Source organism: Mytilus trossulus, chromosome 4, assembly GCF_036588685.1.
Source record: "Mytilus trossulus isolate FHL-02 chromosome 4, PNRI_Mtr1.1.1.hap1, whole genome shotgun sequence".
Classification (NCBI taxonomy): domain Eukaryota; kingdom Metazoa; phylum Mollusca; class Bivalvia; order Mytilida; family Mytilidae; genus Mytilus; species Mytilus trossulus.
In genome coordinates this window covers 48522087-48594175 of record NC_086376.1, presented here as the reverse complement: position 1 = coordinate 48594175, position 72089 = coordinate 48522087, and the positions used below count along the sequence as shown (strand labels likewise).

Here is a 72089-nt window from a genome sequence, read left to right as displayed (position 1 = left end):
TTTGCACGAATAAATAATCCATAAGGTACAAAATGGTATATAATTTTATCATATATTTAGTACAAAATACAGCTATTTTGTATATCTAATAAAGGTTCTTTTTTCCAGTCTGTATCACCTACCCTGTATCGCATACCCCGTATCGCATGGCTAAACCCGTATCGCATACCCCGTATCGCATGGTAAAACCCGTATCGCATGCCTTTTTTTTTTTTTTTTTTTTTTTTTTTTTAACTAACATGACTTAGTCTAATGGACTAAAGTCAGTTTTTTTTTTTTTTTGCTTAAGATTTTTTTTTCTAAAAATAGGTCAATTTTTTGAATGACGTCATTGTTTGGTATGTAACGTCACGAACATCAATTTTTCATATTGTATGTGACGTCATGAACATCAAGTTTTTACAACAAATTTTTTGGCACACTAAATGCAACTATAAAAAAAAAAAAACACTCCAAATTATACAATAATAAATCAAAATATATTCAAAACAACAGATTGTAAGGTAACCTAGGTGCTTCGTATAAATAATTGAGCAGTTATTTTAAAGCTTTGAAACAAGACAAAAGCAGAACTGAAGGTAACCCAGTGCTATGGATCAGAAAACAGTTCATATAATATAAAACTCTTCTGTTGAAATATATGATAAAGCGTATAATACATGGCAAAATCCGTATCACATGCCGTATCACCCTCGACCAATAGTATCCCTCGGGCCTAAAGGCCCTCGGGCTGATATTGATGTCTCGGGATGATACGACATATGATACGGATTTTGCCATGTATTATTCTCTATATATAAATCTTCCACGAGGTAAGAAACGGTATACATATAAATCTTCCATGAGGTACGAAAAACTATACACACAAACCTTCTATTAGATAGTAAATAATCTTCCATGAGGTACGAAATGGTATGTATATACATGTTATTATTCCACTGTTTATACTTATGGAAGATTCTCTTTCTATAAATATACACATGCATTACACAAATAGTAAGCCTTATTTGTTAGAAAGGAAGGGAAAGATGGTGTCAGTTTTAAGTTTCTTTCCTAACTGTGTGTCAATTCTGAGGGATAAACATCTTTTAGTATGTCAACATATGTTAGTTTTGTTGCGTTCTAATTAAAATATTGATCTCTGATTACGTTATACTCATATGCAGTAAAACGTAATCAGAGATAAATATTTTAATTAGATTGGTTTTGTTGTTTATTGTCCAATATAGACACTTTGACACAAAGACTTGATTCGGTCATAAATTGATACTTTATAGGCTACCCCTTGGAAAAGAAAGAATACACGTTATTTAGAAACCTCAGAAGGGAACGCTTTAATTTTTTTCATGCGAATAAATCAAATTTATTATTTTAGCAAGTATAAAGTCACAATTAAGCATGAATTATTAAGTCTAAATTTGTTCCCGCTGTTATAAACTAATTCAGTATTTGATAAATTTTAACCAAGGTTTTTGGTATGCTAATACACAACAATTCTAGAGCTTTTACTTGTAAAATTTGTCTACTGTAGAGAGTAATTAAAGTTTAAATTAATTCAAGAAAGACAGGCACAGAAGATATAGTTTTAGAATTTGACGGTAACAGGAGAATTTACACTTTGACATGGCATGTTCCACCAAATCACTTTTATGTTGCATTTCAGTGTCAACTGTTTACCTTCATAAACTTTTTTATTTCTAAACCAGTTTTCAAAACTAGCAGGACAATTTGCTCGTTTTAGCTAGCAGAACACAGAAATCGATTTAAAGTAGAATTGAAAAAAAAGTTTATCCTTAACCCTTGAGCCCCGAGACGGTTTTTTTTCCACATTGTTACCTTGCCAGACGAATTTCAATGACGTTACTAAAATGATACGTAAACGTAACGCCAACACATTACCTACAAGCACATGCACGCTATCCTTGTTAATCGATTTTAAAATTGGACATATCATACATTCAGGGAAATTTCCCATATCTTATCTTTTTTTCTGAAAATGTATAAACTGAAATAAGTTTGCTTTAACATAACAATTGTGTGACTTATCCTTCATTTTAATTTGCCGATTTGGTTTTGAGGAAATGTCACTTTTCTGACTAGACCAGTAATTGTAGTAGTGAACATTTAGCATCCATTTTGCTTCTTTTTTATGTAGCCTAAACTGATTTTTTTTTGTATTCAAGTCAATTAATATTACTTTATGAATTCCAACGTTAATGTGTTTGCTGTAATCATTTTATCCAATGTTAGAACATGCTAGGACCATAGAAATAATAACCATGCTAATGCATGTGTCTATGCTAGGACTAATTTCTAAATGTTACTTGTATCAAATCAATGGTAGTGACAGATGCACAACAATTATATAATAGTTAAACTATGTGGACGTTTTTACTTTCACTCTGGACAATTATTACAGGTAATTGCCAATCTGTACCATGGGTCAATCACTTCCGCCAGACATGGTTATGTTGACCAGTGGTCACGTGATGTCTAGAATATTTGTAAAGGAAGATGACGCATTGGATTAAAAAAGGTAAATTACAATTGTTTTGTTTGATATCTTAAAAGTAAAGTAAAATATAAGCTATAATATTATTGAAATCACTATACATAAAATATTATATTATCAATGTCTTTACAGACAATAACTTACTACACAGGGTCGTATGGCCATGCTTGTATTGTGCGAATTAAAAAGACAATTTACATATTAAGGAGAAGATTAGTGCGTGTACAATACTGGTATTATGCTGAATATTAAAATAAGTAGATAATGTTGCCATAAAAAAAATATCTACTTGAGTCCAGATGATATGTACGAAGTAAGCAATGCAGTTGATGATATCGTATGATATGTTCGAAGTAAGCAATGCAGTTGATGATATCGTATGATATGTACGAAGTAAGCAATGCAGTTGATGATATCGTATGATATGTACGAAGTAAGCAATGCAGTTGATGATATCGTATGATATGTACGAAGTAAGCAATGCAGTCGATGATATCGTATGATATGTACGAAGTAAGCAATGCAGTCGAAAATATCGTATGATATGTACGAAGTAAGCAATGCAGTCGATGATATCGTATGATATGTACGAAGTAAGCAATGCAGTCGATGATATCGTATGATAAGTACGAAGTAAGCAATGCAGTCGATGATATCGTATGATATGTACGAAGTAAGCAATGCAGTCGATGATATCGTATGATATGTACGAAGTAAGCATGCAGTCGATGATATCGTATAGCATTCAACTGTGGAAGATCCCCAAAAGACAAAATGTGAATTCAACAAGCAAATAGACGGACAATTTAGAAACGAAACAGTTTGCGAAAAAAAAGTTTAATAGAAACGAATCTATGACAGCATCTGAATTACAGGCTAAAGACTGGCGCATATAAAAAAATGGCGCGGTAAAAAATGCTTTCGAGAGCACATTCCTCCATATTCTAAGACCGTCCATGTGTTTAACTACACAACATCAGAACAAGTTGTTTTAAAATATCAGTTGTACATGTCGTAATTAAATAGACCGGTATGAAGCACAAACAACTATCATTAAACCAGATCAAAATCCCAGATCTCATAGTACTACAGGGCTTTGCTCGTTGTCCTTGTTAAATGTCTACGGTGACCTACATGTAGCCAAAGCTCCGTGTTGAAGGCTCGGTTGAAGGCCGTACCTTGACTTATTATGGTTTACTTTTATAAATTTCTACTTGGATGGAGAGTTGTCCCATTGGCACTCATACTAGATCTTCCTTTAACTATGTAGTTGTTAATTTCTATTCTATTTGGTCACTTGTTGAGAGTTGTCTTAATTGCCATATTCCTTGTCCGGATTTGACTTCACACTTCATGCCCTTTTTTGTTTGGTCCGCTTTATAAACATTTTTATTAGATAATCAAATATGTTATCTTCGATCATACATTGATTGTCGAAAAGTAACATGTATATATTGCTGAAACACAAAAACGACAAGAGAGTGCTACGAAAAGACGTAATGTTGACAATAATCTGTTTTTCAGAAGGTTTTGCTTAAACACTCATGGTTTGGGTACCATATTGCAAAATTATATTTTTGTACGATACAACGGTTCATAGATAGTTAAAATAAATCTTGTGATTATTACATTCTGGAAGACTTATATTAATTTCACAGAAACAAATCGGAATGTAAAACCAGAAATCCCTTAAAAATCTGGAATGAGAATTTGAATAGCGTACCGGTAGATAAAACAACAATGAGCAATGCAAATTTGAAAATTGGATTCTACATCCTTATATGTTCTTATGATCTTTCTTTAGAAGTGGAGGTCCATGCTGCATGTGGTTCAGAATATCCCCATCTTTGCTGAATATAATTTAACTGGTCTTACGCCATTTAACATGCAGTGATTTACTTAATCAGTGATTCGTTTGATTTTGACACTTCATTGAAAAAAATGTTTCTTCCAAATAGTGAATCAAACTCCAATTCTAAAAAATCAGGTTCTTCAGGCAGATGTTTTTGTCACAAACTCTGTTAAAAGAACATGAAAGACCAAATGTAGGATGAAAAGTATTCATGAGTTCTATCCTTGATTATTACATGATTTTAATTTGTAAATTGAAATGAATAACATATATTAATATAATAGAGAGATGTGGTATGATTGCAAATGAGAAAACTCTACACAAGAGACCAAAATGACACAGTAATTAACAACTTTATGTCACCGTACGGCCTTAGTTTAAACAATATTTTATTTCAAGAAGTGCACAAAATATAATTATACAATATGAAATACAGGGATTCGGAAACAAGAAAAACTTATATAAATCCGTCTCCCCCGTACGGCCTTCAACAATGAGTAAATCCCATTCCGCATAGTCAGCTATAAAAGACCCCGAAATGACAATGTAAAACAAATCAAACTAGAAAACTAACGGCCTTATATATATTTAAGGAATGACTGTAATATTTTTTCTGTCTATGAAGAAATAACATTAAAAATGGACGCACACTAAATAACCCGCAGTGTGCACCACATTTTTTATGTTTTTTTCGAATAGACAGAAAAAAAATTACAGTCATTTCTTATAATTTAATTCTAAATTCCATTTTATACCGTAGAAAACCATGAAAAAACGTTGATGACGTCTCGGTCACATGACTAAATTATGTCTATGGGCTCATAACAAAATAACGTCAGCCAATCAGAAGACGCGTTACAACCAAAATTATATTATAAAACAATAAACGAAAAACAAAATGTTTTTCTATGTTGTGATGTTATGCTATTGTTTCATGATGGATAATATTTAATCACAAACTAAGCGCGTTCGAAGTTCTTTACTGGTCACATACATTACATTCGAGAACAATTGCAGTCAAAAGTTTAAAATTTAAAGAAATACGAAAAATAAGAATAGAAATGTGAAAATATAATAGATGGCACGTGGTTATGTTTAATCGAAGGAATTCTTGTCATTATAAAACTTATATGTATGTTTTTTTCTCTATTTTTCAGTACTTAATCTTTTATTGTGGAGTGGGCTTGTGAACGAAGCATTGGATTATCAAATATCACCTAGATTGGTGATCAATTTATTCTACTTGGTCATCGTTTTGACATTTGTTGCAGTGAAATTAACTCAAATTCCATTTCAAGAACTATCATCCTACACAATCATTGGTGTTTATTCTTATTTTTCAAATATTGCTATTTTTTTGCCAAATATCGATGACATTGGAGTTGTGCACTCTCCCGAAATTTTCATGGACGGGGATATCAATTCTCTACAAATGTTTGGCGTAACTTTATTATTTTCCTGTGATGGTTATAAAAGCTTCTTCATTTGGATAAGTTGTGTTATGGTTTTATCTTACGCTATTCATAAAATGAATCAAAAAGAGGAAAATGGAGAAAGTTCGGAGAGAAACGAGAGTTATCGCCCTTTCCATATACTATTCGTCACCTGGTTTTTGCTAACATTATTTTATACTTTCTCAATTCTTAATTCATTATTTAGTGCCATCTTAATTTTGTTGAGTAGTGACACGTTTTGGAGGAATTTATCGCTGAGTACTCAACATTCTACATTATTTTTAAACATAGCCTGGCAAATGTATGTCTTTCGAGTTGTAATATTTTCAATAACTGTCTTCAATATATATTTAAACGTATATCCGAATGTCTATTCCAGTTTTAAATTGACAGCTATTGCAGTCATAGTTTTATTCAAATTTTATCATGACTCTACTGTGAAAATACTAGAGATATTTGACAGAAAAGTACGTATATCAGCTTATACTCATCCAGTTCCTATTAGCCAATTACAACGAAACTCCGATCCATGTCCAGTTTGTTTATCTCCAATGACATCTGCAAATATCACACGGTGTAAACATGTGTTTCATGAAAGTTGTTTAGAATTGTGCTTGCAAAGACAACCTTCATGTCCAGTATGTCGACAAATATTAAATAAATGAGTAAAATTCTGTGTCAAGTCATTTTCTTGTATTCTTCTGCGTTATAATTGTTTGTTTTCTCTCATCTGCATTCTTAACTAAATAATGTATTTGCAAGTTAAACACAATATAAACAAACGAGTCACAAATTAAACGTTTAAACATAAAACAAACACATAGTTAAGTTAATGTTTCGCTAGTTAAGACCCATAACTGTTTTTATTGGGTTGGAATTTAAACTTCAAGTAAGAAGCATAAGTTAATATCAAGAGGAATAATCAGTAACATAATTATTCTGATTCTGATTAAAAAAAATCAACAAGGCTGGCTTTGACTGTTTTGATTGATCTTATATATCAAAATTCTACAATGTTTTCTTCTTATCTTACGAGTTTTTAAAAGAGGCCTCTCCAAATAATACTCCTTTTGACATTGCAATGACCGTGAGGGCATTCCGATGTATTGTTGCGACAGAGATTTCTACTAGTTATATACATTACCTTGACTTTAGGACCAGGGGACTGATTAGGTGAGTATGAATGTGTTCGAGTTCTTGGAATGGGTGTAAAGAACTGCAGACTCCTTCTGTTGCCGTTATGAGTTGATTCTAACTTGGTGGTGAGATTCTTAAAGTTATTAAAAACTTTTTTTTTTAGAGTGTCAGTCACCTGTTTGCATTTTTTCTGGCTGTTGCATATTGTTTAAAAACATGCATCACATACATAAGTATCTTCATTTTCTTCAACAAACTTTCTCAACAGATAATTTTCCACCAACTGGTAACAATTTGCAATAGTTTCAATCAACATCAATGATCACTATGTTTATAGCTTATAAAAGTTTATTATTCTGAAGCGAACTCCCTTAAGAAAACACATGATACATTATTGTGTATATGACATTTGTTTTCCCTGTTTCAAATTCATATTCCGCAAAGATATTTTTTTTTTGTTTCTTTCTTAAATACTAATAATCAAGGTTAAGAAATTAAAAGGAAAAAATCAAGGAAAAAATCAAGAAAACAGATTGAAAATGTAACTGGTAAAATTTAACTTTGGTTTTCTGTTTCGAGCAGCTGAAGCTGGCCCAACAGCGTACCAGTAATAAGGTTCTCTTTAGAAAACGAAAAAAAAACAACACTAAAAGATTTTAAAGATCTTTTCAGTTATTTATATTAATTTTAAGAATTTAATTTCTTTTCATATTAATCATCAAAAATATTTCACTGTATAAGGTTCAAAAATTAAGGTAAAGATTGAACTTTAATATTAGTTTAAACTTTTAGAGTTCAGGGCGTGTAAATGTTGAAAATATGATGCACAGCCCTGTATTTTGACCATTGAATACAATTATAGTAGTAGATACATATAAACTGGTGTTATTTTTTCAAGAAACTTCCTAGTAAAAGTGTCACAGTTTAGCTGCGAAGTTCCGAGTCATATGGGAAATTGCATTGCCTATATATATTTACAGAATTGCAACCTATAGTTTCTTAGAAACATACTTTACCAATACAACTGAAAATTGACTAATCATTATGAACAACGAAAATGAGGTCTAGGTCAGATGAACCATGTCAGGCAAACATTTACAGATTACATTCTTTCAATGCAACAAATATATATAACAGACCAAAGCACAAAAACTATACACTGAGCAATGAGCTATACAAATGAGGTCGAGGTCAAATTAAACCTGTGATACGGACATGTACATCATAAATTATTGCCATACACCAAATATAGTTGAGCTATTGCATATACAGTAGTAGCATAAAAAAAAAAGTCCAAAACTCAAAAACTTAAATTTGACCACAGAACCATAAAAAAATAGGTCAAGGTCAAATGACATCTTTCAGTCAGCTAGACATGTACACTTTACAAACATTCTATACACCAAATATAACATACTGTAGTCAATATAATTATTGCATACAAAATAAGAAAAACAACCAAAACACAAAAATTTAACTATAACCACTGAACCAAGGAAATGAGGTCAAGGTCAGATGACACATGCCAGTTGAACATTTACATCTTACAACCCTTTCATATGCTTATAGTGTCTGAGATATGGACTTGACCACCAAAACTTAACCTGGTTCACTGAAGCCTGAACTGAGGTCAGGGTCAAGTGAAAAAAGACAGGCATGATGACCTTGCAAGGAACGCACATACATTGTTATCCTATTTCTCATAATAACAGACAAACTTACATTACAAAAAACTTAATTTATTTTTCAAGTAGTCACTGAACCATGAAATAGAGGTCATTGGACATATGAAAGCATAAGACATCTATATACAAAGTATGAAGCATTAAGGTCTTCCAGTTTCTAAAAATATAAAGCTTTTTCAAGTTAAATAATGCTGCCGCCAGCTAACTATAGTTAAGCCTTTACTCGTCAGTTTTAAAGCCTTCACTATAGATAATTGAGCTGATCTGTAATAATAACATCACCATGCCTTATATATCATGTACTGTAGTACGCCGCTAGATTAAAACTGACGAGGAAAGGTAATACACGGCCACCGAAAGCTTTACTTTTGTGAAGCCCAGGTTGTCGTGTGGTCTAGCGGGACGGCTGCAGTGCATGCGATTTAGTGTCACGATATCGCAGTAGCATGGGTTCAAATCCCGGCGACGGAAGAACAAAAAATTTGCGAAAGCAAACTTACAGATCTAACATTGTTAGGTTGATGTTTAGACGAGTTGTTACATTGTTAGGTTGGTGTTTAGACGAGTTGTTACATTGTTAGGTTGATATTTAGACGAGTTGTTACATTGTTAGGTTGATGTTTAGACGAGTTGTATATATATACATACACACTCACATTCGATGCTTCACCCTCCAAGACCACATAAACATACATACTCACAGTCAATGCTTCGCCCTCACAGACAACACAATCGCACACACACACACTCACAGTCGATGCATCTCACCCTCCCGGAACTTACAAACATACACAATCACAGTCGATGCTTCAACCTCCAAGAATAACAAATATACACACACACACAGTAACATTCACACTCATAGTGGATGAATATCATCCTCCCAGACGACACAATCATACACACTCACAGTCGATGCATCTCCCCCTCCAGACCACACACACATATACCCTCACATTCGATGCATCTCACCCTCGCAGACTACTCAAACATACACCCTCACAGTCGATACATCTCCCCCTCGTAGACCACACAAACATACACACTCACAGTCGATGCATGTTATCCTCCCAAACAACCCAAACACACACACTCACAGTCGATGCATCTCACCCTCCTAGACAACACAAACATACACACTCACAGTCGATGCTTCACCCTCCCAGATCACACAAACAAACACACTCTTAGTCGATGCTACACCCTCCCAGCCGATGCATCTCACTCTCCAAGACCACACAAACATACATTATCACAGTCGATGCATCTCACTCTCCATGACCACACAAACATACATTCTCACAGTCGATGCATCTCACTCTCCAAGACCACACAAACATACATTATCACAGTCGATGCATCTCACTCTCCATGACCACACAAACATACATTCTCACAGTCGATGCATCTCACCCTCCAAGACCACACAAACATACATTCTCACAGTCGATGCATCTCACTCTCCAAGACCACACAAACATACATTCTCACAGTCGATGCATCTCACTCTCCAAGACCACACAAACATACATTCTCACAGTCGATGCATCTCACTCTCCAAGACCACACAAACATACATTCTCACAGTCGATGCATCTCACTCTCCAAGACCACACAAACATACATTCTCACAGTCGATGCATCTCACTCTCCAAGACCACACAAACATACATTCTCACAGTCGATGCATCTCACTCTCCAAGACCACACAAACATACATTCTCACAGTCGATGCATCTCACTCTCCAAGACCACACAAACATACATTCTCACAGTCGATGCATCTCACTCTCCAAGACCACACAAACATACATTATCACAGTCGATGCATCTCACTCTCCAAGACCACACAAACATACATTATCACAGTCGATGCATCTCACTCTCCAAGACCACACAAACGTACACACTTGCAGTCGATGCATCTCAACCTCCCATACCACACATACACACATAATATAATACACACTCATACCATATCGCATTGTCTTTCTACCTAAACCGATGGAGAAATTAGACCGAAGGCTCGATTAGAGTGTTCTATATTCTATTCACGGACACTACAATATACAACACAATTTTCAATAATGTATTTTAAAAGGTGACAATATGAACTTTTTAGCCAACTAATTCTGTCATTTCAATGACCCCGTAGTTTTAATTGTCAAACCAAAATTTAATGATCGACTGGCTAGCTATCATTACAGCAAAAGTAAAAAAATGTACATTAAAACATGTGTATAGGAGCTACCATTTTATTTTTATGGGGGGGGGGGGGGGGGCTAGGAATGAAATTTGAAGAAAAGGCAGGACAGGAGTTTTGAGTAAAAAAAAAGGCAGGATGAGCAACTTGGCAAAAAAATGCAGGATGACAATTAATGTAAAAAAATTGGGATAAACCAGGGGAAAAAAGGCATGAACGAAAAGAGAGAAAAATAAAAAGGCAGTACAGAGATTTAATACGACTAAAAAAAATGCTGGACAACTTTTTTCATCCTAGTCCCCCTCTCCCCTTATAAAAACAAATAATAGCTCTTAAAGATAAGGTGACCTTCACGTCAAATTATTGAGCAATAAACTGGTGTATGGTGAAAGTAATGATTACAGAAACCACAAAATTTAACGTGACTCCAACAATGGCCAACAATTATGGGTTGCAACCTCAAAGAAGACACACATGAGTAAGTTTTGAATGATACTTAATCACATATTGGTCAAACTTCCGCTATTTTAAAAGGTATCTCAGAGGTCATCTTGAAGCCCACACCTTCGTCCATTGTGTTAAAATTTTGTAACAGATTCTTTAAAATTGTTTGAATGTAAAAGCTCAAGCATGAATGACAATTTTAGTAATTGTTATAACAAGTGATGCGACCTTTACAGGGTGAGATCTTTATTCTTTTTAGACGTAACAGAGGTCATCTGTCGTCCACTACGTAATAGAGGTCATTCTTCGACCATCAGGACAAACCTAAAAGTACGCTCTGTGTATTAGACAACATTTTAGTTTTATTCGTGTAGAGTACAGCAGATGGTCGACCTATTGTTCAGATCAAACTAGGCAGGGTCTTACTTAAGGACAAATCCTAACTTATTTGAACTAACTGAACTAACCAAACTATGGTTTAATTAAAACATAAGGATTTTGAAGACTATACGAACATTTCCTATCTATATATAAAAATATATATATACAACTCGTCTAAACATCAACCCAACAATGTTAGATAAGGTTTGTCTGGTTCTTCCCTCGCCGGGATTCGAACTCATACTACTGTGATATCGTGACACCAAATCGCCTGCACTGCAGTCGTCCCGCTAGACCACACGACCACCTGGGCTCTCAAAAAAAGAGCTTCGGTGGGCATGTGTTACCTTTCCACGTCAGTTTTAATCTAGCGGCGTACTACAGTACATGATATATAATGCATGAAGATGTTATTGTTACAGATCAGCTAAATTATCTATAGTAAAGGATCCTACAAATTAATGTAAGATACAGTCACAGAAAATAATTATATTCATAAGTACGTCTGAGTCAGTGACAACCCTACAACAGATGTATCCATCGGATCGCCATCAATGATGGTGATACATGGCTGTGTACATAATGTATATACAACATGTACAACTCGTCTAAACATCAACCCAACAATGTTAGATCTGTAAATTTGCTTGTATATATATATATTCTGAAAAATGAATTTGACTCTTTTCCTTTCTAATTGTTAAATTATTAGTAATGAACAACAAAACTACCGTGAGCTGCGATATAGCCTTTTTGTACTGATGCAGCTTAGAGCAATTACCAATCAATTAACCAAAACTTTACTAAAAACCACAACAATTACTTAAATATCGTTAGTATGCACTAGAGGAAGTACATTTGAATATTGTAAGGTTAGAACTTGTACAAATATAATTCACTATAGTATGCTTTGGTGGAAACATGAAGCCATTGCATTGTGTTTGTATACTTTGGAGGGAAGAGTGTTTGCGTTCGGACGCGCTTCAGAGACAGAAGTGTATTTATCAATATGTCGGCGGACGCGCTTCCAAACTTTATATGTACCTTACAGAATCTCAGAGACAGAAGTTAATGTGTTCAATATGTCGGCGGACGCGCTTTTAAACTTTATATGTATACCGTACAGGATCTCAGAGACAGAAGTTAATGTGTTCAATATGTCGGCGGACGCGCTTTTAAACTTTATATGTATACCGTACATGATCTCAGAGACAGAAGTTAATGTGCTCAATATGTCGGCGGACGCGCTTTTAAACTTTATATGTATACCGTACAGGATCTCAGAGACAGAAGTGTATGTGTTCAATATGTCGGCGGACGCGCTTTTAAACTTTATATGTATACCGTACAGGATCTCAGAGACAGAAGTTAATGTGTTCAATATGTAGGCGGACGCGCTTCCAAACCTTATATGTACCTTACAGGATCTCAGAAACAGAAGTTTGTGTGTTCAATATGTCGGCGGACTCGCTTCCAAACTTTATATATACCTTACAGGATCTCAGAAACAGAAGTTTATGTGTTCAATATGTCGGCGGACGCGCTTTCAAACTTTATATGTACCTTACAGGATCTCAGAAACAGAAGTTTATGTGTTCAATATGTCGGCGGACGCGCTTTCAAACTTTACATGTACCTTACAGGATCTCAGAGACAGAAGTTTATGTGTTCAATATGTCGATATTTCTATCATGAATGGCGTTTTCTTCCTACATTTACTTTATTAGGTTTTTCACCATGCGTCGATTTTAGAGCCAACCCTGATTATGTGTTAGGAACATGTTTATAACTATCTATAAAAAGGATCAAGAGTAATTTGCTGATCCATTTTCAACGATGATTTAACCTGAATTATCCCTTCCAACAAAGATATGTCTTGATGGAACAACTGTTGGGTTGTGCATTGTTTGGATTTGTCGACATTGAAACAAGGAAAGCGACCTGTGCACATAGAGATGATATGGATGGAGGACAACGTCTAGTGGCAAATTTTAAGATATGTAATTCTACACGAATATGAAACCTGATTGTACTAGGCACAATCTAATTAAAACCGATCTCTCATCGCTACATATCAGAAAACGGGAGCGATGAGAGATCGGTTTTGAATTAGATTGTACTAGGCCGAAAGGCGGGTTTTAATGTGCTATTTCACAAGGTATAAAAGTCCACAGGAAGACATGTCATAATACCAGGAATCATCATTCTGATTCCATGTCGACCAATCTTTGACCCGGCCAGGAATAGATCATACGATATGTAGGTATAACAAAAAAATAAAATAAATTTGTCATATTTTGCCATATTGTAGTTGAATCGATATCGTACTATTTTACAAATATTCATGAAATAACGTATATAGGTGACTAAGATTTTTTCAAGCTAAAGGTTGTGAGAAAAATACACTTTTTGAATGATTATACACGGAAAAAAGAAAACTAAATGACCACAATTTTCAAGAAAGATACAGTTATATTAGTAGATACGTTTGGAAGACGTGTTTTGTCTTCATGCCTATAGGTACCAACTGTGCTCTTGTTATTGATGTTTGTTTCTTTATCATATGTGACATACTTCAGACATACTTCAAACATGAGCAATTCGGAAAGAATAAAAAAGCTAGCATAATCCTTTAATGTAGATGATTTCCTCTCACTAAATAATTAAAAAGTTTTTTGACTATGTTGAACGCACTTAAATTGTCATACTCTTACTTGAAATAATGGATACCATGGATACAGGTAAGTCTATCGGTAAGTCTCTTTCATATTTTGAATTACATCTAGAAACTGACAATGAGAATTGAGAACAAAACTTTACGACAATGATAAAAGGGATGATTGTTACTTCACAATTTTCCACATTTAATTTTATGTAGCAAAATTCAATCAGCACATACATTAGGTGTATATATCTCTAAATTGAAATGATATTCAAGTGCTTGCGATTCTTATCATGATTTCATTGATTGAAGGTTACTACTTACACAGAAGTTGACACTAGGATAATAAGTGGTATATCGATTTCACAGCTTCCATAACGGTAAACAACTCGTCATTTTTGGAAAGAAAAAGTTCGATCGTTATGAAATATCTTTGATATGTGGGTCTATGGATATGTTTCAATTTTCGTTACCATATTCATGTCATTCTTTCCCGCGATGGTGAATGACCGAGTGGGATTTATCACTTATTATGAGCAAAAATTACGATTGCTTCTAGTAGACCAGGATCTGCCTACCCTTGCAGACCACACGATAATATCCCAGTCTTTAGTTTTCTATGTATTGTTTTATGGCATTGTTAGTCTTCGTCGTGTTGCCCAGTCTTTAGTTTTCTATGTATTGTTTTATGGCATTGTTAGTCTTCGTCGTGTTGCCCATTCTTTAGTTTTCTATGTATTGTTTTATGGCATTGTTAGTCTTCGTCGTCTTTAGTTTTCTATGTATTGTTTTATGGCATTGTTAGTCTTCGTCGTCTTTAGTTTTCTATGTATTGTTTTATGGCATTGTTAGTCTTCGTCGTCTTTATTTTTCTATGTATTGTTTTGTGGCATTGTTAGTCTTCGTCGTGTTGCCCAGTCTTTTGTTTTCTATGTATTGTTTTATGGCATTGTTAGTCTTCGTCGTGTTGCCCAGTCTTTAGTTTTATATGTATTGTTTTATGGCATTGTTAGTCTTCGTCGTGTTGCCCAATCTTTAGTTTTCTATGTATTGTTTTATGGCGTTGTTAGACCCCGTTCACACTAGGACAATTTTATCGATTTAAACTAGACCGGTTTAAGGGCTAATGTGAACGCTTTGAATCGATCTTCAATCGGTCTAAACTAAAACACCAAAAGAGGTAGTTTAGTTTGAATCGATCTAAAGTAAACCGATCTTATTTTAAATATGAACGCAGAGGTCGGTTTAAACAAGTACGATTGAATCGAAAATAACGTATGCGCATGTATAGCGGCAAAACTATCTCAGAGGTTCGTTGTTTAATCCATATTTCTCTGTTAAAAAACCTTTAAAACAAACTGAAAACATGTTTTCTTCGCCGTAGCCTAGATTTGCAAAATCTGTGTCTTCTTTTCTTATGTTGATTTATTTTCTATGCAGGAACCGTAGTATTTCCGGCGTCGTGTTGTAACTTCGTTGCTACAGGTTATACCAGTATCAAAATTTTAACTTGTGATTCAAGACAAACAATAACGTTAGCCCATGTTTGTTTCAAATGTTTGTATCAGTGTATCAACACATGAATTTGATAAATCAGTTCTATTTATACACACAATGTTTACAGTTTTACGGGTAAAAAGGTAGGATCGATTGCGTTTTTAATTGTAGTGTGAGCGCAGTGGTTCAGATTGGACCGATAGAGATCGTTATGGTTCAAGATAATGTGAACGCTAACTGGTTTTATTTAGATCGATACAAATTAGATCGATAAAAAAAATGCTTGTTTCGTCTTCGTCGTCTTTAGTTTTCTATGTATTGTTTTATGGCGTTGTTAGTCTTCGTCGTCTTTCCCTTTTGTCATGGTGTTGAGAGTTTTGAATATTCTCTTGGTATCTTCCGCATTTTTTTTTATATTAAGAAAAATTATTTATTAATTCTGATAAAATCACATAAGTTTGTTCGTTAACCGGATCGAAAAGTCACTAATTAATTGCATTCCTGCATAAACATTTCTTATTTCATAAATAATGTAATGTAAATTAATGAGAGTCTTAAAAAATCCATTGAAATGTTCTTAATATCTGTCATATTTTCTTCAAAAGCAAAAGCATTTTATACTAGATACTCTGAAACTCATTTAGATTGTTACATTTTAGTCAAAGTAGATTGACAATATTCATTTAACATCATAATCATACTGATGAAGGATATCAGTTATCCAAAATATTTATCAATGATAACATTTATAGTTACCTTTTTTTGTTATTGGTGTTGTTTTGTACACTTTTTAGGCGTTTGTATAATTTATTTGTTGTGTACATGAATCGTTACTCGTAAAGATCCAGCGCCCTTGTGGGAAAAATCGTTGACATTTATTCAGACATTTTATACCCCTCCACAACGAAATTTGTTTTGCATGCACACGTATAAAATTTGCGGTTTTTATCCAACGCAATCATAGGTTTGGACGTTATTTTCAATTTAGACTTGTTTAACTCTTTACCGTTCCTATGACCCGAATTCGGGTCATAAGCACTTTTTTGCGTAAAATTTAGATTAAAACCTTAAGTTCTCTGTCATTTGACTATCAACAGATTTCACCAAGGGCTTAAATGAAACCTGTGAGTTTCAGCTACACATTAAAACGCCAGTTGTGTATTTTGGGGTTGATCTTTATGGTAAAATAAAGCAATTAAACTATCGTCGTTTTTTAAAAAATCTGCTAAAATTTTGTAGAAAAAACTTTAGAATTGTGTAAATCTTGAATTATTGAAACATTGTGTTTGGTTTCTATAAACTGCAAAAATCGGTTCTTAATGGATTGTTTTCTTTCAGTTATGTTTCGAGCTTATAAAATGAAGGTTCAATAAGTTTTCTTATGATTAGTTTCTACGAAAAACGGATACAAACAGTTAACATTGTCAATATGTCAGTAACTTTCAGCAACTATTTCTTAGAATTTCTGCCAATACCACTTAAAACGTGCATATTGTTGTTCCAGAGGCCAAATAGTATAAATAAAATGCATTTCTTACTACTTGTGTTACTTGGTTTTGACATTAAATCATAAGTACCCCCCCCCCCTTTTCCACCCTCTTCCCTATTCTCCCCGGGTTCACACACCATTCCACATTGTGTGTTGTTTTAAAAATGTAAAAAAATGCAGTTTTGATGTCTTTCTTAGTATCTTATTATAATCTAATATTTGTATGTTAATGGTCAACTTATAAATAAATATTATAAATAACATTGAAAATAAGTATGAATTTAATCGAATTTAACTGTCTGCCTCCGTAGCTGAGGGGATGCATCTAAGGTTAGTAATCAAGCGATCAGAGTTCGCATCCCGCAATGGTGAATGTACGGTTAAAAAAAACCCAACACAATTATTAAATAACTTGACTTGACTTTAATTTAATTCTAATTTCAAATTAAAAATGATTTTTTCCTTGTGACAAAGTAAATTGTGTGTTTTTTAGCTACAGTCGTTTATAGAATAATAGAGACATACATATTAAGATAATCTATTACAAATCGGTATTTAAATAAGGGATGCTGAGGCTGCCAGATTTTTGGTTTTCTGCCCTTTAAATGATTGTGGGGATAAAAGTGTGGATGCACTTCAGTTGCACAGTTGAGCTACGTTTTTTACCCCAAAAGCTCGAAAATAGCAATTTTGACCCAAATCACCACATAGCATGTTTGGCTTTAAAAATTGCTGTTTCTCACATAAATAGACCATTGAGGGTTCTTTTTCGTGGAGATGTTATTCCTAACATTGTATTTGAATGCTCTGTTGATACTATTTCCATTAATAAACTACAAAAAAGTCCATTTTGAATCGAAATTTTACAATTTTCCGATTTTGTTGTTGTTGTCACGTGACATTGGACTGATTATCACGTGATCAAACATGACAAAAAAAAATTACAAACCTTTCATTAATAATACTGAAAAACTGTTTTCTATAAAAAGTCTTAGTTGATAAGTCTACTAACAGTAACAAGAAAGTTATGAATGATTGAAATTTGATCGTTCCTCTGCGGCAAAAATAGTGCAATTTTTGCCGAATGGTAAAGAGTTAATATATATTATAAAACTTCTGCAAAAATATTTTCTCTATTGTGATGAAGATATGATACATTTGGTTTGAAACAATCCAAAGACATCTGATAGAAATTATTGCCCCTGACTATTCGGCAATTTGGTACATATTAAAATCAATTCAAGTTTTTGGGGAAAATGTTATTTACAGTGACATATGACCTTGAAAAATATCAACCACAAATGACCTTGAGTGAAGCGGGTAGTGGCCATTTTGGCATTTTTTTCATTGAATAGTACCAAGAAAACATACATTTTTGAAAGGCTATCATCTGAGACCAGAAGTGACCTCTTAATAAACGGTAGCAGTTCTTTTGTGCCAATTACTGTTTTACAGTTTCTGTTCAGGTCTAAATGTTTTTGAAGTATACTGATATTTCTATATATTTTCTGTCAATGGGGGACACATATTCGCCGTTTTTACACATCTATCTTAAATCAAATTACGGCAGCTTTTAACAATATTGATCAAATCAATTTCATTATAGACGAATAGCAGACATTTCAAAGGTGTTAATAACTGAAATTTAGGGGCATTCATGCAGTCAAAGAATTACTTAGAAATACTTCTTTTAATTCGTGTTTTTTCTTCAGGAAACTGTCCGAAAATCGTTGTCCGTTTTTCGGTCCTTTTCAGCAGGGCTGCAATTTTGTCATAGTTTTAAAAAATTATTATATTTGTTATATAATATCATTTACCGGTATATGTCTTCCATTTCAGCCATCCTTTGAAGTTTTTATACCTCAAAATCATAAAACGGCGAAATTGTGTCCCCGGCGAAAATGGGCGCCCCCTCTATCATTTGCGTCAAATTTTGTTATCCAAATATATCAATTGCGCCAATATTCGGAACTCATTTGCGCCAATTTACCAGTACACATATCTACCATAAATATTAATGATTAATATATATTTATTGTTATTTTTGCTTACAAAGTATCGAGTTCGGAGATATTTCACCATGAAAATGAGCATCTAAAGAGGAACGACTTAAAATGCATTAGACAGTCAATGTACGGAGAGAGAATAAAAGTAATTGCTTTGCCGAATATTTAATAAAGATATGCAAAAGGAAGAAAATAGTGCCAATAGAGAAGAACATAGAAGCTTTGAATGATTGTGTTTTAGCCACATATGTTTTAAGATAACACAGTGCTTTGTTCCCACCATTCGTATTTGCTTTACTTTTATTAGGAATTATTATGAACTGTTTTATGCATTTCATCCTTCAATGTTAGTCTCTTTGGACAATAAAGTGAAGTTATAAACTACTACATACATTAAATTTGGAAGTATCCATGCAACAGCAGTAAGAAGAAGATATGTTTCAGAAAAGGAATCATTTGCCGTTCAAATTGACGGTTCCAAGTCCGAATAAAGGAGTAGGGAAGTCATTTTCCTTCTAATTGGCGCAACCATATATTTCATTTCTGGCGCAAATGATACCATGTAATTTTCACCGTTATGTAATAGAAGCCGCAGTTTAAAAAAAAAAGGTTCTAGGATACAACTGATGGAACATAATAATTTTTTCAGTGATTTTATGTCTCTGATTGTATGTTTATGCTTTTTATTATTTTTAGGACTCGGAAGATTATTTTTAAGTAATAGGCCTATACGCTTGTAATATTTATTCATTTATTTCGAATTTATTTGTAACATTGAAATTTCGTATGTTTTATTCTTTTTAACGTTTAACTGTCTTTATAGCAACTTTTAAAGTTTCTGGGTTTATTTTACTAGTTGAATGTTGTTACATATGATAGAAGGCTGTATACATAACAGAAACGATTTTAAAAAAAAGATTAGAAAAGTCAGTTTTTACCAAGTTTATCGTTGCTGAACTCAAATTGTTCCTTGTGAAATTTCAACTTTTATTTTCTATATAAAATGGCTTTGTTTGCGACGCCATAGAAAATTACCTTATAAACACATGGTATAGTTTCTTTTTTAATAACGAAAGATGAATATGTAAAAGTATGAAATCCCGCTCACCAAATTACATCATTATTAAAATCACGATTTCATAAGAGTGGCTTTATCAAATGTTTGTGTATGTCACCCTGAGGTGACTAACTGTTACGTAATATTACAACTTGTTTACAGTTATTGACAATTACTTATGTAATATGTCCCGACTATGTGTCCGGAGAATAACCCCACTCAATAAACATTCTACGTCATGATAAAAATTTTAAAACAGAATAATCGATGAACATCGTACATATATAGATTATTAATTCTATAAAGCTGTGTTCTTACAAATAAATACCTTCAGGTTCACGTTATTCAGAGCATGGAATAATATTTAGATATTACTTCCATGTTCAGAGGAACTTGTGTTGCTATCAAAGCAATACCATTTTGTTCATTACACACATGTATGTTTACTTTGTTATAATTAAAAAAGAAATAATAGCATCACGAAGTTAAGCTCTTACTATTGCCATCAACATTTAAATTCAGTATAAACATATCTTATAAACAACTTATTATTTAATAACCAAAAAAATACACTGTATGAAGACGAATGTATCATAGCATAATAAAAAACAAACTGTTTCATTTCAAATTTTACTAGGCATTATTCATTTATTTACAAAAAAACAAATAAGTTATATCATACATGTAATAAACGTGATCAAAAATGCAGGCATGCATACAAAAATAATAAATAAATATCCCTGAGATAACAAAAACAAACTTGAGAGCATTTTAATATGGATTTCTCAAACACCGGGTAATTGACTTATCATGTTTATTTTCAATTCTAGTCTATTCTTGTAAATTGTGCAGGTAAATCACCAGCGGGATGAGGAACTGGTATAATTTTCATCTTTGGATTGATATTCGGTATTGTCCATTGACAAGATCGCACAATTTCAAGAGTGAATATTTTCAGAATAAGTAACGCGAACTGTTTCCCTGCACAACCTCTTCTACCACCTCCAAATGCCACAAAATGTTCATTATCACGTCTTTGCAAAGATTCCCAACGATCGGGGTCGAATTCATCTGGATTTAAAACCAATTCGTTACCAAGTTCATGCGTGTCTCTTATGCTATAAGCAACTGTCCAGCCTTTCGGAATTTGGTATCCCTGAAAAAACAGATTTATTCCATTAAGATTTTTATTTATCTAGCATGTTATATAAAAGCTAAAAAAAATAAGTGTGTACTAGTTATTGCCTTTGATGATCTTTGATACCATATTTGCTTTCATGATTTTTTTTTAAAATTTAGTCTCTACAAATATGTATATTTTTTCTTCGTAATTAGACAGTGTTTTTTTTAGTTGTAACGACAGCGTTTTTAATTATAAACGTAATTTTTTGTTTCCTTTCAAAAAGCATTATTCCTATGAGTGCCATTTGTATCGTTACTTAACAAATGTTGATACAAAAATGAATGATGTATAATAAAATCTGTACTTAGTAGAGTGATATATATACTTGTTAGAACATGTATCCATATAGCAGATGCACTTACGTCGATTTCAAATGTTTTAAGGACCTTTCTGTAACCTCCTCCAATAGGTGGTGTAATTCGGATAGCTTCCTTCACTACGTTGTTTAAGTATTTCATTTTGTTTAAAGTTTCAAAGTTTAGATCGCCATAATTACTGTGACTCATTCCAAAAGACTTTAGTTCTTCCTTAATTTTGCTAACAACATCTTTGTTTTTGGTCAATTGCAGAATGATAGTTACTGTTGCGCTTGCTGTAGTTTCATGACCTGCAAACAGAAGTTCCAGTCCAACGTCCTTAATTTCTGTCACTGAAAGTCTGCCTGTACCTGACATATCCATCAGAAGACTGAGTGCGTCTTGGAAGGCATCACAAGAGCCACGTTTTTCTTTCTTTTGAATACATTCTCCTATTTTATTTAGCAAAATAGTTCTTGCTTTGAGACCCTGAAATACACAATATTTATCGTTTACTAGCGTTATTCTTTAAAGTCAATTCATATCGGATAATAAGAGATGCACTTAATACATTGACATAAGAGACAGTGATAGTCTCGTAATGTTTTCTTTCTGGAGATTTTCAAAATCGTATAGTATATAAACAAACAGAACACATACTATAATTCATTTATACTTCAGGTTTAAACACCTCCATATTTTTCTGATACATTTTGTTATGTATTATATAATCGCCTCTCATACTGGTAATAGTATCAATAAAAACGTGCTTTTTTAATTAATATTTTGCTTACCTTGTAAAGTCCAAGTCCAGGAATCTGCATCGGTAAACTGAACAAATTTGATAGGAAAGTATCAAAATGACCTAATAACTCTGTTTTTTCGACTTTGTTCATCTTTATACCAAGAAGTACTCTGCATGCAATTTCAAATGTCAGACTTTTGAATTCTTGATGTGAAAGGATGTTTTCTTGTGTACACCAGTGTTCAATGCAGTCTTTAGTTATACTTTGAATAACTTGAGTGTATTCCTCTAATGCTGTATTACTAAATGCTTTGAACAGTGCTTTTTTTCTGAGATTATGGATATTGCCACTTGAACCTGTCAGACTTCCATCCCCAAGTAGTAGTTTGGTACTTGTAGGCCATTGAGCAGTCACAAGATCATTTTCACTAGCCAAAATTCTTTTCACGTTCTGTACTCCAATTACACGAATAGTTGGTTTCCCTAACAAATGAGTTTTATATAGTGTACCAAATTTTTCTCGTCTTTTATCAAAAAATGCTTTGCCCTGAAAAAAAATAATGCTTATTAAAAGTAAAATAAGTATGGCTCTCTTCACAGATACAAACATATCCTATACAGTATCGGCTTGCAATGCAAATAAAAAGTAAAGAAGTTTTTAAAATAACGACTCATTTATATAACTTATAAAGAGCATATCACTGCTTAGTATCGGCTCATAACGCAAGCACAAAGTAAAGAAATACATACGTATACTTTTATTTGCATACTTTTACTGCATGCAAATAACGAGCATATTACTGTTCAGAGTCAGCTCTCAATGCAAGCATGCACGCCTCTGGTCGCCTCCGGGTGTGGGAATTTCTCGCTACATTGAAGACCTGTTGGTGATTTTCTGCTGTTGTTTTTTTATTTGGTCGGGTTGTTGTCTCTTTGACCCATTCCCGATTTCCATTCTCAATTTTATCTCTTTTACTGTATGTATGTAACGAGCATATTACTGTTTAGTATCGGCCCCCAATGCAAGCACGAAGGAAAGAAGTATAAGTATGGCTCTTTTACTGTATATATATATAACGAGCATATTACTGTTTAGTATCGGCCCCCAATGCAAGCACGAAGTAAGGAAGTATAAGTATGGCTCTTTTAATGTATATATATAAAAAACATATTACTGTTTAGTATCGACCCCCAATGCAAGCACGAAGGAAAGAAGTATAAGTATGGCTCTTTTAATGTATATATATAACGAACATATTACTGTTTAGTATCGGCCCCCAATGCAAGCACGAAGGAAAGAAGTATAAGTATGGCTCTTTTACTGTATGTATGTAACGAGCATATTACTGTTCAGTATCGGCTCCCAATGCAAGCACGAAGGAAAGAAAAATAAGTATGGCTCTTTTACTGTATGTATATAACGAGCATATTACCGTTCAGTATCGGCTCCCAATGCAAGCACGAAGGAAAGAAGTATAAGTATGGCTCTTTTACTGTATGTATATAACGAGCATATTACCGTTCAGTATCGGCTCCCAATGCAAGCACGAAGGAAAGAAACATATAAATATGGCTCTTTTAACTGAAGCATGTATATATATATTAGCGAACATATCACTGTTTGTATCGGCTGGCAATGCAAGCAAAATGAAATTAATGACTCTTTTACCTGAAAATATCCCTATTTAATTGTATATCTATATATAGGGAATGCAAATTATACGTTTTCTACACTTTTTTCCTGCAATAAAACACATTTTTTTAATACTTTTCGCAGTTGGATTAAACTCAAATTACCTGAATTAAGAATCCGAGAGTTTCTCCGAACACTGGGAATCCATAACCTCCTGGTGGGAGAGGCAGGTTTGATTTAGAATCCCTCTGGCAGTCATTATAAACCTCCCACAAATGGCAACATATAACCGTCAGTAGAACAGGGGTTATTAGAGGTATTAATAATTCCTTAATTAGCCATACAAGCGCCACCTGAACAAAAACTCTGAAAAAAGAAATAACATTATTTTTTTTTTCAATTTCTGGAGAAACGAGGAAACTGATATTACACACGCAAAAAGTGATATGGAACAACACCGAATATAGCTAATAAAAACTGGAATAGTAAACTAATAAAAACGAACTGTTTGTTAAATTACATAATATTTACATAAGAAATTAATCCGTATAATACAATACCATTTCAGATTCGACCGATTTAGATGACCTCGCTTCGGGACAACTTAGATTAGGATTAATTCTATAAATATAAGTTGCTTAAACGGCATTTTTAAATCTTTCAGGGTGCATGTAATATGAACCATTTTTCTATTTTCTCTGCTTTGAAGTTTTCTTATATATACATGTATTGGAATTAAGTCCTTATCCATGCCATTTTCCTTCATATCAACCACATTACATTTTGATAAAAGATAACTTACACAGTAGTAAAAGTGTCGAATTCTTCAATAACTCCGCTATTTTCTGTTAAACTGCTACAATTTGGTGGAATCAGGCATTCCATATTGTATTTTATTAATATAGAGGAATCGGTCATATCACGTTCATTAGTTTTCAACTTTTAAATAACAAAAGTGGTTCTACGAGAGTATTTATATTATGTGGAGGTGTTTTGTACAATTGACCATTGGGGACCAAACTAGACATGTGCTAACGTAATCAATGACACATGAATGGGTGGAGCCTAACAGGAATGACCACCTGAATGACCAACATGTTAAAGGTCAAACAGTAATCAAAAGTGCACGATCTTTCGTTAATGCTTTTTCTTATTTTTCTATGTTTGACTAAAATTTTAATAAAAAAAGAATTTAGAATAAGTTTATCTAGCTACTTGATGGCATTTTTAGACATTATAGTCAGACTTTGTGAAACTCTTGTTGTTGGTTCACGTATGTCACAATTCTCTTCTTAAATTGTTTATTTATATAAATTAGGCCGTTATTTTTCGTAATTGAATTGTTTCATATTTTTCATGTTAGGGTCCTTTATAGCCGACTACACTGTATTGAATTTTCTTATTGTTGAATGCCTATAATTGCTTACATCCACTTCATTTTAACTTTGAAGGATAGTTGGCTGGTTCATACGACATCTCCTTATTTTTTTGTATAAATTTGAAATGTAAATATAAATTTATATTCTTTTGAACATGTATCAAACTTTTAGACTTTTTAATAAAAATATACCATTCAAGTGTTTTTCTGATGGGTATATATGTATGAAATTAACATTGACGCTGCTTCTACGACTGACTTAGAACTAAAGATTTTAAATTTACGACATCGGCGTATCACTACACATAAGATTCTATTTCAAACATTTTGCACTACAACCTGTTGCCAGTTTCCGAAGAAAATAAATATATTTTACCATGTTTTGGTTAAAATAAAATGAAAAATACGAACGTGACTATGTAAATAAAAAATGTGGTTCAAACTGAGTTGAATGTGCATAAAAAATCAATCTTAGGTCACATTGGTCTCAACAACTTTTTTTCTTAAAAAACTAGCTGCTCTTGCGACCATAAGTCGCTCATCTTGGTCTATATGCATATTCGACAAAGGACACTCTCCAACATTGTAGACTAAAACATAAATCATGTCAAAAATCTCTGTTTTGTTGCTAACTATTTAGTCTGTTTAGTGTCTCTCTTTTTATCTTCTTTAGTTTTAGTTCAAAACACAAAACAAGGTAAAAAAATCTTCATTTATGGGCAATCCTAAAAAGAGTGACAGTCACTAACTTAATTGGCAAAATTTGACATGTTACATGTAGTATATCTTGCCTTGCTGCTTATTTTTTTGATTTACAGTGTCCATTTATCTATAATTATTTTTATCATATAGGGAAAAACGCAAATTTTTTTTTAACATATTTGACCTGTCGGAAATTCTCTTTTTGTAACGATTTCCAAATTGTAATTTTATCCCTTTATATTTTTTGCCATGTCGGACATCTTGATTTGGATCACCGGACACATTTTTTGATATGAGACAGCCCAATGATGATTGTATGTAACCAAGTTTTTCGGTTAACAGACGAAAACGGACTCCTAGTGATGAGAATGGCTAAAATAGACGAAGGATTCCAAAGAGATATTCAAATTCATTATAGTCTAAGACGAACTGACAACGCCATGGACCATTGGTTATAAACGAAAACCAACAAAAGACAGTCATAAATTAGTATATTAACTTCAATTCGGATTTTCCGTGAATTTGTTTCTATACTAGGTCCTGGTTGGAGGGGTAGATTTCTAACCCATTCTTTTGGTTTTCTTAACATACGTAATATAATTTAATGGCATGTAGACACATGTTATAGAGTTCGGGGAAAACCACTAGTATATATGACGTATGTTTTCCAGCGATGAAATTACGAAAAAGGATATAACAAAATGTAAAATACCGAATGATATATGTCTGCTCGTCATTATTTGCAATTGTATGAATACTATAAAGTCATCAACATGATAGTGGTCAAATCTTAATCACAAAATATCCTTAATTGTTAATTTAAAAAAACTCGAGAAAGCAATCATTTGAATTAATGATCAAAACTGAAAAAAGAAAACATGATTGAATGAATAAAACATGACTCAAAATATTGTCTTAGGCAAAATTAAGGTTACACTATGAAAATAAGAAAATGTGATTCAATTGCTAATGAATAACTTTCAACTCAAGACCCTATGACATAGAATTTATCTACTTCAAGTCACCTTCCGACCTCAAGCAAAACCCATACCACCTAGCAAGTTTAAAATGACAAATGTAAAAAAATGAAAACAACACTTTATAAATTAAATGCATTCCAAGCGTTTTTTTCTGGATTTACCTTCATCAGTTTCGCTCAAAGCCGAATATTTTTATAACATTTCAAATGAGAAACTAACGACTTTGATTGATGTAGTTCACCAATATTAACAGAGTTATTATTTTGTACTGTATTACATCGGTTATTACTGGTGTGTTATTAAAACCATGAACAGCATTCATAAGATATAATGCGAATAAAGGAAATAAATTCATCGATGTTGACTTATCCAACAATGTGTGATCATATATAGCAACATACATATTCATAGACAAGGATTTGAATACACATACTGTCAGACCCTCCGTATACAACTAATTCTCGTTTTCTGACGTTTTCCCAATTTCATAATTCTTCAAACGAATAGAATCTTAGGCACACCAATATTCAAACAATCAGAACCAGCTGTTATCTTATAATATTTCATGCAAGACGGCATGTACACATTCTGAAATTAATAGCTTTGCATCGTGGTGCGAAGCAATACTCAACTGTGATACAAGTAGGAGGTTTACTGCCGCGGCTAGCTGTAAAACCAGGTTTAACCCAGGTTTTTTGTTCTCGAAAAATGTCTGTATTTAGTCAGGGCATAGATGGTCAGAGACATGACAAAAGCTTTCCAGTCGTTCGGTTGGTTGACTACCGTTGAGTGTGTGATTTGAAGGCTTTATCATTTGGTTTCGGTATTTTTTGTCATATAATTTTGCTTATGATACCTGCATGAAAGCAATGCTGCATTATATGGTCCACTGACACTTTACTCATCCTTTGCAATTCTAATACAGTCCCTTATGTCAGCCTTGTATATAACTTGCACATTCTTTTATACACTTTCCAAATTTATTTCTTGATATTTCATGCATGAATTATTAAATAAGGGGATGAATGACATCGTAAGTCAGGAATCTGATGTACAGTAGTTGTCGTCTGTCTATGTAGTTCAAACGTGTTTCTCGTCTTTATATATATATTAGACTGTTGTTTTTCCCGTTTGAATGGTTTTACAATATATTTTTTGGGCCTTTTATATCTTTCTGTTCGGTGCGAACCAAGGCTCCGCGTTGAAGGCAGTACCTTGACCTAAAATGTTTTACTTTTATAAATTGTTACTTAGATGGAAAGATTGGCACTCATACCACATCTTCCAATATATATATGTTGGAAAAAATCGGGTGCTGAATCATTATGGTGGTCATTTTGGTTTAGTTTAAAAAAAAAAAAAAAAAAAAAAAAGGTTACAAAGTATGCCGGAAAATGTCTATCTGAATTTTAGACCCCCTTAACATTGTGTTGTCTATATTTTAAGTTAGATCTGGAAAAAAATCTATAATTTTGAAAATAGTTGTCCAAATAGTAGTAGATTACACTGTAAAAATCATTTTGAGATAGAGCAGATTATTTGTTTTGTAATTCCTTTAGGTCTACGCAAAGAAGGAAATTGAGAAACATTTGAAGAACATCTTTCCGTTCGGGTTAATTGTATGATTTATGATAAATTCCAGGTCCGTTTTAGGTGTAAAGTATCTTAAACGAAATTTACAATTTATGCTTCACCACAGCATACCCTCAGAGAGCATACCGTTTAGTATTTAATTGAAAATTATATTTTTAAGTTGCTTCTGGGTAAAAGATGTAATTATGTACAGCTTCATATTGGGTGTTGGCAATTTTAATTTTGGATCGGATTTGACTTTACCTTAATCCCAACAGAGGTGGCCTTGAACGGCTTCAAAAACCCAATCCCTTGCTTTGTTTTGTTGCAAGCGACTCCTAAAAATATGAGTTAAAAAAGTCAAATTTAGCTTTTTGATTTAAATTAAATGTTATTATTGCTTAATACGATAAGGTTTTTAAGATGATTGATTGGCTGTTCTTGTTGGGTTTTTTTTATGAATATTGTTAATAAATTATTATTTCAATCGTTGTTCTTGTTTCTTAATAGTACACATATAATAGATACAATCTTTTTTAATTTTAACAATTAAGTTTAACCAAAAACGTTCTTAAAACGCCATCTTGGATTTTTATTTTAGACTCCCATACCACTTTAAAGTAGGACTCCAGAGTGATATTAAAGTTCACAATATATACGCGTGTGTGTACCAGTGACCTTAGAACATAGTAAACATTCTTGTTATGATCTTTCGTGAAAACAATTTTTCTCCTTTAGGTATTTACAATAATAGAAACATAAGTACACAACATTAAATTTATCATTATAAGTATAAATAAAATTAGCCGTGACCGCAGTATGACATTAGAAAACTTAAAATGGACCACTATGAACAATAATCAATTGCATAAGCGGCCCTGATTACCGGGACACGGTGAGGTCACAGGAATTTTACAATGGCCTCACCGCACGCTGTTTCAGGTCAAATAGTAATTTAAAAGGACTAAAGTATTTAAAATATTTTGTTCCCATTGGAGATATTTCATTCATAAACCATGTTACTACAAGTATAAGAATCGTAACAGATGGTTGAACTGAATGAAAGCCATTTGACTTTTGTTAAAAGGACACCCGTTGTAAGACTACACTGCACCCTTAACAGAGGAACAAAAGCGCAAAGAATGAACATTTCTTGCAGAACATCCCACTAACCACATCCGGACTAATTAAATTTAGCTATAGATGATTCACAAAACCAATGATGTGATCTTTGATAATGACATACGGTTACCAGTATATGTATATTAGACGGCTTTCTGGTTTTTAAAAGGACATTTATTGCAAAAAGTAAAATCACAAAAACACTGAACTCAGAGGAAAATCAATTTGGAAAGTCCATAATCACATGGCAAAATCAAAAAACAAAACGCATCAAAAACGAATGGACAAGAACTGTCATATTCCTGACTTGGTACAGGCATTTTCAAATGTAGAAAATGGTGGATTAAACCTGGTTCTATAGCGCTAACCCTCTCACTTTAATAACAGTCTCATCAAATTCCGTTACATTTACATGATGCGTTAAATAAACAGTCACAATCAATAAAATAGTCAAATTATGGGAACATCAGTCATCATCGTATAACAATTTAACAGGACACAACAACATCTACTATCTACGAACACATGGATTGATTTGAGTGTCTGACGTCAGAAAAATTATATACGTCACATACATTTGTCGTTCAATGTGCATACAATAGTTATCCAAAGTACCTGGATTATAAACAATTTTAAATTTTACATAGGCAATGAGCGCAGACAGGGTTAAAAAATCAAAAGTATGTAAGAATAAATTACAGAAATCAAACTAGTCCAAAAGTTATACATAGAATTTATGAGAATCCAAAACTTTTAAAAGGAACAATTTAACAGGACACAAAAACCTATCCACGAACACATGGATCTACTTGAGTGTCCGACGTCAGAAAAATTATATACGTCACATAAATTTGTCGTTCAATGTGCATACAAACAATTTTAAAATTTACATAGGCAATGTACGCAAAGCTGCAATATAAATTAAGCCGGCTCATCTTTTCAAATAAAATCGATAGGTTGCAGCAAGGATTTGTTTAAATCCTTGGTTGCAGGCATTTATTACTAGATTTTACCAAGGATTTGTATAGTATACAAAATCCTTGATTTTACCTTCGAATTAAATAACTTGTTTATTTACTGACTTATGTAATAGTGAATGAATACTTATTTTAACAATTGAACGAAAAGAAAGGAAACATATTATTCTTATATGATAATGTTACTTTGCCCTAAGCTCACTCGATTTGTATTTTTTACCTAGTTTTCTCTCTTTCTAAATTGGTCAACTTTTGCCTCTGGACATAGAAATGTACTATACTGACATGTTATTATTTCCCGACTGTTATACCTGAAGTAACGACGTCAAGCTCCCCCATAATTTACATTAATTAATTGCTAAATTGAACATTTATTCTTGATTCTTCAAGTTGTGTTGCCTGCACTGAGATATAATTATATATAAAAACACGTTTCCTTATAAATTATACAGATTATTTTAAAGCAATGTTATCTTCCTTATCGTCTTTAATATGCATCTGAGATTTGAATATCGAACTTGTAATTCATTAAGGCAAAAATATAAATCTAAGATCCACATTTGATTTTGCCTCTGAAATCTTAATTGCTGCTATGTACATTAAAGATGTTTTTTACAGCACGAACCTTCATGGCTTTAGATACTGTCATGCAATAAGTTTTGTTTCAGTGGGGTTTTAAATCAATCAAAACCGGGTTTTTATATTCCCGTTTTTAGCTCACCTGACACAAACGGTAAACTTAAATATATTCTGAATCTCATCCCTTGGCGTCCGTTATCCGTTGTCCGTTAACTTTTACAAAGTTCATCTCTTCCAAAATTACTTGGCCAATAAGTACAAAACTTGACCGCACTCATCATTGGGTTATTTAGTATCTAGATGATCCCGTCAGCCAACCAAACGTTCATGCAAATTACATATTGGACTCATATGAAAGATAATTAATGACACAAATATTACAGAAAATTGAAAACGAAAAAATGTTTGGTTTTCTTTTTGGTCACGTGATAACAATCCAATATTGGGGAAATGTGGGGAAAAAAAACGAAATTCATGAGGGAAAAGTCGTGTAGAGATTTATTATTGCGATAATAGGGTATAGTTTTTGGTGCAAAATAAGTGCTAAAGTTCTGTTCGTCAAGCTGCTTATATGGAATAAAAAGACGAACAAAAATGCTTCATGCCTTTATAAATCGATGAAGTAAAGTCTACTACTCAAGAAGGGAGAGACTTTAGAAGAGGGGGGTAAGTGGTTTAGCTGTTATGGGGCAATTTAATTCTTTGTTATCTGTTATTTTGAAAATATATTTTCTGTTAGCTGTTATTGTCTTATTCTTTGTTTAATAGCTGTTATTGGGCTATTAGGTTTTTTTTTGTTATCTGTTATTGTGCTAATGTATTTGCTGTTAACTGTTATTGAAAATTCGAATGTTAGCATTTTTTTGACAGTCAATATTCGGTATAAATTGAAGATCATTGGACATTGGGGTCTACAACTACTGATATGTTTGTCCCATATTCAGAGAATGATTCCATTAACATATACCCATCACAGAAGTGAGGTCCAGGACAATTCAAGTATAATATCTTATGATTGTCCATTGTAATGAATTCCATTTTTTTTTATGAATGTGTATTTAGAATTATCTTAATTTTTTGTTTGAGAAAAATGTTCCTTGTTTCCCCTACGAACATATTAAATTAAAACAATTTTTAATATACCAAAGGAAAACATATGGCCAGGTATTCTGACAAGGATCTCAATTAAGGACTAGGTCCTAACATCCTAACAACCACTTAAACTTTCATATAATATGGTACATAGACTCAGCTCTGATTCTTTTCAAAGCAGAACCAAATGCAGTTGTACAATGAAAGTTCAAACCATGTAATTGGGTCCGAAGCTGTACATACAAAGATTTATTTTGTTTAAGCCATTATTTCCCTACTAAACTATGTATTTTACTTACTAGTACACTTGGTACAATCAAAAACCTGATAAAAAAATTGTTCAAATAAGGTGAAAATAGTGGAATAAATTGCTTTTGGAGTGTCAAAATTCGTTCGAAATATACTTGATAAATTGCATGCTTATAATTGGTGCTTTTGATTTTTCTACCCTATATACCACTCTGCCTCAGCGCCTTATTAAGAAAAGTTCATACACCTCATTAAATGGTCATTTAGAAAAAGTCAGAATATTCAAACTCTTTTAGGTCATTTCTTTTGTTAGCAACAAAGGGAGCTTCAGTCCATATATATAAACAATACACCAACGTTTCATGAGAACTGCTGAAAGCATTTTTGAGTTATTTTTGAAAACTAGAAAATACCACCTTTTTTCTAATGAATAAAATCCCTTAAAGGGGCACTAGCTGTCAAATTCATGGTCACCAATTTGACTCAAATTCTCATATTTGATTAATAACAATGTAAAACATTTATCCAATCTATCAAACGTTTAAAATAAACAGTTTACAGAGCATGGGGTAGATGATATGTAGGTTCGTTTCGTGTGTATTTAAATCCAGACGCCATCTAATTAACTATCGATTTGACCTCAGATGACCATATAAGCGATGTAAACACAAATAAAGATATGAATAGGTTAAACCAGCACGTGCAATTGGATTTTTATAGGTCTGTTTGATTTGAATTTATAGATTAAAAATATAAGTTACTCATTGTTTTTAACCGTATAAGAAATAATTTATGTGGATCGAATTAGTAATCAAATGATTTACCGTAGTTTCACTTTCATTGTTGACATTTTTTTTCTTTAAATAACCAGTTCACGTACAATGCATGCGTTGTCAGTCTCTAGCTAGGGGGTTAAGTTAAGTTCACATGAATACCGGTTAGAATGATGATGACGTTTTCACTTGCAAGTGAATCAGTCAAAAATTATGTATAATCGCTTATTTCAACAAAATTAAAGCAAATTGATTGCTAAAAGCAAATTATTATTTCATTATTCCAATTTAATTAATGATTAATCTAAAAAAATATATACTTAATTTTTTTATATATATCGTAGCTAGTGCTCCTTTAACTCAATAACATACATTCTAAAATTAATAAAAATCGAAAGGGAGTTTACAACAATAGATAATTATAAACATTTAAAATAGGGAAAGCGAAAACAGATCTTTTTATCAAATAAAAGTTTTTCCTTTTCGTCATATTTTAATCGATCCATGTTTTTTTTTTAAATATTGTTCTTTATATGTAATGATAGAGGTAATTAACAACCAGCACTCGGTCGATCGGCTACTTTAAGTGTGTTTTCTATCTTGCAAACACTGTGGAGAATATCAGCATTACAGCTTTATTTTTTTTTTAATATTCATTTTAATGAGGCGTTCAGATAATAGCGCATATTGTGTTTGCAAATCCACTGGATCGTATGTACACCCCTTCAAGCGAAGCTTTTCTCCTTGACTTTCCGTTTCATAGGTCAATGATCATATCGTAGTGATACGTGATACTGTGTAGAATAAACGTACAAAACCGTAGAAAACGTGCGAAAACGTACTTTAATCGTAGTGAACAGGATAGACTCAGTGATGTATTTGTGAGTCTATTCTTTAAATATTCACGAGAAGTGCTTCTCTAACAAACATTGCTATTCACGGATTTCAGAAGTACATAGGGATGGATGGACATGTGCATCTGCCATCACTATATATATACTGCTCCTTATAGCAGGGGTATTAACATGATAGGTTTTGTCGAATCAATTTTATTTGTGAGTCTTTTCACAAGTAAAAAATATAAACAAGTCTAAATTGAAAACAAATTTCAAACATGATTGCGTTGGACAAAAATCGCAATTTTTATACGACTTTAGGTGTGCATGCAAAACAAATTTCTTGGCAGAGGCGTCTAAATACAGCACAAACAGCATTTTGAACTGCAGGCATTAAATGCTTCAAGAGTAATTGTTTTATTATTCATATTATGTTATCTTTTCAACAAGTTAAAAAGGGAAAATTTAAAAGCAATATGAAATAAAAGTAAAATAGTCATTACCAGATGCGCAGTCCTTTCCTGGTGTTGGTTCTGCTTTAGTGTTTCCCATAAAGAAAATCAGCGTTATGATCGTAAAGAGAATCATCTTGTTGTCTAAAATGTGCATTCCGAAAGTTTGAAAACCATGTAAGAAATATCGTTTATATACATGTACTTTCAATCGATTTTTACAAGGTGTTACATTTTTGGCAAGTTGCATACATTTCCTTATATTCTGTTAGCATGACAAAATTAATAGATATACTGTCATTTGAGAATAGGTGTTGTAGAAAACCTACACTTCGAATATCTTATTAATTACGTTACACAACATTTAATTTTGCAATGATAACATCAATGCTACTTCATTTTCCATTTTCGACACTGACAATTTGTCTGTACCAAAGCGTCTAATGTTAAGGAGAGTAGGAAAAAAACCCTAAAACAGCACAACTTAAAATAAAGATTATGCCAGATACTATCCAAAGACGGAAGCAAGTTTTGTACCCGCTCGACTCCATTCGTCCGTCCATACGAAGTTAAAAGAAATATTTGGTCAACGTCTTCTTGGCTGCTATGAAAGGAAATGATTTAAAATTTTATCAACATATTGATAATGTTGAGTTTTAGCTAGTAAGCAATTTCTACATCTGCTATCTATCCACTTTTTGTGTGTAGGCAGTTTGAAATGTTACATCATGTATTGTACAAGGAAATGTTTCCTCAGTATTTTTTTTCATTTATAGGAATGGTTTGACTATAAGTCTGCGGTTGATAATATTAAGTTGTAGTGAGTACGCAATTTTTGCATTTGATATGCACTCTCTGTTCGCCGATAGCCTGCATTTTACAAACATTATACCCAATTTACAACTGGGTACTTTTTGGCTTAGCGTCTTTGAACGAAATTCCGAATGATCAGAAATGTAACATAAACCCACCGACGCAGGTTCATATCCAGTTAAGTTCTTATTTATCTTTATATCATGTGGAAAATGTTTTTATTTTGAATTTTTGACCGTTTTCAACCCATTTATTTCTATTTGTCATTTGCTTTTCATCAAGGCATACTCAATTATTTCCGTATTTTTTCAGCATAATATTACCTTCTACCTGAACTGGGACTATCATGCTTTACTTAGTAAAATAGTCCTAGCTTCTACACATGCGATTCAGTCCTTATTCTTTGCTTATGTGTATTATATATATTTTTAAAGAAATGTATTTAGACTTCTTATTAAAAAAAAAATTCTGGTATCAGTTTTAACATTTAATCTTTTTTTTTTTTAAATATTTTAAAAAGAGACTTCTTATTAAAGGAAAGAATTTCAATTTTAATATGCACGTTTTGTATTAATGTTTAAAGAAGACACATATATTTGTATAGAGATTTCTTATTGAAATGTATGTTTCTATATTTTTTTCTATTGTTAATTTCTAGACTTCTATTTTACTCTTAATTAAGACCAAGGAGGTTATTTTGCTAGAGCCGTTAAAATAGCCCCTAAAAGACTATTTTGCCAATAGCCCCAGACAACTAATTTTGCATTAATTCATTCAGCAAGAACATCCTTTCTTTCCAGTTTAATAAATATAAAAGGATGTGGTATGAGCACCAATGAGACAACTCTCCATACAAGTCACAATTTGTAACCAGTTGCTCCGCAGGGCGCAGCTTAATACAAACGCAGAAGTCGAATCCTTAACCGTTGGGGCAAGAATTTTTATTTTGGACCCATAGGCCCCTAATTTCTAACTTGTTAGAACCAAAACTCCCAAAATCAATCCTAACCTTCGTTTTGTGTTTAAATTTCATAGATTACTTTCCACTTATACAAAAGAAATTGTGCGAAAACTAAGAAAATGCTATTTTGAGCCCTTTTGGGCTCCTGATTCCTTAACTGTTCGGACCAAACCTTACCTTCATATTGTGGTCAGTAACATTGTGATTAAATTCATAGATTTCTATTTACTTATAATTATACATAATTTATTGTGAGAAAACCAAGGAAATGCTTATTTGGGCCCTTATTCCTTAACTATTGGGACCACAACCCCTAAAATCAATCCCAACCTCCTGTAGTGGTATTGAACCTTCTGTTAAAAATTTATAGAGATCCATGAACTCAAACTAAGGTTATTGTCTGGCAACTTAATGTGTCTTCGGACGACGCTGACAACACAGACGGGAGACAACATCATACCATTATACGATGCAAAACAATTTTTGCGGTCGTATAAAAATTATAAAAAATAAACCAGTTAAGGTAAGGCCTTCAATATAGAGCTTTGGGTCAAAACAAAACGCAAACTACAAAGGGCACCCAAAATGACTAGTGTAAACCATTCAAACTGTCAAATCTATATAAAAAACGACTAAACTTATAAACCACATCAACAAATGACCACTGAACAATATGTTTGTATTGTAGATTGTGTAAATAAATGCAAAGGTATTAATAGGACTATCAAAGTGACACATAACTTAAGGCTAGTCCTAACGGTAGTCACAGTGTTGATGTATTTCCAAAAGTGAAAAAGTTCACACATTATGTCTTCTTTTGTTAATTACTAAATAATTATAGTTTGAAGCAATACTAATATAATTTCTGTTTTACATTCTGGACACAAAACAAAATCATGTCAGCTTCTACTGATTGTTTCCTTGCAGCAACTGATATTAGAGTGAAGGACAGCATTCAATTGAATCAAAAAGCTTGTTTTAATTGTGGTTAATATTTTTTCTGTTTATGTTCTCTATCTATATTTCATTTGTTTTTAAAAAAAATGGTGAAATCAACCACATCAATCTGTTCCTCCTGAGCAAGATTGATTTAAATGCTCAACTATTGCTGTAATCTCCAGATAAGTTTCAAATAGTACTGAGCATATGATACACAGCTGCTCATTAAACAAATCTGAGTATATAAACGTTGACGTTTATTATTTTTAATAAAGCTGATTCAATAATATAAATACAATGATGTCTCATTTTAATGCATTTAAGTCATTATTTTATGGTAAAAGGTTAATCTTCTGAAGAAAAATCCAGGAAGACTTCAAAATGTATAATGCATGAACCGATATGTAAATCTCAAATTGTTAACTGCTTGTTCATAAATTTTGAGGACTTTCAATGAAATGTTCATGTGATAATGTTTTGACACCAAAATGCAATAATTGGTTGATTGATTAGTGTTTAAAGACACTTTCAACACTCTTGTGCTATTTTGTGAAAGTCAGTTTTTATAGGTAAAGAAAGCAGGAGTGCCCAGAGAGAACCATGGACCTCCAGTAGGAACCAAAATCGAAAAAAATACACTAAATGAGAGACAAAAGATAAAAAAGCAACTCAAACTCAATAGTATAAAATAGACTGAAAATGTCATTGCTAAAAAAACCAAACCAAAACACAACATATATATTAAAATAAGATATACATTACTATAATTGACATAGCTCCCCTTCATAAAATCAGCAAACACCATAGTAAGGAACAGACTATTATTCACAAATTTGATTGTACAGAACTCTTAGGGTATAAGCATAAAGTTGGAAAAAATTATCAGGAAAGTTCAAATCACAGTTCCATTGTCAAAAATAGACCAAGATCTTCATAAGGGTTTCAGCTGTAAAGTAGAAATCATAAGGAAATCATCAGGGCCAGACATCTATTTACATTAACTATGTAACATCATAGTGGATATACAAGTACCCTGCAACGTCCACTTTGTTTTTGTTAGATGTATTTCTATTTGTATCCATCTGTTGAGTTAAGCCTTTTTCAACTGATTTTTATAGTTAGTTCTTATAGTGTACTGTGACATCACTTTCCCAGGTTAGTGGGAGGAATGGGATCCTGCTAATTTCGCTACATTGTGTATGTATGTGCCTGTCCCATGTTAAGAGCCTGTTTTTCAGTGATTGTCATTTGTGGATGTGTTACATATTTGTTTTTCATTCGATTTTTTTACATAAATTACTCCGTAATTTTTCTTGTTAGAATTGTTTTACATTTGTCATTTCATGGCCTTTATAGCTGACTTTGCTGTATGGGCTTTGCTCATTATCGAAGGCTGTACGGTAACCTATAGTTGTTTATTTCTGTGTCATTGGGTCGCTTGCGGAGAGTTGTTATATTGGCAATCATACCACATCTTCTTTTTTATAATCAAAAGATAAAAGCCAGACAATAAAATCATTACAATATGTCTGTTGAAGGCTGATCAAAACAACTACAACAAAAATATATAGAATTTATAAAAAGCAAAGAGACTTCTGTATAAGCATATAAAATACATATTACAAGGCAAATAAATTAATAAAAGATATCCCATTCAACAACTTGCTGATAAAATATTTCAAACCAGATGCTCCGCAGGGCGTAGCTTTATACGACCGCAGAGGTTGAACCCTGAACGGTTGGGGCAAGTATGGACATAACATTCAAGCTGGATTCAGCTCTAAATTTGGATTGTGATTAAATAGTTGACACAGCATAGGTTTCTGACACAGAATGAAAGTGTTCTAATGAAATTAAAAATTTTGTTTTCTCTTAGAGCAATTCACTATGCTGTTGAATATTATTCCTCTCAAAAAAATGTTTGAAGAAATTTTCTTTTTATTTATGAAATTTCAAATGAGAAAATTGAACCCATTTTTTTTAATCACATCCCCCTTTCCCTTATTCCAAAACTAATCTCAATTAAAATTTCTAATGGAGTTTGCAACAATTACTACTCATTTAAATACATCATAAAATATTAAGATGTAAAAAAACTGCTTGTTATCACTGAATGGTAAAGATTATTTTAATTTATCAGTTGGTAGTAAAAAGTGAATACAAAGATTTAAGTTGATTCTGGACAAAGAAAGATAACTCCAAATAAAAAAAATTCTTACAATAAGATATTTCTTGCTTACTATTCTGGACAAAGAAAGATAACTCTAATTAAAAACAAAATTGCTATTTCACAATATTTTGCAATAAGATATTTCTTGCCATTGCGCAATACTGTGCAATTGAAAAGACTTGCTATTGCACAAAACTAAATATAAGAATTTTAGATCCTGATTTGGACCAACTTGAAAACTGGGCCCATAATCAAAAATCTAAGTACATGTTTGGATTCAGCATATCAAAGAACCCCAAGATTTCAATTTTTGTTAAAATCAAACTAAGTTTAATTTTTGACCCTTTGGACTTTAATGTAGACCAATTTGAAAACAAGACCAAAAATGAGGAATCTACATACACAGTTAGATTTGGCATATCAAAGAACCCCATTTATTCAATTTTTGATGAAATCAAACAAAGTTTAATTTTGGACCCCGATTTGGACCAACTTGAAAACTGGGCCGATAATCAAGAATCTAAGTACATTTTTAGATTCAGCATATCAAAGAACCCAACCGATTAATTTTTTGTCAAAATCAAACGAAGTTTAATTTTGGACTCTTTGGACCTTAATGTAGACCAATTTGAAAACGGGACCAAAAGTTAAAAATCTACATACACAGTTAGATTCGGCATATCAAAGAACCCCAATTATTCAATTTTGATGAAATCAAACAAAGTTAAATTTTGGACCTTTTGGGCCCCTTATTCCTAAACTGTTGGGACCAAAACTCCCAAAATCATTACAAACCTTCCTTTTATGGTCATAAACCTTGTGTTTAAATTTCATAGATTTCTATTTACTTATACTAAAGTTATGGTGCGAAAACCAAGAAAATGTTTATTTGGGTCCCTTTTTGGCCCCTAATTCCTAAACTGTTGGGACCTAAACTCCCAAAATCAATACCAACCTTCCTTTTGTGGTCATAAACATTGTGTTTAAATTTCATTATTTTCTTTTTAATTAATCTAAAGTTATTGTGCGAAAACCAAGAATAATGCTTATTTGGGCCCTTTTTTGGCCCCTAATTCCTACACTGTTGAAACCAAAACTCCCAAAATCAATCCCAACCTTTCTTTTGTGGTCATAAACCTTGTGTCAAAATTTCATAGATTTCTATTAACTTAAACTAAAGTTATAGTGCGAAAACCAAGAAAATGCTTATTTGGGCCCTTTTTGGCCCCTAATTCCTAAAACGTTGGGACCAAAACTCCCAAAATCAATACCAACCTTCCTTTTGTGGTCATAAACCTTGTGATAAAATTTTATAGATTTATATTCACTTTTACTAAAGTTAGAGTGCGAAAACTAAAAGTATTCGGACGACGACGACGACAACGTGATAGCAATATACGACGAAAATTTTTTCAAAATTTGCGGTCGTATAAAAAGAAAACAATAAAGGAAAATAAATTAGAATATATCAATGTATAAATACTCATCATACAACAATTTGTGGATTTCAAAAGTTTCCTAAAAGACCAATAAATACAACTATAAATAACAAAACAACAACATTCTTAAACCATAATATTAATAACAGAATGTTTCACAATGCAATTTAAATCTTATTTGATACATTTAACACTATTTGAAGTCAGCTTAATATAAAAAGTTCTAAAGAAGACTGTTTATATAGCTGAGGGGAAAAAACAAATAAATAAGATATCTTAGGAAACAAGATCTACAAGAAACATGCACTTCCAATTTCTATGTTCAGTGGACCGTGAAATTGGGGTCAAAAGTTCAATTCGGCTTTAAAATTTGAAAGATCATATCATACCTACCTCGACCAAAAACTTTAACCTGAAGCGGGACAGACAGACAGATGAATGAAAGGACAGACGGACGAACAGACCAGAAAACATAATGCCCCTCTACTATCGTAGGTGGGGCATAAAAAATCTTCTAGATATTTTCTTTTCAAAAATTTAATTCTGAATACTATCTTCTGATCATAAACAAGGTTCTGTCAAAGTTTGGTACAAATTCAGGACAGCTTAAGAAAGTAATTAAAATTAAAAAAAAACTTAAACCACAGAGTGAATGTAATGTTTCCTGGCAGAGAGACTAAGTCCATTTATAAGTAAAATACAGAATTTTTTTTTACAAAATTTAATTCTGGATACTATCTTATAATCATAAACAAGCTTCTGTCCAAGTTTCGTAGAAATCCAGGATATTTTAAGAAAGTTATTACAATTTCAAAAACCACAGACGGAATATAGGATCACTATACCTTGCTTCTTTTTCACAAAAGTTGAAGGCTCAACAAAAAGAGTTCTTTTATAAATAATTTTTAAAACCCAACTAAAATGAGTTTATAACAGTGTCAAAATATTCATCTGAATGTAGATCTGTACTGTAAGTAAACAAAGGTTTCAAGATTGAAAGTCCTGGTTTGCAAAACAACATGAACATCAACTGCTCCTTATTTACATCAACTGGCATTGTGTTTGTCTTAACAAATGTTTGAATTTTATTGGCAATAATTTCATGATGGAAAAGGTGGATTTAAAACTTTTAGTTTTAAACAATTCTAAAAGAGATAACTGCCTAAGAAATATCTAGATATAGGAATAGCTTCTGTAAAAACAGAATTTAAATTTTTAATGATAATGCAAGATTAATTTCTAGGGTTACTATTAATGTTGAAGTATATTATAATAAAATTCCAATATGAGTTTCACTAACTAATATTTAATATTTATCTGGTTATAAATTTTTCTTCGTGATAAAATTAGTAGCATTAATTGTCAATTTTACAGAATACAGAATTTGATTGTTATCAATCATCACTCTTTCTGGAATGAACAAAAAAATGAAACATTCAATTCGCATAAAAGGTTTCATCAAAATATTTATCATGTCAATACAAAACTAGATTTCTAATAAAATAATAAAGTGACCTGCAAATAAAGAAAAGGCAATACTGACATATTTCTTTTTGATGCAAATGAATAAAAACACATGCAATATTTGGAATGTTAAATGAACACATATGGTGGTATTAGCTAGAAAATGATCAACAAATGAATGCTTGAAAGTAAAACTTTCTTCGGTTATTCAACTTATCTTTAAGAATTTAAATACTTTATTTTAAATTGTCCAACTTTCAACCTTAAAACACAGTTACAGTAGACCATGATCGCAGAATGAGTGGCATGAAAATGATAATTTTAGTTGTTTTCATGATGATACTAAGCCATCATTACGCTTCTACAATGATTCTGCTACAATTATACCACATTTTCACCACGCTTTTTATATGATTATCATGATCCTACTACGCTCATCACATTCTCTTAATTTATTCAAATTATTCACGTCTTCAATTTTCATAGTTGTATACTCAAAAGCACAAATCCAATCTACTATTAAACTTGAATTATTTCAAATCATAAATTAGGTTTTCAAGTCATCACATTTGTATCTAAAAATAAAATTCAATGTGTTAGATCTTTTCATGGAGTAATACTGTTGTCATTTTCCGTAATGCTGTATTCGGACTGGTAGAGGGTACATTGATGCTGCTTATTTGTTCTGAAAGTCTTTCTGTGGAATTCTGTAAAATTACTGATTTGACCACCTGTCCTATTTGTTCTGGTGTTGCCAAGGAACTGGATAATAGGGACCAATCATTTTCACTTACGTCTTGAGGTTTCTGTAAAAAAGGGAAAACAAATTTTAAATCTGATATCAAATGCTTGTTTTTGACCCCTAATTTCTTAAACCTTGGTACCATACCCCCAAAAATCAATCCAAACCTTCCCTTTGTGGTATTTAACCTTCCTGTAAAATTACAGAGGAGATCCAATCACTTTAAAAACAAAAGTTATTGTCCAGTACCAAATGTGTCTTTGGACAACGACAACGAAATCAAAGCATTATACAAACCCAAAAAAAATTTGCTGATCAATATAAAAATTAAAAAAATGTTCTTTCAAATCTGTCAACATTTACATATGAAGAAAGGAACCGGTTTCAAAACGTGCATTTGATAGTATTTGGTTAAGTTCTGTTTCATTGCATTTATTTTTGGTAGAATTTGATACTGATGCACAAAATATTAATGAAGTTGTTTTATATGAAATGTATCTAAAGGTTAATCAAAGAAAAATACAAACTGAAGAAGTTCATAGGTGGACAGAAGAAAAAACAATATCTTAAGTTTTTCATTATTATCTACTGTAGGCAGAAGATTGATTTATTGTTTGTTGTTTAAGGGCATACGATACAGTTTTGATCCCATATTTTGTTTGATGGAAATTTCCATAAAGGCTATTTGTTGTCCGATTAAATCAAATATGTAATAAAAAAAATACCTTCATATGCTACTTTTTGAATTAAATGAGGTCGAAATTTTGTATATTTGCTAAAAATTGGGATTTGTGGCCGTATTTTTTCTTTTGAAAGAAAACATTACTTTTTTGTTTTAAAATTTGTATTTTATAAGTTTCTGAAAAATTTATGCTTTTTTTATTAAGAAATAACTCATATTTATCAAATGGTTATGAATTGAGAAAAAAAAGTCATTTTTTGCTGTATATTTATCAAAATTAAAAAAAACTACACTATTTACATTTTTATAAAATTGGGTCCACATAATCTCCCTGCAAAATGAAATAAAATGAAGTTTAAAAAAATAGGGGTCCATGCACTCGTTTTCAAATTAAATCAGTTGAAAAATGCATCCTTTCCCGATAGTTCACAGTTTGACGTCGCGAAAATAACATTTTATGTTAGCAACGTCATTACCTCCATTGTAACTGTATCGTATGCCCTTAATGTCCTGTGGCAAATATGTCTTGCATGTTCAGGATTGAAAAGCAGAAGAGAGAAAAATACCAAAATGAAAACATTTGATGACACAGCCGAAACAAACAGTGATTCTGACCACATCTAGTTTTTATTGTTACAAATTGAATCTGGCAGAATTATAAAAAAAATTATACTTGCAAATTTTTTCATTTCCTTAGTAAATTTTTATTTTACTTATTTATCATGTCCATTTATAAACTGGTGGAACTCACTAAAACTTAAACAAAATAAAAAAATATAAATTTACCCTTGACATTTGTCCTAGATCTTGACATAACACTGGAATAACCACTTTTTCATTCCATATGAAGCTGTCAATCAAATTGGAAATTTCTAAGTTACCTAAAATAAGAATATCAAACTAAAAACTTGGTCCAGGAATGGTTTTTCTTTATCATTTGTTTGACACAGAAATGGGATTATCAAAATTAGAAAATTCAATTATATCCATGTTCAGTTTTCTCATCTGAGATTACTAATGTGTTTTCAAGGTTAGAACCTGATAACAGTATAGGTCATCTATTCAATATTAAAGTTACCTTTTTTCTGCACCAGATGCACATTATTTACAATAAATGATTCTTGATTTTAAATATCAAAACAAAATCACTTATTGAGTCATAAAATTATTGGGAAATATCTAGAGCTACATTAGTAACATCAGGTAGAAATTGAAAAGAATGTGAAGTTCTACCAGATTCTACTGATGCATATATCACTTTTTTGCTTTTACCTGGACCTAGTAGGATTTTAGTATTGGCCTCTTTTTTTAAACACAAGCACTTTGAACTTTTATTAGTCAATAATTAAACAGAGCTACCGGTATATATAAAAAACAAAAATGAGATCATAGCGCACAGATGAACTTCAGCTTCATCAAAAACTACCTTGACCAAAAACTTACACCTGAACCAGGACAGACAGACAAATGAAGGACACAGAGACCAAAACATATAATGCACATAAATGGGGTATAATAAATGGGGCCAGGATTTCCCCTGGGTCAATTATTTGTTTCGCCACCTCTTTCGCCAAAACAATATATTTTTCGCCACTTTAATTTTTTTTCGCCAAGTATCACAAATATATTTTTCTTTTAAAATTTTCCTTTTTTCCAGTCCCCCCCCCTAAATGAGAAGTTGTTTTTACAACAAAACGAAGCATCTTATCACTTGGAATTGATCCCTCGTGTAAGGTGTAGTCATTACATTGAAAGGTAACTCTCATGCCACACTTTTGAATAGATTTCTTCATAACAACAATTTTCTTTTTTGGACTTATATCATTAAAAGAAGGAGAGGAAGCGTAAAGATTTTGCTTCAAATACGTGCGTCGCAAAGTGGTTAATAAATCCCTTTTGTGACATGTGACAGAAGCCATTTAATCATATCATTTTGTCATATCATACAATCAACACCTTTATTAATTAGTCCTTTGATGTCGATAGCTATGAATGCAATCAGCTGATTATTGATTTTCTGTCAAAATCTTAACGAGTTCAAGGTGAATTCCGAGTATTGTCTGATCGGTAAAATAAGAGAAACCCGAAAAAAGTAAATAAACAAAATGGCTGAAAATAAATCGTTATCTATATTTCTTTCGCCAATGACGAATTTTAATCGCCACAATTATTATTTTTTCGCAAATTGCGAAAATGGCGACCGCCAGCGGAAACACTGAATGGGGCATAAAATGAGAAAACTAGCTGCAAAGGCATAATTATACTTGTACCTCTTATAATGATGCATATATCAAACACACTAGCCACAATTGCAGAAAAATCTTCATGTCTAACTTGAGTTGTCATGCCATAGTTTTTCAACTCTGTTAGCTAAAACAGAATATAATTGTGTAGTTAAAACAAAAATCAAAGCTGAGTTTTGTCTTCCTAATGAGATTAGTAATTCATTTATTCTTTAGATATAATTAAAAGGTTGTCTTAAGAAATACAACTAATCATATCATTTTGCATTATCAATATCTAGCAAAGAATCTAACTTAAACCTGTGTTACAACTTTTTTGAACTTTCAGCAAGGTATTAAGTAAATGCCTCATTGTGGCAATTACATTATGGGAATGGGAATTTTTTAGAAACTGTTTTCAAAAAGTCACTTTTGCTACTTCCAGTGAGTGACTGCTTGATACAGATTTGACTATATTAGCATTGTTCTTTTCCCTTTTTACCATTTATCCTTTAACATAAAGATAACCACTGTACCTGATTTTGTGTATGTATATGTAGAACTTTATTGTTAGTTTCCCACATTCTTTGTGATTCCTGATAGAAAGACTGTGCCACCATGTCTTCCACACCATATCCACTTCCTATTCCTATCAATATATTATCTATAGATGCTAAACATGTACCTATTGACCTGGAATTACAAATAAAATTCTAATGCAATTTGGATGTAACAATTTTTTTCATTGGCTAAAAGTTGCCGTCAAATCCACAGTTGACCAGGCGTAACTAAGGAGGGACACGCCATTTTGAATTGATTGAATCAACAAACATTCCATTACTACTATATAATCGAAATAATACGACACCTACTTTGAATTCGCCGTTCTAATGTAATTTTATCTGAATTTGAAGCGTACATGTTATGTAATAACCTCCAGTTTGTAAGTTTTCATTTGTATGACGTTCGTTTAGCGACGTCTTTGTGCCAAAATCATTCATGAAGTTTCGCGGATTTTTTTCTATTTGTCAAATTTAGACATTTTTTCAAAGTTTTATCGTATTTTTTCTTTTTGTAATGCATTAGAATCCGAATAACAGTACTGAAGTTTAAGAGTTGCCACCGTCAATTTTGATTGATGTTCGCAAATCTCTGTTTTACTGTCTCCACTACGGGTCGACAGTAAAACTGCATTTGCGACCGTCAAATCTACAATTGACGGTGGCAACTCTTCAACTACAGTACTGTTATTCCTTAAATACCATAGAGGTAGAGTGAGCACTAGCTCAATTATTGATACTCCACTCTCACTAATCAATGTGGATGTAAGACAACGGCATATATAAGCACTCTAATTTGGTTTATCAAATTTTAAGAAGTTATGATTTCTATTTGTAATTTTTAGCAATGTAAAGAACATGCATGCATCCCAGTTACAGTGAGTAGATAGAAGACTTGAAAATTGGTAACCTCTTTAATACAAAACTGAAGTTTGGTAAACAAAACGCTTTGATTTTAAGTAGTTGCTGAGAAAAATGCAACAAATTAAAATTCGAACATTCTTTAAAATGCATAAACATATAGATCATTCATGAATGCATATTGCAAATAGGCACAAGACAAGTAATTGTTTTGTTATGTGTCACACTTTAGAGCTCAGGAAGTTCTGATTTGTAGTTGAAGAGAGATATTAAATGAACATTTCTTATCTAGGAGAGATGAACATTTCTTATCTAGGCATAAATGAAAGGACAAGGAACATGTATATATTACATGTACAACAGGTAGATGGTAGGTGACTGATCTGAAATGTGTTATTTATATGTGCATCAATGTGGGAGAAATACATGTAAGTGGTAAACAGGAAGTAGATGAATCTGAAACTGTTATACACAGTATAGCCTACCAATTTTTAGTTTGGTATCAGAAATCAAGATCTGATTTGTAGTTGCTGAGTAATCTGACTAGTAAAAGAGATGATGAAATCAATGAACAAGGGAGATAATCACACATGGTTCTAGAAAATTCATTAATTACCAAGAAACTATTTCTGACTAAAAGAAATCAGATCTTCATGTATTCACTTCTTTTTTTTGTTTGGTTATTAAATAATTAATCACTTTATTGCACTATTGGCTGCTAACATATACCATTATCCAGCATAAAAGGTACAACTATCCAAAGCAGGTTTTTGCTTGTGTATTAGTAAATATCTGATGCAGGTTTTCAAAAGTATTAAACATAAACACAGTCCTTTTTCTAAGTTTTGTTTAAATAAAGCTCATCATTGATGAAGCAAAATAACTGAATTTGTATCATACACAGAAAGTCAACAAGCAAACTTCAAGCAAATATCTCATATTTAAATCTAGAATCGGTTAATTTTTTTTTACACTGGTCATACAAGAAAATGAGCTTGTCTAAGCAGACATATTTTTTAAATGTAAATATTTTTACACCTGTCTTAAAATGACAATTCTTACCTACAAATTTTCTCTGTCATGTCTGTTATAAGGGAATAACTACCAGTTATGTACACAGATAACCTAGACGATACAGTTGACTTAATTTCTGTAACCTGAAATCAAAATTGTATGGTATGCAAAAATCAATGAGCTTGTGAAATGCATTATTCATGTTAAATAATACTTAGATTTAAACAATATTTTGATATTTTGATGACTTATTTCCCTTTGTCCAAAATTGAATGTAGAATGTATATGTTCATTTGTCATGCACTTTTTTTTCTGTGACTGGTGCAATTTTTATAAAATGATTTGCTTAAAAGGTACAACTATACTTGTATTCTTCATTTATTAATCAAATATTCAATTGTATAAATTCCTGCTTGCAACAGGCATGAATAAGATATATGGAATGTTAACGTGAATACACTATGTCGTGTTTACTCACAAAATGTAGGTAGGGAGGACAGCAGTGTTATATTTTACCAGCCAGTCACTACAGGGATGACATTTTTTTTTCGATCTTTACCTCAAAAATGTTAAATCTCAAACTTGTGAGAATATTTTTTTATGAGTTTTATTTTTGTTTTTTCTTGCTAAAAAAGATAACACAGACATAGAATAAACTTGAGTGAAGTGACTTTAGGAGCAAAGATCCACCCCTAGTTTTCAAACAGATACTTCCTCTATCTGTACATATTTTGAAAAAGCAGTGTTTTGCTATGGTGCCTAAAAAATCATTTTGAGCAGAAACTTAAACATGGCATGCACAATGCCATGAAGTAAGAAAGATGTGCAAAATTTACTGAAAACCAGATAGGTGTTTGGAAATGTTATGGTAAAAGAAAGATTCACAACTGGTAGCGTGAGCCCTGTAATTAGTAAATTTCCATGTACAGTGAACCCTTAAAAATGGGTTAAATCAGTAAGCTGGCAAAAGTCTCTTTTATGGCACAAAAACTTACACAAGTTTCTAGAGATGTATTTCTGTCGTATTCTGTAGATACTAAAAGTTCTTCAACTCTGCCTATCAGCTGATTTTTGTATTTGTTTGCATTCTGCAATAAAAATTTATTAAACAAAATATTGAACTTGAGATGATTTGGCTGAACAGAGTGATGTTCTTTAAGCTTTCAAAATCCGTTCTTTCAGTGTAGCTAATTAAAAGGTTCCATTGCGATTTTGCAATGAAGTTAATTTGTAAAATCATAGCAATTGATAAAACTGCTATCTTTGATTTTTTTCTAATAATATCATCAAAGATATAAAGTTTATGATTCAATAGACCATACAAGTATTTTCGAAATTAAGACTCACCAGTGGTGCTTAAATAAAAACAAACTGAAAGCAGAATCAATCACTAAATTAAAGAGCATTGAAAACTCCAAAATGATTTGCCAAAAAAATGAAGACAGAATTAATTACTAAATAAAAGAACATTGAAAACTCAAAAACAACTTGACAAAATATCTATTGAAGTTTATACCTTGGTGAAGAAAAAGCATGAGTAATGATTTTTTTTTAATCTTAAAACATTTTATGGATGGTAGATTTATAGAAAATGTATTCATTACAATGCTGAATTCCGAATTGATGATAATCATGGGGACAGAAAGCCTTTTATAAGTAGTGGTATTAGCCTAGTAGTTGTAAAAGTCAAAGATTCAAGGCTTAAAAGTAGTTCAGTAGTACAGTTTTGTATTGGGAAAAAAGTGTTACAAAAATAAAGGAGTATTTAACATATCAAAAATATTGGCAAATAAAAAGAAGGTAACCAACGTATCAAAATTATGTTACAAGCCTATCACTGTCAAGCACCTGACAAAATTTGAGGTTATTATGTTCAATAGTTTCTAAGAAAAAAGTGACAGACAGACAAGGTTATTCCTAGAGTGGGTGTTTAAGGAAATGTAGTACGGTTGTAAGCTTTCTTCAAAGTTATGACATGCTTGCCTTTTTAAGAGGCATCAATCGAGTAGTATGCCAGACAAAACAGATTTTTTCCTAATATGCATTTTGCCATAGGTATAAATGATACAATGTTTTGATCTAAAAAGTAAGATAATAAATTCTCATCTAAAAAAAACCTAAATCATATTTTCTCTGACCTTTATTAGTGTAAAACAGAAACCAGTGTGTTTATGAAAATAAAATTCTCTTTTTAATTGTTCAAACTTCATATATATGAGAACACAAAAGTAATAATTATCACACACATGACACTAATGATGATTAGTGCAATATATTTAACATCAATGTTTCATTTATGAGAGACGGTAAACATCAGTTTTAAAGTCAAATCATATTTTTTGTTTTATAAATCTATTTTGTACTTGTACCCACCATAAATACATGATGACCTGTTAATACAGTCAACCACCCTGGTATCACAAAATCACCATATAAAACAGGAACCAGTTTCTTCCTTTGTTCACAATAAAATACCTGTAAAGGATGATAAACAAAAAGATACATTTTGTGTAGTTTAAACAACACAACTTAGGTAACATACTTAATATTGCAATCGGGAACCAGTCTAACTTAGGTGAAACTTATATAATAGTCAAATTGATAACTATAAAAAAAAAAAAAAGTAACTTTGTAGAAAAAAAAAACTAGTTAAACTGTTTGTGGTTGCTCACTGCCAATACCAAAGCTTTGGGAATTTAGTATAAGTAAACAGCAAGTTGTTGAAACTGTATTCAAAAATGCATCACATAGAATAGCTTGCTGACATTAAGCTTGCTATCAAATTTCAAGTTAAATATACTAACAAATCATTTTCAGCAGGTTCATCTCTAGATATTGCTCATTTTTATTTTGTGGTTGGATCTAACTGGTAAATGCTCTTCACTGTCTTTATTCAAATTACATGTTTAAAATAATGTTTTATCATTTGCCCACATTATATTGTTATTTGTCAGAAAATTCAGATTCATAAACAATTCAAACTTTTTTAGCTACTGTAAATTACATACAGTGGTTGTCTTATTATGGAAACAACTTTGTGCATTGTTGAGATTCAACTTTATATTCTAACTCTTTATCTGTTCTAAATAAGAAGGCTTTGAATAAACTCATTATTTACAGATTGCTTTATTATAGTATCTGGAGAACAACTACCAAAACTTTACAATTTGTTGACACAATCTGGATTTGCCTATTATGAACATTTTTTTTGTTTGTTTTTTTACATGTTTTGACTTGTCTATTGTATACAGTTTATCAGTTGTTGATTTATATATAATAATTAACATTATTAACGACATCAAGAAACAAAAAGCACTGAACAACAGGTTCCTGACTAAGGACAGTTACAAACAAATGCAGCAGGTTAAAACATTTTAGCAGGCACCAACCTACATCCTAACTTGGAATAATAGTGAAACATCACAACATGATTGACAGCCTACCTGTTGTTGACAGGTTCTAGACAGTATAAACTGTTGAGACAGAATAAGAACAATAACTCCAGCTTCATCAGCTTGTTCTTGGAAGATTTGTCTGTTCTGTAATTCTACTGTTCCTGGTTTTATACCATTTTCTATAAATCATAATTAAGTTTTCTTAATAACAATCTTAATCAAAAGAGATACCAAAGGGGACATTCAAACTCAAAAAGTCGAAAAACACTGATAATGCTGTGAACTGTGTCTTACTATATTTTTTTTAGACAATTCAATTGGCATAGTGTATAGGGAATGTTTACAAAACAATCTCATCAATATTGAAGGAATATCCTGGCTTTTCAGTTGTATCTTAGTCCAATTGAAAATTAAAACAAATTGTTACCACAAATAAATTATCTTGGAAACATTGCATATGTTCTAAAGGCCTATCATTGAACAGTATATCTTTAAATATTAAACTCCTTTATCCTTTTTATACTATTGAGCTCAAACTTAGTAGAATCAAGTGAAACTGCGAGCTACTGCTCACTGGTGATACCCCTGCTGCAAGTGGATAATATTAATAGTGTAAAAATATGCAAGTGTTTGGTAAACAGGAAGTTGTCGAGTGATGAATCTGAAAATGCATCACACGGTATAGCTGACTTATATAAATCCTGAAGTCAAATTTCAGAAATCCTTGTATTGTAGTTCCTGAGAAAAATGTGACGAAAATTTTCAACTTGGCTATCATGTGTAAAATCATACAAGTGTTAGGTAAACAGGAAGTTGTCAAGTTATCAATCTGAAAACGCATCACACGGTATAGCTGACTTAGATAAACCTGAAACCAAATTTCAAAAATCCTTGTATTGTAGTTCCTGAGAAAAATGCGACGAAAAATATTCATGGGATGGAGGGACTGACGGAAGGACAGACAGAGGTAAAACAGTATACCCCCCCTTTTTTAAAGCAGGGGTATAAAAAAGCAAAAATATGTGTAAACACCCTGTGCTATCACATTCCCATGTTCAGTGAACTATAAAATCAGGACTAGAATCGTAAATTTGCATATAAACTAAAATGTAAATATCTTTATGAACATGTGTACTAAGGTCCAAGTTGCCCTAAAAACCCACAGCCAAATGCTGATGTAGTATCTTTTTTTCTTTAAGAGGGTTGTGTTTAAAGTATTAGTATGTAGAGCTATATGATTATCAAACTTCCTTTTAAGTCCATTCCTAGATGAAAATACATACCATGATCTGTCAAAGAATCAGGATAGTTCATTGATAACTGTGTTGAACACCAAACCTCAAATTTGTGTCCCGCTAACAATTCTTTCATTCCAACAGCCTATAAATATAAAACATTTTCATTATAAATATGCAAATAATATCAACTTTTAAATGTTGTAAGGGACAGAATATACAAAAGGCAGATACATTTTTATAGACTTTGAGGCAATTCATTTTCACGATTTCCTAACTGTGTTATATTTTTCTGACAAGGAAAGGTCTAAATTTGACATACATGAATAAGCAAAGAATTAAAATATTCGTGTTATTTCGCCACTTGTGAAAGTCATGTAAATGACTTTCTCAAGAAAATCATATTTCATATCTAATCAGCATACTTATAAAATCAATGCTTGTATATTTGAATTAATAATAGAAGAAATCCATTCAACTTGAAATCAAATGTTTTTTATATTAAAAATCATTCCTATCTATATATGCTGTAAACTAAGTACCCAAAAGAATATGGGGCTTGAAAATCAACTTACCAGTGTGGATTGTTGTGGATGTACACATAGAACTACTAGTGGATTGCCCTCTCTGTTTTCTATTGTTGCTTGTGGATTAGAACTATCTACACACGGACAACTCTTTACTACAGTTTTCTGTTTAAAAAATAAAAAAAATATCAATATCATTATCTCTGTAAGAATCAGGCAATTTAGGTAAAATCAAAACATGGTCAGAATAAACCTACAGAGCTAATCATGCTATTTAATACTAACCATCATCCTGAGTTAAAAATAATTGGTCTTTCTTTTGTGTGTGTCTGGTAATATCAAATAACTTGGTTAGAAAATTGGTTAGAATGATAGCATAGCAAATTACATAGTTATCTCCCCTTATTCATTAATTTCTAGTGCATTTCATCCAAATTGTATCTTCTATTACCAGAACAGAAAAGGGAAATGAATGTTATTTTTGTGCATAACTACATTTTATGAACTGAAACCAATGTCAAATTGGGTGGGTTTTTTTGGTCATGTTTTCACCACTGCCTGATTCTTAGGCAGACTGGCACTTAAACAACTTCAGTTATATAATATCAGAATAAATGTTAGGTCAATAGTTTATCAGGTTAAAATATGATAAAATGTTACTTTTAACTTAAAAATAATTGTAATAGTTTTTTTTTACTCTATCCTCAAACTTTACATTATAAATAATGATATTATGAAGTGTAGTTATTCATGTCTTGATAGATATAGGAAGATGTGGTGTGAGTGCCAATGAGACAACTCTCCATCCAAATAACAATTTAAAAATTAAACCATTATAGGTTAAAGTACGGCCTTCAACACAGAGCCTTGGCTCACACCGAACAACAAGCTATAAAGGGCTTGAGACTTTATGTAGATAAGTTTTGACTGATTTTCTTCAGTAATGAATTACCTATAGTTATTCCTAGAACTGGCCAATGATAAAAACTTTAATAATTAAATCATTCCGATCATTATTATTTATCATTTATACTTTTTGTCTGATTGGATAATAAAATTGAGAATGGAAATGGGGAATGTGTCAAAGAGACAACAACCCGACCAAAGAAAAAAACAACAGCAGAAGGTCACCAACAGGTCTTCAATGAAGCAAGAAATTCCCGCACCCGGAAGCGTCCTTCAGCTGGCCTCTAAACAAATATATACTAGTTCAGTGATAACGAACGCCATTCTAATTTCCAAATTGTACACAAGAAACCAAATTTAAAATAATACAAGACTAACAAAGGCCAGAGGCCCCTGACTTGGGACAGGTGCAAAAATGCGGCGGGGTCAAACATGATAACCCTAGAAAGAATAAGTAATTTGTCACTTCGAAATCTATTTTTCAACTGGACTGATTTTGCAAAGTCAACGGTCCATGAAGCAGGGTTTCCTAACAAGTTTATCATGCTTATTTTAAATTACATTTCAGTGAAATTAACTCTTTAATTAATGACTTGCATATCAAGAAAAAAAAATTAACATTTGTTTCATAGAGGAAAATCTGAAAGTATTTTGTTTTCCCCTTGGATTTTGAGCCTATACCAAATTTGGAAAAGATGGATAATTATTTTACAGGACACATTTTTCATGGCCATGAATCGATTTTTTTATGTGTTTTTCCTTTCACAACTTTCCAGTTTTATGATATAATTCTTGAGTATACCCTTTTGATAAGAGAAGGAAGATCTGTGTCTGTGTTCATGAACTTCTGAACTTTTTCTGCTATCTGTTTTGCTACACACTTCAGGTCTTTACTCTTCCATGTAAATATGTCCTTATTTTTACCTACAATAATAAAAAGAGTAAAATGCTGAATGGTTTACTTTTCTGTATCAAATTAGGTAATGTCATAAACATCGTACTTTTTTAAAATTTATACAAGAAGCCCATTTTTTAAGTGTTTTTTATTGGAAGAAAGAATCTTGTGCAAAAATAGCTAAAAGCCTTGTCATTATAAATAAGGACAGGTTTAGTTCTTTACAATTGTTTCTCATTTTATCATCACAGTGCCCTTTTTAAAGCTTACTTCATAGCATGAGTGATGTTAATTGTTGAAGTCTTGCCTTTCACTAAATTATCTGATCAATGAAATATTCAATCAGCACCAATATAATATTCAATTGATCTATTCTTAGTTCTTATGTCAAATTAAGATACCAGAATATTAAGATCCCCTAAAGATATTATTTCAGTGGTTTATACATTTAATATTTCTCAAGGGAACTCTGCCAGCACTGAACAAAAGAAGTGATGGTTCAGCAGCTCTTTGTTTCTTCAATCAATTTTCTATAAAGTCTCATCACAAAAATATCACTACAGAAACATCCAAAATCACAGTACCTGTATTATAAGTAGTCCAGCTGATATACTGTGTTGTTGAAAATTGTATTGCAAGGCATGGTGGTGGCCAGTCTGACAGGAAACTGACTGGAATGATGTACTTCCCTAAAACATCGGCTAACTTTATCTACAGATGGAAAGTATGCATAAATGTGTAAGGACAAAAAAGACAACTTTAATATAATTTCAAACTAATAAAAATGTATGATGAATTATTATTTTTGTTTATATCAAGTGTGAATATGCTATTTTACAAACATGGTTGGGATATCTGAACAATATTTGTTTTTTTTCTCTGAAGACAAATTTGTTTTTAATGTTTAATTTTTGGAAACAAATTAGGCGGGAAGTTTTCTGGTTTGAATTGTTTTACATTGTCATTTTGGGGCCTGTTATAGCCGACTATGTGGTATGGGCTTTGCTCATTGTTGAAGGTTGCACAGTGAGCTATAGTTGTTAATTTATGTGTCATTTTGGTCTCTTTGGAGATTTGTCGTATTGGCAATCATACCACGTCTTCTTTTTTATAATTACGGATATTCACTTAATTCAAGAGATATATCAGATGAGAAAAAGTGTATATAAAGGTAGGAAGTTTAATACAAACTTAATATTCATGATTACCAAATGTAGATGTGTAGTAACTGGGAAGCAAAATTTTACAATTATCCGTAGTAAAAAAAGATATATATGCACCATGCATTGTAGTTTTAATCCTCATTCACATACAAACTACCATATTGGTCGATTAACTACTCCCCGTCATGAGGAGACATGTTTTTAAACTAACCTCTCTATTGGTCCATAAAGTTTCTCCATACTTAGGTGTGACTAATGGGACAAACACCTGACAATTCCTGACAGCATCATTGAGAGAATCCTGCCAATCCACACCTGATGTGATTTCATGTACATCCTGGAGAGAAAAAAAATAATTTAGAATCCACAAAGCAAATTTGGAGTGACATATTATACATATAAATCAATTTTCATTTAAATACTAACACAAAAATATGCTTTACAAAATTTGAAGTCTTAAAAGACAGTTTGGTTCCTACAGTTTTCAACAATTAAGTTTTCCCAAAAATGTGTCTTTTAATTTTCACACCAAAAAAAAAGAATATGCACCTTTACAATATTGCAAAACAACTATATTAAAATTTTAACATCTTACCCATATTTGGAGTTTTTTGTTCAAAAATATTGTTGATGGACAAATAGCCAAATGGTCAAAGTGAAAACTATAAACTTCTGCATTCAAAATATATATCACAAACAAATGATGATAACTGTGACTTTTTCAGTAATAAGATTCACATTCAATTGTAAACAGAGCTTATGTATATATTTTAGTTTTTGTCAGCAGCCATACTTACAAGATAGACACTAAAACCAAGGGAAGATAACTCTTGTTTTAGAATTAGAGCATGATGTGCTGCATCTATTCTTACATAACTGATTAAGATTTGTTTTTGTCAGCAGCCATACTTACAAGATAGACACTAAAACCAAGGGAAGATAACTCTTGTTTTAGTATTAGAGCATGATGTGCTGCATCTATTCTTACGTACTGATTAAGATTTGTTTTTGTCAGCAGCCATACTTACAAGATAGACACTAAAACCAAGGGAAGATAACTCTTGTTTTAGTATTAGAGCATGATGTGCTGCATCTATTCTTACATACTAATTACGATTTGTTTTTGTCAGCAGCCATACTTACAAGATAGACACTAAAACCAAGGGAAGATAACTCTTGTTTTAGTATTAGAGCATGATGTGCTGCATCTATTCTTACGTACTGATTAAGATTTGTTTTTGTCAGCAGCCATACTTACAAGATAGACACTAAAACCAAGGGAAGATAACTCTTGTTTTAGTATTACAGCATGATGTGCTGCATCTGTTCTAACATAACTGATCAAGATTTGTTTTTGTCAGCAGCCATACTTACAAGATAGACACTAAAACCAAGGGAAGATAACTCTTGTTTTAGTATTACAGCATGATGTGCTGCATCTGTTCTAACATAACTGATCAAGATTTGTTTTTGTCAGCAGCCATACTTACAAGATAGACACTAAAACCAAGGGAAGATAACTCTTGTTTTAGTATTAGAGCATGATGTGCTGCATCTGTTCTTACATAACTGATTAAGATTTGTTTTTCATCAGTCATACTGGAATCTGCAATCTGATTTCTATCCAAATCCTTACTGGTACGAAATGATAAATGTCTAGTGCTGCAAAAAATAAAGATATTGTCAATGGTCTCTTGGCATGTCATATAATGTGCACTCAAATATACAATTTGTTTGTTTCCTTGTAAAAATTATTTTAATAAGTCTGACGTAAAATGTAATATGCCTTGATTTCTAAAATTGCTGTCATCTGATCAATATTCTGAAATATTCACTGAATACTCAGTTAGACATGGGGTAACAATATCTTTTTTATAAATTTAATATACAACTAGATGTGTCAAAGCGACACAAATGGCCCTGTCTCAAAAAGTTGAAAAAATCTGCAATTTCCATTACATATGTGGACACAAACATGATGGTAGTCGCACATATCAAAAATCAGCTCAAAATCTGGAGGCGTATAGAAAAACAGTGTGTATAACTGTGATTTTCAACAATTTTCCAAGTTGTATATAAACCCTAAATTCTGGCAAAAATTAGCAGAGCTGAACCAAACTTAAACTTGATCTGTAACTCATCATGAGTAACTACATATCAAAAAACAGCCCAATATCTGAAAGTGTTTAGAATAAAATTCTGTATAACTGTGATTTTCAACAACTTATTAAAGTCCCTAGCCCGATATTTCGACAAAAATTAGCCGAGCAGAACAAAACTTAAACTTGGTCTGTAACTCATCTTGGTTAACTCCATACCAAAAATCAGCCAAATATATGAAGGCGTTTAGAAAAAAACTTCGTTTAATGGTTTGTTGCAGATGATGGAATTTCGGAATATCAAAATTACGGACAAGGTTAAAACTATATGGCACAACAACTTTGTTGCGGGGCCATAAAAAGTAAAAGAAACAATTAGGTCAATAAATAAAGATAAATTTTTTTGGAAATATATTGCTGTGTTTACCCTTTAATTTTCTTCCTTGGTTGGGGACTAGGAGTCAGTGGGGAACTGTTTGGTGTAAGGAAAGTCTGTACATCAACAATGAGACAGGAATCTTCTATTATGTCAATCACCTTCAGCTGACTCTCTTGCTTACAGCTGATTGGCCAGGTATTGTGTTTCAGGAACCAGTAATTTTGTCTGGAGAGCTTACTTCCAGTCATCTATAATTCAAGAGCACATTGTCATATTAAAGATCTTTTATATAAACTGTTTTTCTGTTATGTCAATTTGCGTTTTTCATAATCCTCCTTTCTTCCATGTTCTTGAATTTGAATAAAATTAAAAGCTGTAGTATGGTGTTATTTGCGACCAAAACTGAAGTATGACAACATTTTATGAATTTTTCATTAAATAATAATTATGTGCAAAGTATCAACTGAAATAACTTTAAAATAGTAAGAGATATGTTGGCCACCTAAACAATCTTGATTATATAATTGTGTATAATTAGTAAAATGTAAAACAAAAAAAATATTCAGAAATATATTTGTGATGCTGCATTTAGTTCTCAAATATTGAAATAAACATTGTACAGTTCTTTTTAATGAATCATATTAAGCTGTTTGTTGTGATTAAATCTTTAAATGATTTAATTAGTAAAATCTACGTTTATTGTTTTGTTCATAAATTAGGCCCTTAATTTTCTTGTTTTAATAAATAATAAATTCACTTTTGTCATTTCACAGCCTTTTATAACTAACTATGTGGCATTGGCTTTGTTCATTGTATAATATAAAATTGAGAATGGATATGGGGAATGTGTCAAAGAGACAACCCGACCATATAAAAAACAACAGCAGAAGGTCACCAACAGGTCTTCAATGTAGCGAGAAATTCCCGCACCCAGAGGCGTCCTTCAGCTGGCCCCTAAACAAATATATACTAGTTCAGTGATAATGAAAGACTGTATAAGGACCTACAGTTGTTAAATTCTATGTCATTTGGTCTCTTGTGAAGAGTTGTCTCATCATCTTTTTTTATATTTGTTGAATATTTTACATGAAATTCCAATGTTTACAACACAAACACATGCATTTTCATTAAAATATCTTACTGGATGTTACCTGTGATTGAATAGATTGTCGTACATCTGACAAAACACAATGAAGATCAACAAACACCATACCAAGATTTTCTCCAGACCTTTGTCTTATTCCAATACATGGCGTCTCTAAAATGAATAATCTATCATATATAAGGCATAAAAGCATAGTGTCCTTCAAATCTCTCTTTTTGGTGCATCAATAAACATGATAAAGGTTAAACATGTACATGTAATTTTACAGTAGTTGTGAAATCATTGTAATTTTTTTGTAGAGTAATATTAATTAGGTCTTTCCACCTTTCTTGTGGAAAGACCTATTGAATTTGTTCTGATTATTTTATTTTTTTTCTTCCGCCTAATTTTTTTCTTGCGGTGTAAAAATGTTTCAAAAGATGTCGCTTAGTTTTTTTGTATATGATATCATTCAGTCTATACGCTTTTGAAACTGACCCTGTTTTTCTTTGTAAGAGTTATCTCCTCAAACACTGTTTTTCTTGTTATCAGATCTCCTCCGCAACCATAAAAGAAAGCGACAAATTTATTTTTCCAAATTGCTCGTTATATCCTCAGGATGTTACGTTTTATTTTCACGGAAGCTTTACGAAGACTCCATATGAGAGTTATTTCCCCTTTTGTAATGAAATAAATGAAATAAATTTGTTACTGGAAAACCATTAGTGATAGAGGCCTAGGGTCTTTTGATTTGAGGTTCTTGGTCTAAAAAAATGAAAATGAGGTCAAGGTCAAAGGTCATGTTCTAAAATATGATTTTGGCTTGTTATCTCTTATTTTCAGAAATCCTATAAGATATCGACAAAACATTTGCACAAAATGTATGTTACGACATGGCGTAAAACGTAAATTTTAGTTAATAGGGTACGTAAACATTTGATGCGACTTTTCCCCCTTTTATATCTTATATTAGTTGTATGGTAATATAACTCATTATCATTATAAAGTAAAGGCTTAGGGTCTTTTGATTTAAGATCCTTGGTCAAAAAAATGAAAATTAGGTCAAGGTCAAATTCTAAATTTTGATTTTGGCTTATTTTCACTCTTTTTCATTAACCTTTTAAGATTTCAACAAATTATTTTTACTAAATTGTTAGTTGCGACATGTCGTAACTTATAAATTTTGATTGGAAGAGAATAAATGGGATTTTTGCCCCTGTTATATTTGGAATTATGCGTAAAGTGATATTACTCATGAACCATACATAATACAGACCTAGGGTCTTTTAATTTGAGATCCTTGGTTTATGACCTTGAAATTGAGGTCAAGGTCATAGGTTAATTGGACATTCTAGATTTTGACCTTTGCTAGAAATTCATATTTATATATCATTTAGCAATAGGAACTGACATTTTCAACTGAATTTTATTATTTTCATATCAAAATAGATCCTTATTGGTGGAAAGACCTTCAATTGTTCTTTGAACAATTGGTTTTTAATTAATATAATTTTTTTTTCAAATAATGTGAAAAAAACCCAAAAAACACCTTTTTAAGAAAATTTATTAACTTGTATAAGTGGATTGATATTGACTTTAGGTAAAATGTCATAGGTACATGTATTATGTAATTTTATAAATGTAATTCTTTGTCCTAATATATATTCTGACAGGTACATAAGTTGAACAAACAGTAATCCTAGCTATAAACAAATGACAAAACATCTTACCAAAATATCTCTGTATAAATAATGAGCACTCTTCTGATACAATTTGTTTTACAAAAACTGAGTTTTCTAAGTTCCGGTTTATATTCCAACTGAAATGAAAAAAAAAAACAGTTTTCAGATGAATAACAGATAGGAAAGTTCCCAGATAGCTCCTGCTTTTAATACTGTGGAGGTTGAAAAAGTCATATCACAGGACAATTTCTATGTGCTGTATCACATAATATTTTCTTTACATCTTTCTAGTTAAACACAGGCAAATTAAGCAAATTAAGCAAATAGACTGATTAAAATAGATTACTACACTTTTCTAATGTTGGTTTGAAGAATTGCACATGTAAGTTCTCATAAAAGAAATATTAATTCCATTACTTCTTAAAACAATAAAAACATGGCAATACTGCCAATAGTTTCTGAATCTAAAGAGTCCTTTTTAGCATGCATGTTTCTATGTCTATGTTGTACATGTTATACATGTATATCATGTATATGTACAGTGCATGGTTTACCAACATGACCAATACACAGCCTTAATTTATAACTAAGTGGTCGACATTGTTAAGTATTAGAAGGTACCATGACCTTAAACTCTCATTTATTCCCCTTAAAAAAAATATGATAAAGAATATAATCTGACATTTGGTCATTAAATACTAAACAGATATATCATGTTAAGGAGGGGTATTTGCGAAGAATACCAGCTGAGAAAATGCTAAATTTCACGAGCCATAAGGCGAGGGTAATTCATTCTCAAGACTGTTTTTTTTCTCAAATACCCCTCAATAACATGCTATATCTGTTTAATTACACAAAATGTTAATGTTCCAAAACGCATTGATGATCGTGACGTTACAAGCGTCCAGTAGGATGGAGTATTTTTTGGAAAATACCACGGCAGAGAGGGTAAAAAAGGCATATCCTTTTGGCAAATACCATGTAGGTGTTAAAAAATGAATGATATTAATTTGATAACAGTAAATTGGTGAAAAATACACTAGCTATCAACCAATCAAAATCCAGGATTCTTACATAAGATGTTATTAAAATACAAATACCCCTGCTTTGTACAGAATATGAAAGTCTCTGGTAAAGCTGTAACTTGACTATACATTAGATCTCTTAAGCTGTGCAGGGATAAATCTTCATTCTTGGCTACCATGACAACACCAAGACAGGTCTGAGTTTCAGTCCTACCACCATTTATAAGCTGTATACCTATCAAATGGTTTTCTGTTATTTCTGTCTCTAAAATAGAAAAAAGAAAAAAAAGCTAAATTAGTTTGCTGCACAGTAATCCAAATAGGTAAAACAAAAAAATCACTGAACTTTTTGTCTCTGAACAAATTTCAGCTATATGAGCTTTTATGAAATCACCAATTGAACAGTCCACCAATCAGGAAAAGTAAGGGTTACTGATGATTCTGTGTTTTCAGGGCACATGCAAGTTTTCTGGTGTTAAAACAATTAAAGGAATGAAATGTACAAAAGTGCACATCTTCTACATGCATTCATATTTTATCATGTTGATGTCAGATAGAAAGTGTTTTACTTAGTTTAAAAATCAAGGTAATTTCAAGTCTAATTCAAATTTGATGCTCAACACACAAAGAAACCATTTCATTGTGACATCAAAATTTTATAGGAACTTTGATGATGTCCAGTAATGGCAAAACAAATAGGAATTAGCCTTATAAGGTGTGTTGTAAATGTATGTATTGGTCTTGATAATTTCCAAGTTAGCTGTATGCCTTGCATTTATTCATATTCATTGTAATATTTAAGATAATCCTGTATGGTCCGTACAAAAATAAAGAGAAAGAATGTTATGTCAGTAGCTCGGCCCCATATGTTAATTATATATTGTTAATAGAATGTTGTACATGTATGGAAATATATTGATTGAAGTTTAATAAATGTATCATTTTTACTATTGATTGTTTATTCACTCTTCCAATGCTGAGAGAGAACAGACAACAGATTCTTCCCTTGTGTATTTACTAGTTTTGTGATATTATTTGTGTTTGCTGGCTTTATAACTATACTACATGTAAACATAGCAAGAAGCAGAAATTACGACAAGGTATATTGCCAAGTTATTCCAAATCAACATAAAATTGAGAAAGGAAATGGTGAATATGTCAAAGCGACAACCACCCGACCATAGAGCAAACAACAGCCGAAGGCAACCAATGGGTCTTCAATGTAGCGAGAATTCCCACACCCGTAGGTGTCCTTCAGCTGGCCCCTAAAATATGCATAATAGTACAGTGATAATGGACGTCATACTAAACTCCGAATTATACACAAGAAACTAAAATTTAAAATCATACAAGACTAACAAAGGCCAGAGGCTCCTGACTTGGGACAGGCGCAAAATTGCGGCGGGGTTAAACATGTTTATGAGATCTCAACCCTCCCCCTATACCTCTAACTAATGTAGAAAAGTAAAGGAATAACAATACGCACATTAAAATTCAGTTCAAGAGAAGTCCGAGTCCGATGTCAAAAGATGTAACAAAAGAAAATAAATAAAATGACAATAATACATAAATAACAACAGACTACTAGCAGTAAAATGACATGCCAGCTCCAGACCTCAATTAAACTGATTGAAAGATTATGTCTTCATCATATGAATATCAGGTACAATCCCTCCCGTTAGGGGTTTAGTATTATACTATCATAAAATATATGAGAAGAACATAACCTGTGTCATGCCAACAACTGTTATTTTAGAAATAAATGTGTTTAGTTCCGATGCAAAGACCCCTATCAGTGAATCAATGTTAAAGCCAAAATATGCAATCTTTAATGACCTGACAACAGTATCGTAACTATGTATGCCTATATACATGGGTCACTGAAAAACATGTCCAAAAATGAGAAAATTTATATTAATGAAAAGATAAATTGAAAATGAACAAATTGAGGCCCTGATTAGTATGGATCCAATACATTGTACCTCATTTCTAGAATCATGTCTTTCAAGGGGGAAAACTCAATTTTGCACGTCTTTATGACGTCATCTAACAGATAGAAGGCGCGACGGTATCTCTGCTCTATTAAAAGTTTTCAGCACTTTCTAATCATCATTCTGTAGGGTATTATAGCAATAATTTATGTTCTGTTAGTATGATATCTTGATTGCCATTTAACTGCCATTTAACTGAGGGTGACCATCTTGTTAGATTTTAATTTCCCAAATATTTTGTGTAGTATAAAATCAAACTTTTTCAAACGTTAGCTCAGAACATGTGTTGTCAATGACAATGCATAGATTTTTGTCACATGGTGATGGAATTCATATGAGATTCGTCTGAAAACCGTATCTTGAACTGGACTATGCCATCAGTTAGAAGCAATGTAGCAGTGCATCAATTTTGAACAGGCAAATATCCAAATTTAGATATCTTCTTCTTTAAGTTTTTTAAAAGTTTTCCATCTGGTGCATATGTGGCCTATTTATTTAAAACTAGGAATAATTTTAGTTTATATATACAAAACGGTGCAGAGAACAGATGCAGTGATTAAAACTATACATGTACAGGAGATGAGGCTATGTAAATGAGTTTTGAGAGAACAGCATATGTAAGCTGCTCTCTGAACGAGTTGACTGTCTATGTATTTACAACTGTAGCTGGTAAAAAATTCCATGTGTCTGAAGGTGTGAGAATAATGTTTTCTGGTTCTTAATTTTAAGTCTAATGGGATGAGAATTGTGCTAGATGGTATAGATCATGTGTTATCTTGTGCATAACCAGGCGAACACGGAGTCTGCATTGTGTTAATTGAACTGATACATATTTACACTTGTATGCAAATTTGTCCGCCATTATGTAAAATTATAGATTCATGAGGACGTGAAGCGTCCAATATGAAATATAGATTATACTAAGAAAATGATTAAGATATAACATTGCAATTGCCTTCATTTATGAACTCTAATCGAGCTGTTTAAAGTAAAACCACTCAGGTGAGAAAAACAGCTCACCTGTGTACTATATAAACATGCGTATCACTTAAATACTCGCTTTCAATTTTAGCTCGCAGTCGAGATGTTCGGTAAGATTTAATGTTGAAAAAAATAATATGGCTCAATCTCAATTAAACTCGCCCAGTTCTAGAGGGAAACATACTCCTTCTCGAGATTTGTTGGAAGATTTAGATTACTTGTCTGTTGCTCAATCTCAAGATGAAATTGAACTGTTTGACGATGGTCAGTTTAGTGACCTTAGTGACATTGAACATACCAATGAGGGTGATGTTTCTAATGCCGATGAGGGCAATACTTATATGGGCAATTCAAGTGCCACAAAAGACAAACACAATACCAATAAGGGCAAACAAAGTGCCAATAAGGGCAAACTTAGTGCCAATAAGGGCAATAAAATCATATAAATCCATAAATTTTGACATCACAATTCAAATCATTTGACATCACAATTCAAATCATTTGACATCACAATTCAAATCATTTGACATCACAATTCAAATCATTTGACATCACAATTAAAAAGTATTTGTTACTTGATGTCAAAAAGGTGATTCGAAGTAGATCTAATATCATTCTAAGGCAAGATACAGCTAAATACCAAAAGTGTAAATACATTTATTGAGGTTCATCTTCTTTTGTTAAAGAAAACCATCAACATACTGATGTTTACTTTCCATCAATACTATAGACATCTTCATAAAACACAATACATATGTCCTACCATCAATACTATAGACATCTTCATAAAACACAAAACATATGTCCTACCATCAATACTTTAAAGACATCTTCATAAAACACAATACATATGTCCTACCATCAATACTATAGACATCTTCATAAAACACAATACATATGTCCTACTATCTATACTATAGACATCTTCATTAAACACAATACATATGACCTATTATCAATACTATAGACATCTTCATTAAACACAATACATATGACCTACCATCAATACTATAGACATCTTCATAAAACACAATACATATGACCTACCATCAATACTAGGGACATCTTCATCAAACACAATACATATGACCTACCATCAATACTATAGACATCTTCATAAAACACAATACATATGTCCTACTATCAATACTATAGACAATTTCATTAAACACAATACATATGACCTACTTTCAAAACGGACGCCCCATTTCGGTAAGCGTTTTACTGCCGGTTGGGAGAAGACCAAGTGACCTTATTTCTATACCCCAGCCACCCTTGGGGACTCAAAACTATAGACATCTCCATTAAACACAATACATATGACCTACTATCAATACTAAAGACATCTTCTTTAAAAACAATACATATGTCCTACCATCAATACTATAGACATCTTCATAAAAAACATACATATGTCCTACCATTAATACAATAGACATCTTCATAGAACACAATACATATGACCTACCATCAATACTATAGACGTCTTTATAAAACACAATACATATGACCTACCATCAATACTATAGATGTCTTTATAAAACACAATATAAATGTCCTAACATCAATACTATAGACATCTTCATTAAACACGATATATATGTCCTACCATCAATACTATAGACATCTTCATAAAACACATACATATGTCCTACCATTAATACAATAGACATCTTCATAGAACACAATACATATGACCTACCATCAATACTATAGACGTCTTTATAAAACACAATACATATGACCTACCATCAATACTATAGATGTCTTTATAAAACACAATATAAATGTCCTAACATCAATACTATAGACATCTTCATTAAACACGATATATATGTCCTACCATCAATACTATAGACATCTTCATAAAACACAATACATATGTCCTACCATTAATACTATAGACATCTTCATAGAACACAATACATATGACCTACCATCAATACTACAGACGTCTTTATAAAACACAATACATATGTCCTACCATTTATACTATAGACATCTTCATAGAACACAATACATATGACCTACCATCAATACTATAGATGTCTTTATAAAACACAATATATATGTCCTACCATCAATACTATAGACATCTTCATAAAACACAATACATATGACCTACAATCAATACTTTAGACGTCTTCATAAAACACAATACTTATGAACTAATATCAATACTATAGATATCTCCATAAAACACAATACATATGACCTACAATCAATTCTATAGACATCTCCATAAAACACAATACATATGTCCTACCAACAATACTATAGACATCTTTATTTAACACAATACATATGACCTACTTTCAAAAAGGACGCCCCACTTCGGCAAGCGTTTTACTGCCGGTCGTGAGAAGACCAAGTGACCATATTTCTATACCCCAGCCACCCTTGGGGACTCAAAACTATAGACATCTTCATAAAACACGATAAATGTGTCCTACCATCAATACTATAGACATCTTCATAGAACACAATACATATGACCTACTATCAATACTATAGACATCTTCATAAAACACAATACATATGTCCTACAATCAATACAATAGACGTCTTTATAAAACACAATACATATGTCCTACCATCAATACCATAGACATCTTCATAAAACACAATACATATGACTTACCATCAATACTATAGACGTCTTTATAAAACACAATACATATGTCCTACCATCAATACTAAAGACATCTTCATAAAACACAATACATATGTCCTACTATCAATAGTATAGACATCTTCATAAAACACAATACATATGACCTACTATCAATACTATAGACATCTTCATAAAACACGATACATATGTCCTACAATCAATACTATAGACATCTTCATGAAACAAAATACATATGACCTACCATCAATACTATAGACATCATCATAGAACACAATACATATGACCTACCATCAATACTATAGACGTCTTTATAAAACACAATACATATGATCTACTATCAATACTATAGACATCTTCATAAAACACAATACTTATGAACTACTATCAATACTATAGACATCTCCATAAAACACAATACATATGACCTACAATCAATTCTATAGACATCTTCATAAAACACAATACATATCTTCTACTATCAATACTATAGACAATTTCATTAAACACAATACATATGACCTACTTTCAAAACGGACGCCCCATTTTGGCAAGCGTTTTACTGCCAGTCGGGAGAAGACCAAGTGACCATATTTCTATACCCCAGCCACCCTTGGGGACTCAAAACTATAGACATCTCCATTAAACACAATACATATGACCTACTATCAATACTATAGACATCTTCGTTAAACACAATACATATGACCTACCATCAATACTATAAACATCTTCATTAAACACGATACATATGTCCTACCATCAATACTATAGACATCTTCATAAAACACAATACATATGTCCTACCATTAATACTATAGACATCTTCATAGAACACAATACATATGACCTACCATCAATACTACAGACGTCTTTATAAAACACAATACATATGTCCTACCATTAATACTATAGACATCTTCATAGAACACAATACATATGACCTACCATCAATACTATAGATGTCTTTATAAAACACAATATATATGTCCTACCATCAATACTATAGACATCTTCATAAAACACAATACATATGACCTACAATCAATACTTTAGACATCTTCATAAAACACAATACTTATGAACTAATATCAATACTATAGACAACTCCATAAAACACAATACATATGACCTACAATCAATTCTATAGACATCTCCATAAAACACAATACATATGTCCTACCAACAATACTATAGACATCTTTATTAAACACAATACATATGACCTACTTTCAAAAAGGACGCCCCACTTCGGCAAGCGTTTTACTGCCGGTCGTGAGAAGACCAAGTGACCATATTTCTATACCCCAGCCACCTTTGGGGACTCAAAACTATAGACATCTTCATAAAACACGATAAATGTGTCCTACCATCAATACTATAGACATCTTCATAGAACACAATACATATGACCTACTATCAATACTATAGACATCTTCATAAAACACAATACATATGTCCTACAATCAATACTATAGACGTCTTTATAAAACACAATACATATGTCCTACCATCAATACCATAGACATCTTCATAAAACACAATACATATGACCTACTATCAATACTATAGACATCTTCATAAAACACAATACATATGACTTACCATCAATACTATAGACGTCTTTATAAAACACAATACATATGTCCTACCATCAATACTAAAGACATCTTCATAAAACACAATACATATGTCCTACTATCAATACTATAGACATCTTCATAAAACACAATACATATGACCTACTATCAATACTATAGACATCTTCATAAAACACGATACATATGTCCTACCATCAATACTATAGACATCTTCATAAAACACAATACATATGTCCTACCATCAATACTTTAGACATCTTCATAAAACACAATACATATGTCCTACCATCAATACTATAGACATCTTCATAAACCACAATACATATGACCTACCATCAATACTAAAGACATCTTCATAAAACACAATACATATGTCCTACTATCAATACTATAGACATCTTCATAAAACACAATACATATGACCTACTATCAATACTATAGACATCTTCATAAAACACAATACATATGACTTACCATCAATACTATAGACGTCTTTATAAAACACAATACATATGTCCTACCATCAATACTAAAGACATCTTCATAAAACACAATACATATGACTTACCATCAATACTATAGACGTCTTTATAAAACACAATACATATGTCCTACCATCAATACTATAGACATCTTCATAAAACACACTACATATGACCTACAATCAATTCTATAGACATCTCCATAAAACACAATACATATGTCCTACCAACAATACTATAGACATCTTTATTAAACACAATACATATGACCTACTTTCAAAAAGGACGCCCCACTTCGGCAAGCGTTTTACTGCCGGTCGGGAGAAGACCAAGTGACCATATTTCTATACCCCAGCCACCCTTGGGGACTCAAAACTATAGACATCTCCATTAAACACAATACATATGACCTACTATCAATACTATAGACATCTTCATTAAACACAATACATATGACCTACCATCAATACTATAAAAATTTTCATTAAACACGATACATATGTCCTACCATCAATACTATAGACATCTTCATAAAACACAATACATATGTCCTACCAATAATACTATAGACATCTTCATAGAACACAATACATATGACCTACCATCAATACTATAGACGTCTTTATAAAACACAATACATATGACCTACCATCAATACTATAGATGTCTTTATAAAACACAATATATATGTCCTACCATCAATACTATAGACATCTTCATAAAACACAATACATATGACCTACAATCAATTCTATAGACATCTCCATAAAACACAATACATATGACCTACAATCAATTCTATAGACATCTCCATAAAACACAATACATATGTCCTACTATCAATACTATAGACGTCTTTATAAAACACAATACATAAGTCCTACCATCAATACTATAAAAATCTTCATTAAACACGATACATATGTCCTACCATCAATACTATAGACATCTTCATAAAACACAATACATATGTCCTACCAATAATACTATAGACATCTTCATAGAACACAATACATATGACCTACCATCAATACTATAGACATCTTCATTAAACACAATACACATGACCTACCATCAATACTATAAACATCTTCATTAAACACGATACATATGTCCTACAATCAATACTATAGACATCTTCATGAAACACCATACATATGACCTACCATCAATACTATAGACATCTTCATAGAACAC

The 72089-nt window shown here is 32.0% G+C and overlaps 3 protein-coding genes across 4 annotated transcripts; 1 reads left to right on the top strand and 2 right to left on the bottom strand.

The window, feature by feature from the left end:
* The first annotated feature begins 2417 nt into the window (after positions 1-2417).
* On the top strand, positions 2418-6494 carry LOC134713985 (uncharacterized). The gene is made up of 2 exons (XM_063575245.1): positions 2418-2536; positions 5522-6494. The coding sequence occupies exons 1-2, from the start codon at positions 2515-2517 to the stop codon at positions 6481-6483; spliced, it is 984 nt and encodes a 327-aa protein (XP_063431315.1). The 5' UTR covers positions 2418-2514; the 3' UTR covers positions 6484-6494.
* A 14501-nt stretch (positions 6495-20995) lies between these two features.
* Positions 20996-25267, bottom strand: LOC134715432 (cytochrome P450 26A1-like). The gene is made up of 5 exons (XM_063577600.1): positions 25039-25267; positions 24401-24602; positions 22653-23150; positions 21925-22347; positions 20996-21535 (listed from the first exon to the last, which is right to left on the bottom strand). Exons 1-5 carry the CDS (start codon positions 25152-25154, stop codon positions 21206-21208), a joined length of 1569 nt encoding a protein of 522 aa, XP_063433670.1. The 5' UTR covers positions 25155-25267; the 3' UTR covers positions 20996-21205.
* Positions 25268-39220: 13953 nt separating this feature from the next.
* LOC134715430 (uncharacterized) lies at positions 39221-63509 on the bottom strand. 2 transcript variants are annotated; one of them, XM_063577598.1, is made up of 18 exons: positions 63281-63509; positions 62229-62317; positions 60566-60672; positions 59463-59662; positions 58427-58598; positions 57148-57273; positions 56358-56484; positions 55681-55802; positions 54021-54137; positions 53494-53590; positions 52259-52389; positions 51189-51290; positions 49811-49903; positions 48864-48958; positions 46917-47073; positions 46429-46528; positions 44945-45039; positions 39221-43540 (listed from the first exon to the last, which is right to left on the bottom strand). In XM_063577598.1, exons 1-18 carry the CDS (start codon positions 63382-63384, stop codon positions 43331-43333), a joined length of 2244 nt encoding a protein of 747 aa, XP_063433668.1. In that variant the 5' UTR covers positions 63385-63509; the 3' UTR covers positions 39221-43330. The 2 variants fall into 2 exon arrangements, with proteins under 2 accessions (XP_063433668.1, XP_063433669.1); XM_063577599.1 differs by lacking the exon at positions 44945-45039 and having other exon boundaries at positions 43368-43540.
* Between the last annotated feature and the right edge of the window lie 8580 nt (positions 63510-72089).

Bases quoted from the DNA above. Each gene is read 5' to 3' on its own strand.
- LOC134713985 (XM_063575245.1), top strand. From the start codon at position 2,515: ATGACGCATTGGATTAAAAAAG. The intron at 2,537-5,521 runs GTAAATTACAAT...TCTATTTTTCAG, and splicing joins GACGCATTGGATTAAAAAAG to TACTTAATCTTTTATTGTGG.
- LOC134715432 (XM_063577600.1), bottom strand. From the start codon at position 25,154: ATGACCGATTCCTCTATATTAATAAAATACAATATGGAATGCCTGATT. The intron at 24,603-25,038 runs GTAAGTTATCTT...TTCTTTTTTCAG, and splicing joins TTCGACACTTTTACTACTGT to AGTTTTTGTTCAGGTGGCGC. The intron at 23,151-24,400 runs GTAATTTGAGTT...ATTTTTTTTCAG, and splicing joins CTCTCGGATTCTTAATTCAG to GGCAAAGCATTTTTTGATAA.
- LOC134715430 (XM_063577598.1), bottom strand. From the start codon at position 63,384: ATGGTAGCCAAGAATGAAGATTTATCCCTGCACAGCTTAAGAGATCTA. The intron at 60,673-62,228 runs GTAAGATGTTTT...TATTCATTTTAG, and splicing joins ATTTATACAGAGATATTTTG to AGACGCCATGTATTGGAATA. The intron at 53,591-54,020 runs GTAAGTTGATTT...TTATATTTATAG, and splicing joins ATCCACAACAATCCACACTG to GCTGTTGGAATGAAAGAATT.